This window comes from Aythya fuligula, chromosome 6, assembly GCF_009819795.1.
Source record: "Aythya fuligula isolate bAytFul2 chromosome 6, bAytFul2.pri, whole genome shotgun sequence".
NCBI classification, from domain to species: Eukaryota; Metazoa; Chordata; class Aves; order Anseriformes; family Anatidae; genus Aythya; species Aythya fuligula.
In genome coordinates, this window is record NC_045564.1 from 38,932,895 (window position 1) to 38,993,842 (window position 60,948).

The following is a 60,948-nucleotide window of genomic DNA, read 5'->3' on the forward strand; positions in this document are numbered from 1 at the left end:
AAATTACCTATCCCTAGCACAATAGTTTGGGATGCTGGACACGAAGGAGGGAACAGAGTGCAGGCACCAGGCACATGAGTGCGCTCCATCGCTGCCTGGGCTACTGGTTTGGACAGAGCATTGCTCTGACCAGTAAGGCACGTTCTTATTTGTAAGTAACTCACTGAGCTTGTGCATTCCTCTGGGCAAGGATGCATACAGCCAACAAGTCCCAAACTTAAAGGTATTGCCGGCTGCCTCTCCATCAGTAACCGTGTGCTGAAGAGCGCGCGCTCAGCGCTGGCTGGAACAGCAGCAGTCCCAAACCAGCAGGCAGCAGCTGGCTGCTACTACACACTTCTGCAACCCTCTCTGTATCCACCCCCAATGCTGCTTTTTGCACCTTTGAAATCTTGTTAAAAAATAGCCTTTGAATCTATGGAAGAGTTTGTATTAACCCGAGTTGGTGTCTTTTTGATGAGGAGGATGAGGGAGCCTTGTGGGACGTTTTAGCACCATTTAGACATGGAAAGCAGCTGCTTCATCACTGACTTCACATCATAAACCCTCATGTAAAACCCTCATATTGCCTCGACACACGTGTTGAAACCACACCGCCACACGACCGCCCTCCCTGCAGGAAGGCGAGGGAGAGGCTTCAAGGGAGAGGCTTTCTCCTCCAGTGGCCTCCGCGCTCCCCCTGCCTCCCTGCCCGCCGTGACCCTGCCTTGCCCCAGTGCAGGGAGAAGGCACGAAGGCTGCACAGCGTTGTCTACCAAACCCTGAGCATAAGAAGATGGTAACTATTTAGTCGAGAACAAGCAAAGGTATTTATTAGAGCTGTAGGTATAAATAGTCCCGAGGAGCTGCGCTGCCCCAGGCCGCGTGTTCGCGTACCAGCGCTGCTCTGCAAGGCTCCGCTCCTCGGCTTGGACAAACGCCACCACGCGCGGAGCAGCGCACGCAGCAGTGACTGCGGTGAGAAGGCATACAAACGTGGTTATTTAGACAAGTCTCTCAAGTCAGATAGCTGGCAGGCACTTTGGTGTATCGCGGTAGACACCATCCCCAAGCGGATCGCGTTCCTGGACCACTAAGGCGTCTGACTTGTACAAAACTGGTCTGACCCAGCAAACAGATGTCCCAAGCCTCTTGGAAGATCCCTTTTGCAGTCTCCTTCTGTGAAGGACGTTTCACATGGCTTCACTTTCCACCACACAGGCTCTGGAGGTAGTGACACAAGTCCATAACCAGCGAGGAACTGCACGCTGCAGATGAGGTCCCAGCTCCGGCGCTAGCAGTGCCTCTGCAGCCTTCTCTTCCACCACAATGGGCCCAGATGGATGTGAACTGTGCACGGCTGCACTTAGCTTTCCCTGGCATTCTTTGGCATGTGTCTTGGCATGGTTTCTTGATTCAGACACTAAAAATGTGTTGTTTTTTTTTTTTCTTCTAACTGGGAATAAAGTGAATGCGTTATTCCCAGGTGAGAGCATCTGTCAGGTACATAATTAACTCCACATTTGATAAAATGCTTACTTTTTCCACACAAGTCTTGGCTTTAAAATATGGAAGTATTCTGTATTTGAGAAAGATTTAAATTTTCTCTATACAAATAAACAGCACCTGTAACATCTTTGTTTCCCTTCTCCAATGCCAACAACTGTGCCAAGGCTGATCTTTTTACTCAGCAAACATTTCCCCCCACAGGGAAGAGAATTTTTCCTTTTCTCTCTCTATCAGATCAGTTTAATCCAGGTAAATAAGAAGTCTAGAAGGCTTGATAGGGATTTTCATGGAAGCTTTCAGCACAGAAGACCCATAAGAAAAGTTACAAACAATTGAGAGGAAGACTTCAGCCACATATTCCCAGCACACTAAAACAAGCCTCTGACCACAGGCTTCTTTAGGCAGCTGTTCCGATATGTATTTGTCAAAGTGCAACATAATCCTAACTAGTAATAAACAAACCTACTGCATATGAAAAAGGGAAACTAGCTTTTGGGGGGTTGCTTTTTTCTTAGAGTACCTCTTTTCTTGCCTATCCTCTCCCATGTAACCATCAGTGCTACCCACGTGCTGATGCCTCGATGCTTCTTTTATTTTTCCATCCATTTACTTCTCTTTCTGGAGCTCTGACACACAGCCTGGCCCTGTTTGAATGACAACACCCCAGGTCCATGCTGGCAGTATTCAGCGCAGGTTTGCCAGCCACATGAATAATTCAACATCAACTACGGAACGGCTTGTGCCATCTCCATAGCAATAAATACTGCGACGCCCTGAGAGCAGCAGATTATATATAAGCATTCCAAATCTCTTTAGAAGATTAGATTTTATGGGAGGACTAGAGGAACATCCATTAATAAACATACAGGAAAAATACCACGGGGGGTGGAGGGCGGCTGTCTTCCTCTACCTCACCTGGAAACTCTGAAGTGGCTTCCCCTCGCCCAAGCCGTGACACCTTCAGGGAAAGGCAGCAACAAGTTTTCTCCTGTCACTATTCAAACAGACCCTTGAAAGTGAGACCGAAGATAATCCCTCGCTATCACCAAGTTTCTCCTTCTCTGATCCCAGGCACACCACCCTCCAGCTCCCAAGATGAATATTCAGAGCACTTCGCTATTTCTGCTGTTTTGGAAGCACAGACTGTGGTACAGCCAGCAGCTGAACTGAATGACTTGTTGCTAACGCTCACAAATTAATCCCTATGATATTTTTTCCCTACTCAGAGGTGTTTTTGTTGCTGTAAATTTGAATGCTCACCTAATTAAAAAAATAGTTCATATTTCCAATTGTTCAGTCAAAGCCTAGACCAAAAGTAGTTCATTTTCAGGGCACAAACATGGATTTTGTTTAAAAGAACCCCTGGACATCCTGATCTGCTATGGGAAGCCACCAGCAGCACCACCACTTAAAGCATCCTGCTCTAGGACACTGAATGTCCAGCACCGAACTGCTGAGGTTCTGCCAAGGTTTGTGTTCTTCCTTTAGCTGCTTGTCTCTGCTTTATGGGCAGGGAAAGATGAGATTGGAGTTCTAGCTTACACTAAGGTTCCTCAACCAAGCCTGTATCCCAGCTCAGCATAAGGCAGTGATTTCCAGAGCCCTGTCCTGGAAGAGCCCCCTGGAAAGCTGTGCGCTTCCCTCCAGCAGCCTGGCGCCCCGCAGGATCCAGCTGGGTCCGACACAGGTGACAGGACTGGCACCCGGTGCTGCAGCCCAAACAGCCACACCGCCAGGAACGGCACACTGAGATGCTGCAGAGAGCACGGAGCCGTGTCCAGGCTGAACTCGTGTCACCCTTCTACATACACGGTACTGTTCAGAAAATGCTGCAGCACAAAGAGGCCAAGGATTTGATGTAACCATCTTTCCTAATATCTGCAAGATGCTGTGATTTGATATTTTACTGTTTGAGAAAGGCACGACCAATTCAGCCAACACCGTCAGTGCTGTTAATCATCCATGTGACAGATTGTCTCTCTGCTCCAATACTTCCAGTAATAAATGCTGAGAGAGGTGAGAACTCCAAGCAAAAAGCCTGGCAAACCCATGCTGAACTCCCATTGTGCACTGAGCTTTGCCTCAGGCTTTGTCCCTGCCTGCCCACCCAGCTACCTCCCTCTCACCTCCACTTCCAGAGGTCCCTGGCTGTGCTCACCTGCGCACTGCGGCAGTCGGGGCCCTCAGGCTGCCTCGCATCCCGTTTGGTGTAAGCACCAGCCTGTTCTGTCACACAAGTGTACAGGGAAGAAACACACACGTGTGCACCAGGCAGCTAGAACCAAGGAACCTCAGGCAATAATCTATATTAGAAGATTATCGCTAACTTCACTACTGATTTTGTAGTTGCAACATTCACGATTACTTCTACTCACATAACACCTTCAACCCAAGAGATTGATTCATTCGACTCGTTTCTGAAACACCCTCCTTCCCAGGCTGCAGCTGTTTAACAGTCAGCCCAGCGTGCATATCCAAAGCAAACCAGAATGCACTCAGGCATATATTGTTAAAAACCAATATATAATACATATATTCGGCAGCACTAGATCTTGTCAGATTCTCATGAAGTATAATTAAGAGACCTGGCAACTGCTAGCAATTCTGTTTTGCAGGGCTATACTATGCAGTCTCTTAAATCCATGAAGTGCCTATCTGCAAACTAGGCTGCTATTTCTACACGAGTAGAAACGTAGAGAAAGGCAGGCCACTCAGTCATAGGAGGACAAGGAAGACTGGGACTGAGAAGGAGAAATTAGAGGGAAGAGGAGAGCAGAATCTGGCAGCCATAAAGCCAAGAAGGGAACCTTAAAGAAAATTTTGAATGCAGAGATGAAACATGGCTTAATGGCTTATTACTTTTTTAGGTTCTTAGATTACCTGGAGGATTTCAAGCCAACAAGGAGGTTTTTTTTTTCAAAAAAAGATAAAAGAACACTGTCACTCCATAGTTACTCTTCCATTTGGAGAAACACACGATATGAAAATATCAAGAGGTACAGGTAGAGAACACAGTTTTCCAGGTACAAAGCTGAATTCTTCCCCATAAGATTAAGGGACAACACATCCCCTTCTGCAAGGCATGCTTTAGGAGGTTTGCATGGACACAGTTGATGTCATATCCAAAAAGTACACCATTTCCGTGCTGTACTATTTTGGGATCCAGCCCAGCACAGGAAAAAACACACCCAGACAAACAACAGTCAATAAGCCTCAGTACCTTGGTTTTAAATCTGGTGTTAACCTGAACCAACATTATTTACCTGGGAGCATGTGACTGGAAATACCCATTGCTGCTTAGTATACATTTGTTACCAATAGACAGTAACAGAACTAAAAACACTCTTTTGTTTGACTTGAAAACATTCTATTTAATTTATACAAATAACTACTAAATAGAAAAAGTAGATTAAAACAAAATAGTTATTTTTTTCTGGCAGAGTTTAAATGCATATTATATAGCTTAGAAGAAATAAAATGCATTCTCCCCACAGCATTCATGACCTAAAATTCTAGTTAATTCCTCCACTGCTTTCCTCTTCTAGATCAGTAAGATACTAGACACATTGTCATGTGGGTAACAGCTATATATATGTTCCATATTTGAACTGAAAATTGTTACAGACCACACACCTACAAATGTGAAGCACTTAAAATGTGACTATTGAGTTGTAATATGATAATACAGAAAACAATTATGTTTCAGGTTATAGTGTTACAAAAACATTTGTGTAAGAAATCATGAAAGAGGCCACATAAAAATAAGCTTTAACTTTATGCACTTATTTTACAGTTTAAAAAACTGGCAAGTGCACTAGTAATAAATAATTTGCAAGTTTTGTATAAACGAGAAATTCCTAATGTTCAGCATTATTGTAAACATCAGTACACATGTAAAATGCAGCTAAAATCTGACAGTTACATTTTCAGTTTACCAAATTCATTTCCTATTATTCAGGCATAGATCAATGTAGTATACAGCCAATCATATTTTTGGCAAGTCATGTCATTAAAATTAACAGTGACAGTGCAAGTAAGGAATGCAAAGAATTCCTAGTGCAATAAAGAAGAGAAGCACAGGCAATATTGCTGATTAAAATTTACCACTTCCATGTGTTCACCCTGGGAGTGATTAGGAGGATTAAAAAAAAACAGGGGGGGAATAGGGGGGAAGTAGCTGTTCAAAGCCATTATTTAATGCCCTGATCTTGTCTTAGGATTTCTCTGTCTTCCTTCAGGCCACTACCTTTGCAACAGTACATCCAGCATGAGTCTTTATAGCTTGACCATTTGTGAAATGCCCACTGTAGTCACTGAGCAAAGTCCATATGGTTCTGATGTCTCCCAAACAGATGGCTTGGTAGAAACTTCTGCCTCTATAAGAAGCCACATGGGGACCAATTATATAAACCGTCTAGCCAGACTACTTCTGAACCAGACAAGTGCCTTCCTGTCAGGAGAGCACCATGAGAAGGTCAACAGTCAGCTTTCAGTTTATCTAAGGAATTATCAATTTTGGTCAAAGTCTTTTTGATTCGCAGGGCTGTTAGTCTTGCTGATGGATTTTGATACCAGCATTCTTTCATCAACTTGGCAAGAGATGTTAATGTCTGGGAAAAGAATAAGAAACACAAGACACTTGTAAGTATATAAATCACAAGTCAGAAAAGCAATAGATTGGGTTGTTAAGCACTAACACGACATGGTTTTATTGCCTCATTATTAGTCAATTTTCAGAGTCTAGAGATAACTTAACACTATTCTGGTATTTGAAATACACAAGTTTCAAGTGTTGAAAAGTAGTTCAACAACAAAAGAAAAAGTAACTAGACAATGGGTTGATTGCAGTGTCAAACTAGCATCATCTTTAAAAAGTCCAAAAAAATGTTTGAAAAAACACTACCAAATCTTTTCAATGAAACTGTTTCCTACAAGGTTAATGACGAAAAGCCAGAGAAAATACACATTTTTGTCTGATTTCATCACATCCAGAGCAGCTTCAAATGGCTGGGATTCAGAGCTGGCTGGTGTGGCAGCACAGGTCATGGCTCTACAACCAAAACCTAACATGAGACTTAGCAGCAGTGCAGGCCCCAGCCAGATTCAAACCAAGCTCCACAGCTTCAGAAATAAAGAACACAACAACTGGTCAACCTGAGGAGTCCAGACTAATTCTGTTGAATAAAAACATGTTTCAGCAGCAGCCTTTCAAGAAGAACAGTCCCTTAGCCTGTAGGCAGGAGAGGGATCAAAATTCTGTTGTAAATCTGCATGCTTACAAGTCACAGGAAGGCTCCCTTTCAATTTCAAGTGATAACTGAAAATAGCTTGCATGACTACAGTTCAGAAGAAGAAAGATCAGCTCATATCTTCTGCAAACCATACACAGGCACTTACAGGGTCTGAGAACCACCTGTTGGGAATGTTCGGCCTTTGCTGATCTACACAGACCACTTTTCTCATGTCTTCAAAACTGGGATCATTTGGGACCAGGTCATAAAATGGAGGTTTATAGTCTTCTACAATACCTAGTGAGATACAAACAAGAGAGGCATTATTTACTAACTGTCAATGAAACAGCATCTCTGCAAAGAGAACACCCATGACCTAACCACCCAAGAAGCACAATAATATTTTTAAAATAAATCAACACCACCATGTCAAATTGTCACAAAAAAAAAAAAACAGAATAGCACTACTATAGAAGAGTTTTTCCTACCCAAAATGTTAATTGGCACATACTATAATACTGAAGATTAGAAACCATATCCATTTTGCAGATGCTTGAGCTGTAGTGATGAGAATTAAATTCACTTGCCAGAAGGCCACTTTCTATAATGCACAGAAGTTTAGCGACTACTAGAAAACAGGGATTTCTACTAGCAAAGTATAAAAGTTTCCAGGTCTGCATTGCTTGTTTGTTTTTAGTAGGCTCATCAGACACTTTGTCTTATTTTTTGATTCATGACAAAGTCCAAAAAGGACACCAGTATCTACAGTCACTAAACGCTGGAAATTCACATACAATTTCTTGTTATATACATGTAGTAAAATGCCTAGGGTACAACACTAGTACAGCATACCATCACAAAACCAAACACCTGGAAGTCTGTGGCAACCAGTATCTGAATGGACTTTCACAGATTCTACTTTGAAAAGAGAGGAAACAAAAAGCTGATGTGTGTGCTCCCAGTTTATCACCCAGGTTACACAAAACTGGCAGGCTAGAAAGCCTTTTGCCTACTCAGTGAGGCATGTGTGCAGCACTGCTGTTTCATCGGTGGATTAAGCTCACAAATGATCCAGGGAATTCAACTTTCTTAGGAAGCCAATTTAAAAACTAGTGTTCAAAGACAGACATTTGAGCCAGCAGCTCGGAGAAATACCGAGTGAACGAGGCTGGCTGCGTACAGCAGGAACATGGGCAGAACAATGCCAGAACTGCTTTTTAGCAGATGGCAGCTGTCCTATCATCAGATGCACAAGACATTCAGGACATTTTCTGAGAACCTTTTTTCTACTTCAGAATATCCAAAGAAATAGAAACTTTGCTACAGTGGTTGGGATTTAGTTTTCTTGTTCTGTTGAAGATAAAGATCAAAATCCCATAGGTTCTCTGTGAAAATCAGTAAATCCCTACCTGAGAAAACTAGTCAAAAGAGAACCGGTCTGCAGCAAATGCAGCTCACGTAAGGAATTGGAGGTCAGTTCAAAGATCTGGCTACCCAAGCAAGCTACCAGAACGAACGCCTCCTAGACTGCAGGGATTGCCCTGTGGTGTTCTGACAGGGACACATGACAGACTGCCTGTGCTACACGCTGCATGAAGCTGCATCACCTACACTTTCAAGCAATTCTTAGTTGCATATACTGAACATCATCTAGAAGGCTGAAATCTTAGTTTTAAACTCCTCCTGCTTCTTCCCAGAACACAAAATAAAACTTACTGCAAGAACTTGAAACTACAAAAATCTCTTGTGTATCTGTATCCTCTGAAATGGTAGAAAAAGTAGTAGTGGTTTTTTTCTAAACATAATTCAAATGCAAAGCCTCAGAGCTACATCATACAACTCTGAAAGTGATGCCAGGGTCATTAAGACATTAATGGATTATCTTTATCACTAGGAGAGAGTCCAGCTCTATTTTAATTCACTACATTCATGTGGTCTTTCCAACAGAGTATATCGATGGCTATTTCAGATAAGATATATCACATACGAACTGAATTTGGTCTAGCCTTTACTCTAATAGAGTAGTTCTGAAGTACTCTGCTCTACCACAGCCAAACGTCACAGACCCTGTGGGATCACCGCTGGCTCTGCAACAGCTTGTCTGCTATGCCAGCAAGCCACTGTAACCTCTAGCCCACACCACTACTCCTAACAGAATTGTCATTCTGAACTGTGACACACTTCCCTTGCCCACTTCCAGAGGAAAGAAAACAAGCTTCTTACTACAAGAGAGACCCTTAAAGTTGTTCAGCATGACCTATAGCTTGCTATTTTCTGGACAGTTTCAAGATGACTTTTGTCATCGACAATAGGGTGTTGTTGTTTTTTCCCTGGGGCAGCTGTCTTCTTGCTATTCAAATCAATTGGACCTCAGAGCAGCATTTTTTCCACCTTTATTCTTTACATCTTTAATGAAAGCTTATCCTATGCACTTTTGAATACACTGCTGGAGCAATGTAAGACCTACCCAAATACCTCAGTAACAGATACAGCCTTGCAGACATAATGCTGATAACGTACCAGGCGCGGCTTTGAGCAGCAACCACCTTTCAGTCTGTGGTATTAACATCAAGGTCACAGTACTGGAAATGACACTGAAGGTCCACAAGGAACTGAAGAGTGTGTGTGTCAGAGGCCAGGTAAATAAAGATGCCCCAGCACTGTACACTAGGAAAGGCACATATCCAGCAGCAGTGGACAACTGCTCTGCAGAGAACAAGCACTGCTCAGAGTGAGATGCGTGGGGCTTCAATCCCACTTCTGAGTACAGGGAGAAATGTGGAGGGGCCCCTACCCAAGCACAAAGACAACACACACACAAGTACTCCTGGCTGTGGAGGGGCTTAGTAACACATTAAGCTCCACAACAGAAAAGTATTAAGAATCACCGTCACCTTGCAGACCATTAGAGAAAAAGCAAGCCAGATTCACTGGGCAGATTACAGCAACTTAAGAATCTCCAAGAATGGATATGCAAAACCAGGGTGACTCACGGCAACAGACTTTGTCTTTCCACTCAGAACATGATAGACAGCAAGCATCCAGCAGCATAGGATAAGCAGCAAAACGTATAGCGTCTCTTGCCCATCTAACACATGCTATCACCTGGTTCACACGAGCACGCTACCTTGACCTCAGCATGCTCACTCCAAGTGCCAAAGTCTTATTACAGATCAAACAGGGTTATCTGAATGACCACCTGATGAAGTAACGATTTCCACACAGCCAGCCATTTGGATTTTTGAGAGAAAAATGTTTACTTCACCTCAAACCAGTGCAAGGAAATGAAATTACTTCTGGCAACAGCTAGAAATACAAAACAACTGCAAACAAGTACGGTTAAATTAGTATCACATTCGCCTTAAACTTAAGGCTTTATTGGCATGACTAATGTCATGAAGTATCCATATTACTGTTAAAAGCGCTTCCATGGTAGCACCAAGCTCAGTCTGAATTAAATTACTGAAGCCTTTATTTATCCTCTTCGGTAGGTCTGCAGTCCATGCCGAGTTTCATACTATCTTTGTTAAGCTGTAAACACAATCTAAACCTCACTAAGTAGCACTATATATACATATATATATATATCAATAAATATATTGGGAATATTTAAACATGTGCCCTTTCGTGAAATTTTCATTTTGAGAGGTAACTAGGTAAGCCTGTGTGTTATCTACCATACACACACACTATACAAAAAAAATTAATAGATAAAGAGTAAGACATCTAATATTCCAAAAAGGTTCATCAGCCTCCAAAACAGCACTGTAGCTAAGCAGATTTCAGATGAGCTCCTCAAAATTTAAGGCTAGCAATAAAAACATATCAAAATCTTACATATGAAGTTTGGTCATGATGTAGACTGCTAGGTTCAAGCAGAAGATACGCTACACAGTGCCCACCCAGGAGCACGTACCCCTTCAGGTAGTGCTGGTCCCACCACTCTCACTTAGGAACACCATCCCCCAGGTGACAGCAGAGGAGCACAGTGCACACGCTCATCTCATGTGCTGGCTCCCACCCTTGTAGCAGGGAGCGCTGCCTATTCCAGTGAATTCATCAGCCCCTGTCCTACCACGGCAGCTGGCAGACCACAGGCTGCTGAAACAGGCAAAGCACAGAACGCAAAGCTGCGCTGAGAACAATAAAGTTATGGCTCAAATCCTCAAGGCGCTCCAACTGACATGAACTGCAACCCAGAGGTTTCCAGATATTGGGAAATGCAATCAGCAACGCTTTGTAACTGCCTACAACACACATTTGCCAATGAACAGAGTACAGAAAAATGAACACCATGAATTCACAGGACTTTCCTCCTTTCTCCAATTAACCACATACACCTTAACGTGAGTGGGGTCATCATCCCTCCCTGTGATTCAGCTGACATGTTCTTGCACATCCTCTTGCTGCATCCCTCTTCAAGGAGCTCCTCTGATGGGGCAGTAAGAAAGGTGGCAGGATCACAAGCTATGCTCTGGCCAGAGACACAAAGCCTGTGGATGTCCCCTTCTGCTCCTAGTGTCACTCCTAAGGTTTCACCCAGGAGCTGCACACTATGGACCCTGCAAGTTAAACCCCAAACAGCTGTCTAGCCACACAGATTAACCTGGTCTTTTGATTTCAGAGGAGAATCTATTTTAAATCACTTTAGAATTATTGACGGCTTATAAGGATGCTTCAATTAGCCTGCTGAGCCTACCTGCTGCATTTTACAACCTCTAAGTCAGCTTTGTTTAAGCACCTTTTAAATATCCTAGAGAAGACAGGTGCTCGGGACAGAGCTTGAGTTCCCAGGGAGCTTCCTGGCAAACTTGGAAGGTCCACAGATCTTCTCAGAAGTGCCTCCTTCCAAGGGCCTGATTTCTCAGAAAAAGTCTCTCTGCAGCGATGGAGACAACTAGCTGCTTGGTGGCTGCTGTACTGAAAACTACCTTTGGCAAAGGAATAATACTTTATTTATTTTTTTTTAAACTCATGGGTAAATTATTTTAGCCACCAACAAATAACATGAAATGAAAGGCTTGAATTTAAAAGTCCTGTATTATAACAGAGCAACAGTATGTGCTTGCTACTAGAGAACCTACATGCTCCCTGGAGTCCCACGAGACAGCAGCTGGACAGGATTTCCACTGGCTTCAGCAAGCAGAGGAGAGATGGTGCCCAAGAAACAAGATGGAGCAAATAACTTCCTCTGGCATTGGAGCCAGGCTTTGTTACTCTGCATTAGCTACCACGAGTCTTCACTGCCATGGCTTAGGGCAGCCTACCCCATCCACTCAGTGCTCACTCGCACCCATCTCTCTGCAGCAAAAATGCTTCCTCTGTCCCCTCTGGCTCTTGGCAGGTGCCTTCTGAGAACATCTGCAAGGAAACCTTAATCCTCTCCTCTACAGTCTTCCCTCAAATTCCCACTTGCAATAGTTTCCTCAAAAAGACACCACAAACCACTGCCTGCCATTCTGACCATGCTTCCTTCGTTGGGGCTCGTGCTTGGCCCAGCTGGCACAGGACATCTGCGCTGCGGGGTTCCAGCCACGCCACAGGAACACAACCAAACAGACATCTTTCCTGAAGCAGATTTTTTTTTTGTCTGATGTCAGTTATGGAATCCCAGTTTTGGCTTACATGGGAGTAATAGAAGTAATGAACAAATACGAAGATTCAGAATTTCGTCAGATTTAAACATGTTACAATTAACAACTTGTCGCTGCTGACATCTGCACATGTGCCTGAGGGGCATCTTCTGAGTCCCCAGAGAACAAAACCCAAGGAACAAAACTCAGATAGGACTGCTATGCTAACAAGGACAATAAAAACCACACCAGCAGATACCCAGCTTCAAGGTTCTTAAATTCAGATTCCTTGGCAATGAAATAATGCAACACCGTGCATTACAAAACAGAAATTTCAAGACCATTTTTTCAATCAGAATTGTGCTTCAACCAAATCCTGCTTTGTGAGGCTGTTTAACTTGGTAAATCAAGAGCATCCCTGAGTGCTGATCACTTCACTACTTAACTTTCTACGTCTTCTTTCTCTGTTCCATAGGTATTATCATAGGAAATAAACACCTAGAAGCATTCACTATGGTTTAATGGCACACAAAAGTTCAGAGATGGGTCTAAAATTTTAGCTCAACTATTTGACATAAATTGTTTCTCGTCATTAGTTCAGCTTTAGCAAGGGACTCTCCTTCTCTTCCTTAAAAGACGTGAGGCAACAATACTTCATCGTGGTACCCAACTTAAATTCTGAAGAGGCAGCAAAACGTCAGGAATATAAGTATCTTGGAGGTCCAGTATGTTGCTGTACATTCTATGTATTTCAGTGGCAGATGTTTTGCAGTGAATGATTTGCTTCCTACACTTTAAAAACAAAGACAGGAGTCCTAGATACTCACCATTGCTAACCATGCGCCTAGCTACTTCCCAGAGGACCAGCCCAAAAGCCCAGATGTCGACCCTTTTGTAAGAGTCGAAGCAGTCAGCCTGGATGGTTTCGTCCAAGACTTCTGGAGCCATATAGCGTTTGGTGCCCACACGGGGATTGTTCCCCACATCCAACTGATTCGTGCTTTGGGAGTGCATAACCGCAAGGCCTGAGCAACAGAAAGACACACACAGTTAAATCCCCTTCAAAGCTGCACATTTCAAATTGACTGCGAGCACTGACACTCATCAGACAGTTTCTTAAAAGGAAGGAACTGAGAGTCCAACCGTCCAAAGATCAACTGGGTCAGCTCCAAACCTGCTGTCAAAAACAGCCAGTGTGTCCACAGACTTAGCCCAATTATCTCCTAAGGGATTACCATTAAGCATGTTATTGCACTGTTGTAAAGTGTTATTATAGGAACTGAGTGTTTTGCAGCCACTGGATGTCACCGGCGCTCTAGGCACATACATGCAGAAGGCCAGGCATCTGTTACTTAGAAGAAAACAATTTCACCCAGCATTCAAATTTATTTATAGAACTTTTGGGTAGGCGGTTATAACCAAGCTGTGGGGAAAAGAAGAAAAACACTGCATGATGGATATACGCAAGTTAAAAAAATAAAGCTGAAAAATAAAACCCACCATATTTGTAGTAGCTTGAAAAATAAACATCCTCAAAGTGATCTAAAATGAGTCAGTCAAAACCACTCTACCTGGTTTCTACTAATTACCAAACATTTAAGCAAAGAACATTATGTGAGGGACTAAATTACTGTAAATTTGGAAACACACAAAGTACTCATCTTGCCGTGGTAAACAGAGAGCACTACAAATTGAACAGCAACAGGTGCATGACATAACTAAGCAATGGGAAAGAAACAGACTCCGTGATTTCCTCAACAACTCTTGTAAGAGGGACATATACTATTTACATTTAACATGACTTTATTTTAGATGAAACTTAAGCTTTTACTTCAGTCCCACAAAGCACTAACCTATCTGCAATACAGATTGTATTTCACAGTAACACAGTCTGGAAAACTCTCTCCTGCAATTTAAATGCCCTTCAGATAATTTCAGGTTGCTAAGAAAATGCTCATAGCACTTCTAGAAAGATACCGTGTGGTTTTTTTTTCAATCCTGAATATTTACTTATTATTATACATACATATGTATATTTAATCTTCCACACTGGAAACAGAGGTTAGAAAAAGAGTTCCCAGCAAACTCTGAACATGTCAAGACTCTGGAGAACTTTTGTTAAAAATCGTAATGCTCCATCCAAATTGGGCAAAACAGATCCAATAAACTGACAGGTCAAAGGTTTAGGGCTGAGGGATGCAAGTCAGCATCCTGTACGCTACAAACCAAGAGTGTTGCAACAAGGTCAGGGGACAACCATGTTGTAATCAGGTTCTCATCATGGTGGCATCCATGCTGCTGACAAGTTAGGAAGCAGATATTGCACTGCTTCGTTTTCCTTTCACCTCAGGAGATGTCACTGCACATTTAAAACAATGGAGCTCTTGTTGTACCATAATACATCTCTGGGGGAAAAATTGTCAGGGATGCGTATTAAAACACATTGTTTTCAGGATGGTGAACGAATCACCTTTAGCATACTGGAATATCTTCCAGAAACAGAAATCGAGCAAATGCATTTTGTTAGCATTCTTTGCATTTTCCTTACAAATACTATACAAATACCAGCTCTTGCTTCAGCCTGATGTTCATGTCTCTAGGGGGGAAAGTGACGGTGGAATGGAAGGAGGGAGTAAAAAGAGGGTTGAGCTTATTTTTCTTTGTATACAAGCTTTATTCTGCCATTTCTCAGTAAGACCTGTTACCATACACATGAATTGCTTTACAAGCAGAACTGACTAACTACAGGGCAGAACTTCTCCAGGTCTGTCAGTGGTCACAGACTGAAGTGAGGCTGACATCTATCCTTGGACTTTATCACAGGTTCTGTTTAGCTAGGACATACCTGAAACAGACAGTTTTGTAACTGCAGCTCTGGATACTTGGGGTGCTGTTGGAGATACTAGCATCCAGCTCGGTGCTGAAGGACAAGCAGAGCAGCCAATTCACAAAGCTCTTGCATTTACTGCCAGCCACAAGGACTAGGACTGAATGGCAGCAAACACCAAGCGCCAGAAGTGGAGCATCTGAACTGCAGACAAACTCATACTCCAAACAGCAGACGTGTCAAAGCAGTTTTATTCCTCAGTTTTCCAAACCAACACATTCTTAGTGGGTACATCGCAAATCCAGAACCTGGGGTGACTGACAGAACCAAGTCCAGCTCAGCTCTGGGCAGCTGTAGTGAGTCTTTATCTGCTCTAATCAGTCTGTAAGCACGATTTTTCTTTAATAGCCCATTTGTTGAAACAGAAGAGAAGGCCACCAGAGAAGGAGAAAAAAGACAAAGCTATAGAGGAAAAAAGGGCATGAATATATCCCAGAAGTAAGAAAAACCTTTGTTAAATCTTCTCCTTACACATAAATAACAAGTAAAGACTGCATCACAGGAGCATACATGAAGTTTTCAAGTTTAAAAACTATATATTTTATCACAAAAACTAAACCAGGAAACATTTATGGCTGTACTATCTCAGAAAATCTCTCGTATTTCTGATAAATGTAGTAGGAGGGCTACAAAGATGCTCAGAGGGCTGGAGCACCTCTCCTATGAAAAAAGGCTGAGAGAGCTGGGGCTGTTCAGCCTGGAGAGAAGGCTCTGGGGAGACCTCATTGCAAACTTTCAGTACTTAAAGGAGTCTTATAAAAAAGATGGAGAAGGACTCTTTACTTGGGTAGGTAATGGTAGGACAAGGGGGAATGGTCTTAAACTAAAGAGACAGATTTAGACTAGACATGTAGAGGAAATCCTTCGCTGTACTGGTAGCAAGACACTGGAGCAGGTTGCCCAGAGAGGCTGTGGGTGCCCCATCCCTGGGGGTGTTCAAGGCCAGTGCAGATGGGGCCTTGGCCAAGCTGACCTAACGGGAGGTGTCCCTGCCTATGGCAGGGTGCTGGAGGTAGATGATCATTAAGGTCCCTTCAAACCCAAGCTATTCTATGGTTTCACGTGATTAGCGTGGTGATTGATAATCAAGGCCAGTTATGCTCTAGCCTCTTCTCAGGGTGAATTATGAATTAGAAGCCAGTCTGTGAAGTTTTGCATTTTTCAACGTACACCTCCATTATTATTATTATTTTTAATTTACTATTCCCCCTGCAAATTTAGATAGGCCAGCCCTCTGTGGCTCAGGTGTGTGGCATTTATGTATTTCCTGGGTGTTCATCATGTCCCACAGGAATTGTGCACTGGAACTATCAAAAATCCCACTTACTAATATGCTTCTAATCTAGCCAGTGACTTCCCTGTACTATAATTCTACCACTATCTTCTCCCTTGCATTTACAAAATAAGTTTTGGCAGGCAATCCCATCCCTTGGAATGAACATTCTTGCAACTCTCTCAGCATCCTACCCGCTTAAAAGCCTAAAACCAGCTGGTCAAAGGGACTTTAGTTCTGGACTCACTGAATTACCTGGGGTAAGGCTCTAGCTAGACGGATGCCATTAAGACCTACAGAGCTTGGCACGGTGAGCGCATGATGCTTAGACATCAAACAGGAGGACATTTACTTCAGAAGCAAAGCGAACCCTAACAACTGCTACGTGCAGAAATCTATGAATGGCATTCAGCAACTAAAACCCTAAGAACAAGTCAAAAACAATGCATTTATTTCTGAACTCAGACACTGTACTGAGCCTCTTCAGTAGCGGTGGCAGCAGAGCAGCATCTCTAAGTTGTAAGTGCCATCTAGCGGCTGTTATAATCCTGCAGGGTAACACCAAAAAAGGTTATTTTAAGGTTACTTCAAAGCTTTTCAGGTTGGAGTTATCTAATATATTTATAATTACGTTACTGCAGGAACGCAGAGTATATTAGCACTGAAATGAACTCACCTAAATCTGCTATGCAGCACTGTCCATTTTTCTTGACGAGGATATTTTTGCTCTTCAAGTCCCGATGAGAAATGGCAGGCTTCCCCTGGGTTCCAAATATCTCAATGTGCAAATGTGCAAGACCACTAGCTATGGACAGGACTATTCGCAGGCAGCTGACAGTGTCCAGGGTAGTGAGCTGCAGATAGTCATACAGAGACCCCATTTCGTGGTAGTGGGTAATTAACCACAGCTGGGTACTAGAGTTTCTGGAAGTCATATCAGATGCAATAAAACCTTAAAAAAAAAAAAAAAAAGAAAAAAAGATGACAGTTCCTTCAAGACTCTCCTAAGAAAAGAATCAATACTACTAGGCCTCTCCTGTAATTTAAAACGTAATTTAATTAAAACTTGTCCTCCATCATACTGCACTGAAAACAGACTGCAGGTTATTACCATGATGGAAAAAAGATGTTTTGTTCTGGAACTCTAACTCAACCCTACACACAAGAATAACCATATCCTATTTTTTCAGTCACACCAAACAATTACTTGCCAGGACCACATACTTGAAAAAAGTTTTTAAAACACATTTGTTTTTTGTTTGTTTGTTTCCACTCTCCCCCCTTCTCTTCCCTTCCAAAAGACTTGGCAGGTTTAGCTTCCAGTTAAACAACGAAACCACCAGGTAGTAGCAGCACATCTGCTGTTGTCCACTCAACAGGATTACACTGCAAAGCAGCAATAAAATTTAATTTCTTATTCATGGACAAGAAGTAGCCAGCTTAAGCTTCTGAGAAAAGGTTTAGAAGTGTTTCGTGTAAGCTTCAAATCTCAAGCAGGCAATGTATGTTGTACCAGCTTCACATTTACATTCAAGGTGAGTCTCTGAAGCACTTCACCCATCAGCCTTCACGTGTCAGAAGCTTACTGTCCCTACAGGAAATGTCACACCCTTCAAATCAAACAGATTGAAAAAAAGCACATCTCACCACAGCAACAACTTCCACCCCAATGATCTGATTGTTTAAAAGACCACACAGGGATGGCTACGGCCTGACCTCTGAGACTGCTCCAGCCTCCAAATGCCCGATCTCCTTAACTGCACACTGGCACACAATGGAGCTGCAGAACACGGAGCGGCAGATGGCTAAGGAGAGCTTGGCAGCACCAGGAGATTAGCACAGCAGAAATAGCAGTAGGAGCAGCTCTACTGCAAAGCGGGGCGTGCATCACTTCCACGGGGAAGTAAGGCAGAGCACCTTTACCCGGCACAGCTGTATCTCAGTGATTTTCTAGAAAGGAAGAAAGGAATTTCTTTTCTAAGCCCATGAACTGTCTTAAAACTGAACGTAATGTTCAGGCGTAGCTCCCTTCCTGGTTCCTCTGGATTTGTGGAGGCACACTGTTGGTCTCAACAGCTTTAGCTGGGAAGCAGCCGAAGTTTTACTCTCAAGACAGAGAAACAAATCATGTTTATTAAAAGCCCACATATGACATTTGTCAGAAAGAACACCCACCACTTTCTCTCCTTGAAGTCAGATTTCTCCACAATGTGACACTTCTGTAATCCGTGATATTGTTTAATATTGCATCTAAAAAACTTCTATAAAATAGCCAACAAATTTGACAGTTATCAAGAAAGACTGAACACAAACAGAGGAACATGGGAAGTGTGTAACGCAATTTCAGCCAAGTTAGTTGCTCTCTGGGGAAGGAAAGTTCAATAACTCACATTTCAGGAGGCCACTAAGTTATTTTTGTAGTAACAAAGGAATTGCTTCAGGAAACAAACAAACATCTAGCAGGGTAAGCTATAGAGCCAAGGAATATTCTCAGTCAGGAAACAAGAAGAAGGAGCCCAAGTAAAACTGACTGAAGTAAGACAAATTGTGAGCGAGGTAAAGCCAGTAAACAGAAGACAGGGTGTTACTGTTATTTGTAAGGCTGGCACACCAAAGACGGTTGTCTCTACCAGGAATCAAAACGGCTACTTAAGCTTCAGCCAGGGTTAACACGACAAAAGCAGCCCTTTTCTAAGCTCCTGGAACTGAGCACACGAGGTACGAAGGATGCAGATTAAAAATCATCGCACGTTATCTTGTTTCCTTGCAAATACATATTGAAGTTTAAACTTCAATTATAGTTTAAATTAAACACCACAGACGACTTACCAGTTTGACCCAATCTCTGTGCAGAACAGTTGCATTAAGCAGAGAATAATGAATTCATACCACAGTTTATTCGGGCACAAGGAAAAAGATTCAAATATTTAAGTCCCCTTGTAAACTCCTGCCCACACTTTCTCCCAGTTAAACTAAAGTTACAACAAAAACAGATCCACTAGAAGTTTTCTGCCTACATACTGCACAACACCCTACTTTGCCATTTTGCTACCCCACAACAAGAGCTGCAAGGCTGAATTCTTAGCATGAGGGTCTGTGGCACCTCCCTTCATCTCTGCATCCTATGCTGCCAACAATGAATTGATCTCGTTGATCACCTCCTGCAAGACTGTTTCTGCAGAAGGACAATGAATCATGGCTGCTGAGACACTTCGTTATGGGACTCAGATTTTAGCACCTTCCTGCAAGTCTCCCCCCTTAAAAATTTTCCTTCAACCATTTAATGCAAGTACAGGAGGCAACTCCTTAAGACTGCAAGATATGTGACAAATTTGCAGTACTTTACGAGTTAACTGTTAAATTACCTTTATGAGCAACATAAATATGGTTGTTCTACTCACCTAAAATGTTCTCATGCCGCAGCAATACAGTGTTGTACAATTCAGTTTCCCTGAACCAGGATTTTTCATCCCTAGAAGAGAAGATCTTCACAGCAACATTTTCTCCTTGCCACTGACCCCTCCAGACTTCTCCATAACGTCCCTTTCCTGGTCAGCAAAAAAACACAGTAATTAACAGTTGTGAACTATAAATCTTCACAGGACTGACTGGGTGAATTTAGTCTAAGTGACAGCACCACAAACCTTAGTATTCGTTGCCATCCTTTGCCTTCTATAATATTAACAGGACAATATGTAAAGACACTATGCCATTAAACCCAAACAAGTTTCTAACAAGCATGAGCTTGCTGGCAGCATGCATAAATACTTAGGCACACGTACACACATGTGAAATACCATGTGCGCTATTTGTAGCACAGCTGAACAAGGCTACAGGACACATAGCTAAAATTTTATTTTCTCTACAACCCAACATAATTGCCTATTTGCCTCTAAAATTTTCCACAATGCATTGTGTGCAATAATTCCTTTCCCACTTTGTCTAGAAAGAAAATAGCACTTCACATACAATTCCCTGAAGCAAGGTTACCTCAGCCTCATGATGCTGAGAACAGCCAATAAATTCATACAAATATACCAATGATTTCTGAAGTTAGGAGGACAGAAGAAACGCATACACACACCCCACAGACCATAACCAAAACATCAGTCAGGTGGGGATCAGTACACACTGTCTGCACGCCGAGCAAATAGTGTAAAATAATATATGAAAGTATCAAATGCCCGTCAGCAAAGCAACATCCCGGAGCAGGCACAATGGAAAAGTTTCTGCTCATCATCATCTTCATGGCAGCTGGAATACAATAGCCTGAGGGTTGACATGCAATGCATTCTGTGTGATTTGACCACTATAAACATCCAAATTCTGCCCATCATCGCCGAGCCATTCAGTGTTCCTAAAGGCACATATCAGTAAGCAGCAGATAAAACCAAGTGAACAGAGATACCCATCGCTTGATGGCTCAGTGCTGTCAACCCAGAAGAGAATTCCTGCACAGGCACTTTTATCTCCTCCTTCTATATAAGCTAAAGCACACGGTCTCTGGAAATACCGCCAGCCTGAGTTACCTCAGGAGCAGGCATAATTCCAAGGGAAGACAGACACACACACACACACCTCCATACTGCAGGCTAGATAGCTCTTCAGATAATCGTGTATATCATAGTCCACAGTTTCTGATGAGAAGTTTCACAACAACGCAGGATGTACACTAGGATTTAATGCAAGTGTGAACACGTGTGCCTACTCACTATACACCAGGAGCCAGAAGCCAAGAGACACTGGCAAAATGTAGACCAAGTCTCTACAGACTCATCACAATTCAGTCACTGTAGTCTCAGGCTTAATTTAAGACCCTGACAAGTTCGAACTTTTAGTGACTTACAAGAGTGTCTTAAATGCTTCCAAATTCAAGTCACTGAAGCAGCAGCATAAAACATTTGAAATGTGGTGGTTTTTTCCCCCTAATAGAATCAACCATTATCACACCTCCTCCATCTCTCTTGCACCAGCACAGCATCAAGGCTCGATGTCGCTGCCTTGGGACATCTTGACCCAAGTGCTTCCTAAAAATACTAAGTTCGATTTTAACACTATTCAATTAATACACACATGCTGAAGAAAAATGTAGTAGACCCTTAAAGTTAACAGTAAAATTCTGCAAAAAAAAAAAAAAAAAAAAAAAAGACACAAAAGATTTTTAGGGAAGGATTACTAGGAATTATTTATTCTTAATTAAAAAAAAAAAAAAAAAAAAAAGATCTGCTCTCTTTTGGGAGGGATAGACCAGCAACAATACATCATTGCACACTCCCAAAGCAACACTGCAGGGCAAGTAAGCTACAGAATATATCAGAAAGACAGATATTTTGGAACTAATATTTAATAGTCTCAAAGTCCTTTTGAAACCACTGTTAAGAGTGGAAGGCTGCAGCAAGGATCATCAGAGACACAAGCCAACTCTGTAAACTCTGTAGCCTACGTAAAATGAGGGCTTGGTCTCATGGCTCGAGGATCCTCGCAGGAACTGAAAGTCAGGGCCCCCGGTGAAGTCAGGATGGTGAAAACTGCCTTTTCCTTGACTCCCAGTTGTCAGAACATTCACAAGGAGTACAAGTGTCACCCCACTTACCAAAAAGAAATATATCCTGTAAGCTGAAGCACGAAAAGTTTCACGTTATACACAACTGAGAAAACAGCAATTAGGATACAAGATGGAGTTTTCTACCTGCATTTGTTACCAAGACTCAGCACTAGACACGAACAAGACTTGTACTAACCTACACACTCCACAAGCGTGATCTGGCGAGCCACCGTCCTTTGCACCAAGAAAGGAAGTCCAGAACCACTTCCAGATGTGCAGGAATGGTCCAATAAATCCTGTTCAAAAGAAAGAATCAGAAGATGAAAAATGGGGTAATTCATGTTGTAATTTAAATATACAAAGGTAAACCTCTTCACAGGACAGCTTAAGTTAAAGCTTATTGGTATCTCCATGTCTCTGGTGATACTACTTGGCCACTCGGGACCAAGATATACTGCTGCCACTGTACAGATGGGCAGACAACACTCTTCACAAGGTTTTACCATCAGAGAGACCACACCGTGCACAAAGAAGAAGAGAAGGGGACCTACAACTCATGTATAACCAGTTTCTCTTGGAAATCTTATGGACAACACAACAGGGAACAGCAAACAAATTACGCCTTGTCTCATTCTCAGATTTCTATCTTATTTTGCATTACAGCACAATTTCTTTCCAAACAAGCTTTGTTTGTTTTAAGAAAAATTAACATTTACTGCCTGTGAACCTGAAAGCTCACTTGCAGCATACAAACTATCCTCTATTAGGAGATTCTGCTCACACTTTTTTCAACACTTTGTCCTTTTACTGAGCTTATGACGATCTCTTGACTCTGTATGTCACTGATCTGTCAAAGAAAAGCACCACTTGCTTGTGAACATGCACGCAGACTTCTCCCATTCTTCCAGTGCCCCCTGATTTCTCCCTGTTAAAGAGGACTAGCAGGGCACAGCACCACAAATGTGCTTTTACTAAATCAGAGCTCAAGCCATGTCCCAGCCCTACTGATCCGGGGTATTGGGGATTCTCAGTCTGCTTTATGCATCCTTGTGAATAGACATGCATTGGAAAGACACTGAGAACTTTTTGCTTAACCGTTTTGCTCACCCCTAACCAGAGAGCAGCAAAAGGCTTCCACGCAGAAGCTGCTCCACCAGGTGGTGGCCCCCAGCACCCAAAACTGAACCCCTCCTGGAGGGGAGATGGCCAAGAGACCTGAGGGGCAGGTGAGCATGCACAGCAGCCCCGGCCTGGTTGCGCACACGTAATCCTCCCCATTTCTGGGGAGGCGATTTACAAGAAATATGGTGCACACTGGTGCAAAGCTGAGTTTCAGCCAGACCAGAGCAGAAGGAAGCTCCAACAGCAGAAGGCCAGGGCAGCAACCACAATTTCCTCACTCCTGAATGCCCCACTCGGCCTCTGGGGCAGCAGGAACGGCTGGCTAGCTGCTGGTCAGCACTCTGCAGCCTGTCTGCTCCTCCTCATTCACTCCTCATTCTGCCCCCTGCCCGGTACCATTACGCTTTCCTAACGGCCTCCTCAGCTCAGCTGCCAGGCACACAGCCCTCCCTCCTCACGCATGAGCAAGCTTTTTAAATCTGAATTTTCTGAAGTGGCTCAAAAGAGAGAACTCCAAGCATGCCTGTGGCACTACAGCAGTCCCTCTGATGAATTTCAAGTCCCCTGCAAACTAGAACTTTAAAAAAAAACAAAAAAACAAACAACACAATTCAACTAGTTTATTGTAATTCTCCTTCATTAAAACAGCTGAACCACAGCAGATGAACACACCCTCAGAAAAACTCATCCTGTAGTAGATAAATCATGGAAGATTTATCATTAATTTGTCAATTATCATTTATCATTAAATCATTAGGAAGAAATTCTTCACTCAGAGGCCAGTGAGGCCCTGGAGCAGGCTGCCCAGAGAAGCTGTGGGTGCCCCATCCCTGGAGGGTTCAAGGCCAGGCTGGATGGGGCCCTGGCAAACCTAATCTAGGGGGTGGCATCCCTGCCTACTGCAGGGGGTTTGGAACTGGGTGATCTGTGAGGTCCCTTCCCTTCCAACCCGAGCCATTCTGTGATTCTGTGGAATGTTCTGGCCCACACTATTCAAATCTGACATAGTTATGAACAACTGAGAAGGGTTTTGAAATCAACAAGGTGATGGGACTATTACCCTATTACCTGTATCACACACATGAGACGTGCAATTGATACTCCACAAAATCTTTCATGACTTCTTATGAGTTTTATCACTTTCTGGTATTTTTAGTGCATGGAAACCAGACTTTAAGGTGTATGCTCAAAGAACATGAATAAGATTCTGATTGAATGTTAAAATCTTATTAACCTTTAAAAGTAGCTGGGTATTAGCACTTAAGAGCTGTACTAGTTCAAAGCATTAATAACTGGGTGCCCTGTATTACTGGGCTTTTTCTTTAAAAACAAAAATAGGATAGAAAAGCATAAGCATGATCAACCGTAACATTCCCAGCAAACTGCACTACCAGGCCTCAGCTAGATCCCATGAAATCCCATTCCTCCTAACAATTTTTTAATGACTGCTCAAGAACAAGATCATTTAAGAGTGACTGGAGACTGCTATTTTGTTTTCTAATGTGAACTGAGAGCTCGTTTTCCTTCCTGCTTGTATCAGAGAGAGGCAAAAACTTATCTACAACAATGACTGTAAAAACAAGATTTCAGGAGGCCCCCGCTCTTCACGTTCTGCATTAGGAAGCTTAGGGCTGTATTCATTGGGCTACGGAGACTAATCCTACGTGTAAACGAACCTGATGTGTAACAAAACTAGAGATTTAAAGCACACAATGGAGAAGAAAAATCTTGACCAAAGGCTTAGATGATGTTTAGATGAACGTTTACAGACAAGAAACTATAAATTTTTTATTTTTTTAAACACATCAACACCCAAGAGGCACAGCAGTGACACTACAATCATAAAGCTACAAGGGTTTGATAGCTGTGAACAGAACTGCTCCATTAAACAGAAAAAGTTGCTAACTGTAAGTTGTTCTGTTTCTTTTGAAAGGAATTTGATTTATTCTTCCCAGGCTTTAATCACTGTTTTCAAGGAACATTAAATGACAAAGTGTGAAAGGTCTGCAAATGGATGGAAATGGGCTAGCACTGATAAGAGAGCCACTAAAAGCTGGAAGTCAGTGCTCAAAGACAGAACCAGTTGTACACATGCCTGGTTTGTGGTGAACACATCAAAACTGACTGTTTTAAAACAGAGAATCAAGCCTTTGGGGCTAAATAAAGAGAGCCAAAGACATTTAAAAAATTGCCAAGTATGGCTGATATATGGCCAACCTGAAGCAGAACAGCAGGGCCGCAGCATGAAGCTGCTGCAGTTTACAGCACACTGGATCCTGCAGTTATCAGGGTGGCCACTGTGAGGTCCCTACAGACCAGTATCTTATCTCTGATCATACCCCAAAGCAACATCCTTTATTACAGTACTAGTCACGGAGTGAATTGGGTTAGATACATCATAAAATCACAGATTGGTTTGGGCTGGAAGGGACTTCAAAGCCCGCTCAGTGCCACCCCCTGCCATGGGCACAGACCTCCCAGCAGCCCAGGCTGCCCAAGTCCCATCCAGCCTGGCCTCGGGCACCACCAGGGCTGGGACAGCCTCAGCTCCTCTGGGCAGCCTGTGCCAGTGCATAATCACCCTGAGTAAAGAACTGCTTCCTAAGATCTCATCTAAACCTACCCTCTTGTAGTTTAAAGCCGTTACCCCTTGTCCCATCAGCACACTCCCTGATGGAGTCCCTCTCCATATGGAGGCGTATACGGGGACTTTGGGGTACTGGAGCGTTAGGCTACTGTAAGCAGAGTGAATTAGAAGCAAGCGTGGGAGCACTATAACATACGTGAGACACTTTCCTCTAATGCCCTTCCAGCCTCCAAGCACATTAGTATCAGAGACGGGACCTCCCTACTGGATTTTTGGGGGCTTCTTTTGGTGGTTAGTTTTCTGTTTTATGGGATCAGCAATATACAGTCTCCTCATCCTATTTCTTTTAATGTATACAGACCTGCAGCATTCCAGAAAAGTTTTTGTTCCCATGGAACTCCTTGCCAATTACCACTTTGTCACACCACCTTCTACATATGTATCCTTGCTAATTTTGATGTCTCCCCCCACCATTATACTGCAGAAAGCGGAAAACCAATTCCTACCCATCTTCTGCAATGCTTCTCTCCACACTACCCCCTTTCAGGAGAACCAGGTCCATCCTTGATGAAACGCTGGTTTACTTCCTCCCTACACAGACTATTTCCAAAATGCACACTGGGGTCACCCAGATGACTGGGAGTCTGACTACTATCCGTTTTAACTTACTCTTCCTCAAAAAAGGAGGAAATTTTACCTGCTCCAGTGGTATCCCTTACTGACCCTCTCAGATGTATTTGTCAGGATGTACTGTCCTGCGACAAAAGCAGTTCTTCTAGCTCTTATTCACAGCAGTATTTTCTAGAAACATCTCTGCCCCAAAAACAGAAATACCAGAAAGTTTCCAGCTCCCCAGAACAGATTTTTTTAGTGGTCCCATAGATCTATCTCCCTTTTTAGAAATGCCCACAGTTGGGTCTGCAAAGCAGTTGTCAACTTCAGTGTGAGTAGGTGCAGCAGTTTTCTGCAGTAGGTTTCTGAGCACAGCCAAAACTGCTCCCCTACCTGGTGGTAACCAACACTTTCTAGCAAAGACACAGACATTGAACATGGACTTTATTAAGTAAGGAATAACCTTCTTTCTCCCACTAAGAGAATTACAGTCCAAAACACAAAGAAAATAGCCATCCAATGTATATAGCAGCATACTGTTAAAAGCATTTGTTTTGGACTTTTTTTTCCCTCCTTTAGCCACTTTTCAACTCTTCAGTGAAGGTATGTTATGGAGTAGAAGCACCATCATGGGAAATACTTCCAAAACTCTTAACACTTGAAGAGGGTCTAAAGATTTTCTCTGAGAAAAATGAAGAGGAGAGAATTTCTCATCTACCCATGAGGGGATAGACGAGGGGGTTTGGAAGCGAGTAAAGCAAAGAGAGGTCATATTTTTACCATGCATAAAGATTACTTACTGCCAATGTACTGTCCCCAACGTTTGATGCAATGAGTCCCTCAATTGTGCCATACTCTGCATCTCTAGAATTTAGCCTCTCCATATGGCTTTTCTGTATTCTCCGGATGATCAGCACAGCTACCGCAGAAAAAAATATCAGCACTATCACAGGAGCCAGTATAACAATAATTAGTGTTTCCATGCTGTAACCTGCAGCTTCTCCTTGAAGTGTTTGCCCTTGGAAAGGAAAGAACAAACAAAAAAAAAGTTTGAGAATTCCCAGAGAATGTCTTTTTACAACCAGGAGTACTGAAAACATTTAACTTGGTAACTGCCCAGACTGGAAGAGAGGTTGGTCCTAACACAGCCAAAGTTCTGTTCTGTAGTTCTACTGCAGTGACTCCTCACACAACTGCCAGAAATACCCCGGCCCCTTCAGACCAAATCCCACACATGAAAGGGAATTGGCGACCACAGCCCGCTCACAGGCTGCAGCTCAGCCCCGCACTCCAACCCACCATTCACTCAGCACTCAACCTACGGACATCAGATGTCTGCCAGCAGGCTCCAAGATGGAGAACAAAAGTAGGAAGAGACTCACTGTGCAGTTTAAAGCCTGATTTTCACTAGCACAGAAGCCATCTCACTCCCATTACATCAGATCAAAGTTGAACCACTTTTCTTTCTCAAAATTCATTACATAAATCAACCTCTCACCTTTAGAAGAAGGCAACTGTGCAGTGATATTCATATTGCACAGGTATCCTTGGCAGCACTCAACAGCTTGGTCGGGAGATGGTGGTGTTTTGCACGTCATTTTCCCTTGTTCGTAGACTTGGAAGCAGCCTTTCTGGTAAACCTTAGCACCGTCATTAATGCTTAGAGAAGCAAAACATTGCTGGCCTTGGCAACGATCTCCGTTCCCACAGGACATGCCCTCACACACGCACTCGTAGTGGACCATATTCAGCTTCAGCTCATCGTCTGTAAAAAGGGAGAGTTGAGAAAGAAACACCATCACACTCTTTTAGTTTCACATATTTAGCGATAGCAGTCATCTGACAATAAAATCTTCTGTTTAAGGGAAGAAATATCACTTCCAATTAGTGCTGAAGAACCGCCAAGTAGGAGCTAACGATACTGATTTATCGGTTTCAGCAGGACAAAAGTATGAGCTTGCACCATCAAAGAAATACCAGTCTTATCTGTCCCACTCCAAGCATTCACATTTCCAGAGTTCAGTGACATTTAACGTTGCCTCACACATGTGGGCATGACTTGGGGTAGCCAGTACAGGAGGGTCATCCACAGGGAGAAAAACTAACAGCGCAAATTTAAAGCAGATTTGCCAAACCACATTGTATTTCGATATGAAAATGTTTTTTCTCAAGTGTTCTGGAAATGAGTAACTAAACCAAATTAAGGCCATTTAAATTCCCAGTAGACACGGCGACACAGGGCTTGGTGGGCTTAATTAGCTCGCCTGAACGGTAAATTTGGAACAACTTCCCCAAGAAGACAAGCCTTTGAGAAGCAGCTTGCAAACCTGAGTAACCATGGCCATAAAAAGCAAACAAAAGCAGTACAAACTATCAGCAAGCACAATGCAACCCTTCCAACTCTAAATGCTACAAAAGTGGAAGAGCTTTCAAGAAAATAGTAGTATAAAGTTGGAGACTTTTCCTCCATGTATCATCAGCAAAATGTCCAGAGACCCCCAGCTGTAAAAAGAAAAAGCAGTGCCCCTGGGCAGGGCTGCACACACGGCTGCTCTCAGGAACAGCACGTGGCTTTAACACTGCCCAAAACACCCGGTCACCTCGGTGTTTGACTAAAGGAGAGCACAGCACGCCTCTCCGCTAGTGAGCGAAAAGCCCTGACAGCTCTCCAGCACCCCAGAAAATGCTGATGCCCATACAGGCACAGGGCTGCTGCACCACACACCCCCTGTGCACACACAGCAGCCTAACTCACCTTCCTCAGGTCTATCACAGTTTCCAACCACAACCCGGTGGGTGCTCCTGAAATAGCAGCACCGTACCACCACGTGTGTGACTTTTTCAAACCCATCATTAGAGCCTGCCCACCGGGAACGTAACTCCGTTTATTTTCCTGCCCTCCTCCCACAACGCACAAGTACACAGATGCAATTTGCTATTTTGGAGCCACTAACAAAAGCGAAATGGGGGAACGTGTTCTGGAATCAGGCAGCACCTGTCACGTTGATCTCAAGTACTGGTACACAAAACCCCAGACTTAAACGTCCTGACTAATAACTTGCTAATTTTGTGGGACTTTAAAAAAAAAAAAAAAAAAAAAAAAAGGCGTCTGGCAGATTGCCACAATCCATGTCCTGTCCCTTCCCCGCCCCAGCAGCGACACAGCCGGTGGTGCAAAGCCCCAGCCCTTAATCGCAGCTCATCCGGCTGGAATCACCCACGGCGTTCACAGCCAGAGGCCTGAGGGATTTTCTCCAGGGGCACGGCCAGGATCTGCTGATCTGTAAGGATCTCCATCTGGCCCTCTGTAGCGATGGTTTCAGCGCCTCCCAGTGAGCAGGACACCTCCATGTCCCCAGCCCGCAGGCCGAGGCAGCGGCCCCGCAGCGCACCCTCACCCCATGTCCCCCTCTGCTCGCAGCACCCACCTGGTTCACAGCCGGCTCCTGCTGCAAAGATGCCTCAAGACTGAAGGAAACTCATAGAAAGCAGAGGAAGAGCTCTGGCAGAAAGCTGCCTCCCCTCACACGCTGCCCTTTGGAGCCATTCTGGGACCCCAAAATGTGCCAAGCAGCAGCCACACCATCCAGCTCGCCTGCCCACGCAGAGCAGCCCGCCATCCCTCAGACAGGCACTGCCTCCGAGCACGCTTCCCAGCCACACACCCTGCTGCACAGACACCCTCAGTGTGCACAGAGCCAACTCCAGCACATTGCTTGTTCCAGCAGTATTTCCACGCAGTGAACGCAGCCGCGCTTGCGAAGCCCAGCTCTGCTGGCGGACAGTAACCCACAGCACAGGCAGTTGTGCTGGATGCTGCCTCCCCGCAGCTCTCCTAGCCGTGCTGGCAGCTCCGTGGGACAGGTACAACCAGCAAACGCCACGGGCCAGCCGCAAGGCAGGCGATGGCTGAAACCTCCAGCCCCACGGGCACCCGGTGATCGGAGCACTCCTGCTGCACAGCAGCTCCGGCACGGCGGCTGTCAGGGCAGCGAGCAGCAGGCAGCACACACGGGCAGGGAGCCAAGCCCAGACACACCTCCACTACCTGATCGCATGCTGTGTGTCTGTCTGTTTGGGAACGCAGTCGCATTGCTGCGCTGTCGGTCCATGTCTATTGCACACACCTAGAAATCTGACTTGCCACGCAGATTGACATGAGCTGCACGCAGAGCTTCGTATTGGAGTAAGTTTCACACCCAGCTCATCGCTGTGGAAGGGCTGCAGCTGAAGTTCCTCTATTCTGTTTGCTTACTCACTTTGCAAAAGTCAACAGTTAGAGTGCTGACTCTGATCTAGGTATTTAAGCACCACAAGGCACTCCACATTGGCAATTCCAATTCACTGATTACGATGTTTAGCCCTCTTTAAAGGGGTCCTTTCCGTGACTGCACAGAACGTGCCATGCTGCACCGTGCTCATGTGCAGGCACAGCCCAGCCTGTCCAGTCCGAACCCACACAACACCAAATCAGGAGATTTTGAGGACTGGGTTAACCATGGAAATGTACATATGGAAGGAAACAAAGATGAGGGGTGGTTACTTCTAGGTGAGTTTTGTTGCACAAGAACAGTTACTAATCTGGGCAGCTTTATTTCCTATGTTGTATCCAACTCCTGGACTGTAAACATGTCGGTAACTGAACATCAAGTTCTACTCTCTGAAGAGAAACACACTATAAAATGTTTCTAGTAACACAGGCTGATTTTGAGCTGATCTCTTCACATGTAGAAGGATGCTTTGTGTTCTAACCACCCAGGGAGGTCAATAGGCACTAGGCCACCTCTTCTTACTGAAGCAACAGTTCCTTAAAGTTTTTCTGATTTCAGTTAACTGTAATTTGAAATAAACGCTACGTTAGCTCTGTGAGATGGTCAGCAAATAATGAGCTAATAAAAACCATACAAAAAGTCAAAACATGCACACCATAGTTAAGAGTCATTTTTCTTTCTGAAGACAGCCTCAATGTTACATATTGAAGAAGGGCTTTAACTGTACCAAATCATTTCCTTCCAGCAGCACAGCACCATTGCATATCCTTGCAAAATCTCAGCCTGCAGACAGACCTGGTGCAACAGCAGTACGTGCATCAACATTTAGAGAGAGCAGTCAGGCGAGCGTTTGGAGGGATAACCTGCACACACTCCTATATGTGGCTGGAAAATAAAGCCAGGCGGCCAAGAACTGAGGGAGGTATGTGACTGTGAGGCAGCCAGGCCAGCTGAGACCTGACTGAATGGCCATGCACCCTTACGAGAAGGACCCCGGGCATTTGCATCGTGCATCTCAGGCACTGGGGATCGCTCCTTCCAAAGGCGATGGCTTCCAAGCAAAGCACGAAGGTTACAAACCCTACGCCAAGTTGCGGAGCTGCTGACAGCTCTAGGAGGGTGAAAGAGGCTTCATACTCAAAGGTCAAAGTGTCTAAAAGCAGCTGTATTATTTTCCTTTTTAAATGACTAGGATTAGGGGTAGAGGTGGGATCTGCTAGGGCTTCATCCCTTAATGAATTGCAGATGAAGGAAAGCAGACATGGAAAAATCAAAATCACTGGAGTCCATTCAGCTGTACATTAGACAAGTTGTTTTTTGATGGTTAACTTGCCTTTATGCTTCCCTGTGTATGACATTAAGTATAGGCATTACATTATATAGCAAGTACTGTGCTCTAGTAGTGGCTTAGTTTGCTGGGAAATGAAAAAAAGCTTATTTCCCTACTTTACAGGGCTAACCAAGTGACAAAGAAGTTAGAGACACAATAAAATTTTATTTTCAAATTATTGTCTGGACAATCAAGTAGGGAAAAGACATTTCTGCACTTGGAATTCTACCCAGTTTTGCCTTTAAAAAAAAAAAAAAATCATATTTATTTCCACCGTCTGAAGCCTGCTAGCAATGCAGGAATAGTCGAGCATCAGCATCCAACTGCTGCCTGAAGATATGCCCAGACGTTTTTGCTCATGGAAAAAGGGTAAAACAACAGTCAAGCCCAACTCTAGTGAAAAGAACGGAACTGTGAAAGAACAGATTAAGAAAAACAATGAGGAGGCTTTGAAACTTAATTATTTGGAGCATATAATAAAGGGAAGACAAAGGAACTGTTCTGCACCAAAATAGCCATCTCTAACCAATTTCAGGAAAGCACACGGTGCCTGGTGCACCACGCCTGGGAGCGGGCAGCAGAGGATCCACGTCCGTCCATCCCCCTCCCGCTGCAGAACACCACAGCCAGGCTGTGCTCCGGGGCTCAAACACCAAGCGGCACTGAAAGGCCTTTAACAAACAGAGCAGTGTGCTCCTGCACTGCTGTGACGAGCCTTCCTCACCAACCCGGCAAAACCTAGATGAAAAAGCATCAATGAAAGTTTGCCGAGGGGTTCCCTAGGTATTTCTGCCTCCCCAGATGCTGCTGTACAACCAGCCTGGCAGTAGCAGACTGCTTCCGAAGGAAATCAAACGGCATTCCTGCCAGCACACACAAAGAGGGGAGCAGCAACATTAATGAAATGCACCAGGCGAGTAATTGCTCAGAGAAAATTCACCACGGGAAGTATGGGGGGGGGAAAAGGGAAGGAATAAAGCAAGGGAAAGGAAAAGAAGACCGTCACACCACGGAGAAGCACAGGCCCAGGCCCACGGTTCCTGCAGCAGGGCCCCTCAGCACTGCAGCCTCACACCACGGCACGGGCCATGCCCCACAGACATCCATCCAGCTGGCCATGGGATGACAGCACCCGCACACCTCCTCCCTGCACATCTCCTGCCCCCGCCCTACACTTTCCACAGCCCCGTCCAGCAGCACATCTGGCCCAGCTCTGCCTCTGCTCCCAGCGTAGGCACAATCCCACACCTCCGGTTTTAGGATCACAGGCATTGCCAGGAAAGAAGGAACAGCGAAGGAATGTCTCGGCTTGGATTTAGTAACTCTTCTCTTGCTGATCACCTGCTTGCATCTTTTCAACACAACAGGACAGTTTTCAGCTCTAAAACCTACTTCCTTTTGTTTTTTAAAGACAGATGTCAGATCAAACAACAAAGATTTTAACACCTGTAGGGTAGCTTTGGAAGGTGGTTTGCTTTTTTTGTCCTATAGGTTGCACTACACAGGCAGTGCAAGCGTGTGGTTATGCACGCTATACAAGTGAAGTTCACCAGGAATTCCAAAATTAGCAGTTTGATTTGTTTTCCACTAACACCTGTCCAGTGTTCCTCTCTGTTTAAATTGTCTTCATAGGCATAACTGAAACCAAACACCAAACCTCTGCATGCCTATTTTCACCTTTCACCATCCCTTCTAACAATTCCACTTAATATGCTCTGCCTTCTGTTCTTTGCATCAGCATTTGAAAGCAAACATTTCAGCAGAGTATTTCAGAAAGAGGTTTGACAAGGTAAATAAAGAAGAACACCGTTTGCCCCATCCCTGTAAATAAACACTTCCGGGCCAGGCTGGGGCTTTGAGCAACCCAGTGTGGGAAGGTGTCCCTGCCCATGGCAGGGGGTGGGTTCAGATGGACTTTAATGCATTTTCCATCCCAAAGCATTCTGCAATGCTGTGATCAATACACCACAAACACTAGACTCACGTCACAAGCCACTTGAAATGCATTTACAACCGAGAAAGAACCATCTGCAGAAAATGTTTGCTCAATATTGAAAAAAGGCTGTTTGGAAGCAGCCATCTCACACAACTTCCAGAAGACCTTGGGATGAACCACCACCACCTCTCCATGGCAGCAGGAATACCCTTCTCCCGTGTTGCTGAAGGAAATCTCAAACGCACAGCATGTCTTAAAGCCTTCCCAAGCACACAGCTGAATACCAACGCATAACCAGCCCCTCTGCATTTCCAAAGACTTCACAAAAGCTGTCACAGAAAAGTTATCAAATACATTACTAAACGCTCCAAACATGAGAATCTTCCTCGAGCTTTAACAACCCAGCTTTAAGAATGCAAGTGCGCCTGGGCCCGCACGCTGCAAAGGGCTGCTCTGTACACACAGCAAGTTTGCCATTCAAGTTCCCCCTTCCACTCCCCAGGCCCTGCTAAGACCTGTGGCAGCCGTACATACTACAGACTTTATACGTAACCAGGCAACAAATATCCTCTGAAGCAACCCCAAATGCAGAAGCAAACACAGCTCCAGCAGCAGCAGCTGCTGCACCGCCGCCACGGCACTCACCTTGCACGCTGCGGGGGGGAAGCGCCAGCAGCAGCAGCACGGGAAGGATCATAACTCCATCTATCATCGCAGGCCTGGGGAAAGAGAAGAGACTTGAGAGCTGTGCACACTTTCACCGTCGTCTCAGGATGTACCCACCCCAAGGTCAGCGTTTCTCAATGTCTCATCAATTCCTTATACAGCACTCAGAACAACCAAGCTTGCTCCTGTTTCCTAAACGAGTTATTTCCTTCATCTACAAACCTTGTAATTTACTGCAATTTCTTAAATGTGATTGTTTTTTTGTTTTGTTTTTTAAGAGTCAAATATAATTTGCAGCTACGGTGCATATTTAGAGGTATGCTAACAAAGGCGTGAACCCTTAAGAGCCAAGCAGGCACGTACAGTAGAAGACAGGCTCTTCCAACCAGGTTAAATAAGAGTTAAATTACCGTGAACTTAAAAGGAAGTCCTGTAAAACTGTATTGTTTGGGCTTTGAGAGAAAACAGAAAAGATCTGAGCCAGACGGCTCTGAATAACTTTCTTTAACCAGCAGAAACCAGTGCTAGATGGCAAGAAAAAGCAAGCTGTCTGTAAGGGAGAGACCACTCTTGGAAGCGTCCAGTTTTGTGCCTCTTTTCCAAGGGCTCTCCCCTCAATGGCCCAACTTCATTTCTCTGCTATTGAGGATCAGTAACTACCTCCTTTCTGAAAACTCAGAGTGTTTCCAGCATACCAGCAAAGGCACATGCTCCATCTAAAAAAGCAAATAAAGGAGTGGATTCTCTCGCATACTTCAAATCTTTTCCAGGATACTTGGTCTTTACAAGAAAATGAAAGCTCCTCTTTTCACTTTGAAGTACGAATTACTTAACAAGCTACTGAAAGGAAACTCTTCTGTCTCTTAAGTTCTCCACTGAAACGATCCCCACTGCAAAGGCACAGAGATTAGCTACAATCAGCCTTTGTTGGGGCTGAATCCACCAAGCAGAGCCGACAACTCCAGTCCCTCCAGCCCCGCGCTCCGGCGTGCGGCAGGCCTGCCACCGCAGCGGGCAGCACCGCGCTCCCAGCAGTGAGCAAGGCTCCGAGTCACTGCTGCTCCTCTTACAAACACCATTTACGTTCGGTTACTCAGATTAGTTCTAATTAAGCAGATGAAAATTGAAGAAACAAATTGATTTGCCATTTTTCTCTCAGCTATCTTCTGTTGTTGCCTTTTCAAATCATTAGCAGGTTGCCTAAGTGCTTGGTGACTAGAGCCAGGCCATTTACTCCTGTTTTTATTTCCTGACATGGATTTGTTTTGTGGAATAAGGGAAAGATTTCGGTAATTGCTTCATCATCAGTTAAGGCTGTCAAGAATTTATGAACCTGAGTGCACGGAGCTTTAGTCCTTACGGAGGTTCTCTGCACAACAGAAGGATCAAGCAACGCTCACCGCTTCACCTCTGGTGAATTTAAACTCTCACCTGTAGCACCCACTCCCCAGGTAACACCGCCTTCCTCGCTCCTGATGCGTGGCCAGCGCGCTCTGAATACACATCACTGCATGGTACTGGCCTTCAGCAGTCCCGCTGAGTAAAATAAAGTCCTGTGCAGCGTGATCGCTGAGCACAGGAGCGGCAAGGGGTTGGAAGGAAGGGAGCTGCCCCAGCCAGCAGCTAGGTGCTTGGCGCCCTGCATCAGCTCAGCACAGGGCAGCAGCAACGTCAGGCCCCCCGCACACCTCGCATAAGCAGTTTCCTCAGCACTGCACCCAGAGGACTTGCTGCAAGCCCAGGCAGAGGTGGCTGGGGAGACGTGCCCTCTTTCTTTCAACACGCCGATGGCTCAGACAGCAGAGGCAGGACGCTTTGATTCCACCAATGCCGCCCCACAGGGCCCCGCAGGAGGGGGCCTGGCAGCAGGACGTGAGGCAGAGGCAGCACCGGAGACAAAGGAGCTGAGAAAGCAGGGTAAGAGCAGCAGCAGCACGCTGCTCTGCCACCAGCACCGAGCAGCTCCCTGGTGTCCTGCAGGTCTGCAGCTCGTGGCTGCATCCAGCGCCTGGCTCAGGACAAGCAGCACTCTGTTCCCTCACGGCGGGGCACCCTCACACTGCCCCCAGCGCTGTGTCTGCCACGAGACCCATGCTGCAGCTTCGCCCACTGCCCCTCTCCCGCAGCCATCGGCGCCCGCGGGCCCTCCAGCACCCAGCCACGTCAGCCTGGAGCCCGCCAGGAACAGGGCGCAGAGGAGACAGCGAGGGACTCAGCTGAGCTCTGCTGGGAAACGAGATTAAACACAGAAGTGAGCTGGAGGCAGGCTGCAGAGAAGGGACTGAAAGCACAGGAAGCAGCCTGCACCGAGACCAGGAAAAATTCGCAAGTATTTGTTTTCTTTTCAAACAGTTTGTATCAAAAATGATTGACCAAAAAAAAAGACAAAAACATACGCAATCCCTGGCCTTTTATTTCCCAGGGGGAGGAGGAGGAGGGAAACCCATGCTGCACCCCCGCGAGGCAGCCGCCCCCCACCCGCAGTGACTGCTCCGCATCTCAGCAGGTGAGCAGCAGCAGCACCAGCACGGTGCCGCAGCCAGCCCCGCGCCCCCCGGCACCCCCTGCCCGCATCTGTGCACCAGGACAAAGCCAGCGTGGGCCGTAGCAGCCAGCAGCTCAGCAGCAAGCCTGACAACTTTAAAGCAGTCCTTGGCAAATAGCTTAAATATGGCAACAGGCCACAAAGCCACGACGACAGCAGTCGTCCCTGATCCCTTGTCCGAAGCACTGCGAAAGGCTGCCGTGCAGCAGAGCCCGCGGATGACTGCACAGAGGGGCATAGCCAGGAGGACACCAGCGCTCCTGCGCAACAAGTGCACACCGCCAGCACACGCGGCTGTGACTCAGCCGGAGGAGCCTCGGCCCGACCCTGCACCCGCGGAGGCCTGCCGAGCCGCCCGGCACAGCCGAAGGCCTGCAGGCCCCTCACTGCCACGCTGCGCCTGTGCAGCCCTTACAAATAAGCCTGAGGAGCCGTGGGCATGGGGACGGGGACCTGGGGCTGCCGCCCGCTGCTCCCTCGGCAGCCCCACGGGCCGCACGCAGCGCCCGGCGCCGTCAGCTTGTCCCTGCCGCAAGCACAGGGGGAGAGCTGCAGGCTCTGCCTCCACGGCCTGAACAAAAGGCTTGTTTTTGAAGCACTCAACGCACATAAGAACAAAAATCTGTCTCAAGTAACACCAGCAAGCGTGTCTCTTCCACTTACTATTTGTTTAGAGACAGAAAATAAATTTGAACATAAAGAACACCACATTCTTTAATAAATCTCCATAGCAACGCCAGCACTGATTCAAACACCAGGTGGTGACGAGTCCACGAGAACTTCTCAAGGGAGGAGTGGGATTTGATCCAAAGAACGAGGAACTAGGAAGCAACCAGCGAATACTCACAGCATTTATTTTCCTCTCTAGACGTACCAACCTTGCTGTATTTGTCTGCAGCCCTTTGGCATGCCCTACGCCGAGTTCCCACAGCTGCAGGAACCACTAGATGGCATCGAAAACATGAGCACCTGTGATCCCTGCACCCCGGGCCACGCTTCCTACCACCCGATCTCAGAAGCCGTATGGCAGAGCTGGACACTGGAGTCTGGAAATTCCTGTTTATGTACAGTGAAGAAAAAAAAAAACAACATTTTCCCCTAGAAAATCGTGCAATTAGGAAGTCTGCAACTTGCTACAGGTCACAGTAGAGATCCGCTTTTAAGGCAGCAGCTCACAGATCCCCACACACCTGCAGAACTGCACACAGCGCGAGCCGAGCCGCAGAGCAGGCAGGTATGGCTAGAAAGCCAGCCCTGGATTCCTAAGAAAAGATCAAGTGGACTTTTCAGGAGCATAAATAAGCAGGAATACATCAGAGAACATGCCGTTAAGGCTACCCAGTTTAACGTTCAGATGCACAACTAATTCTTGTAGGTTCAAGAGCTGACAGAATTCTTGGTTTCTGTTCATCAAGACCCAAAATTTTAAAGGATCTGTTCTGAAAACCCCACTCCCCGTGCCTTTTCCAGTTCCGCAGCAAATACATACCCCTTCCTCTTTCCTTCTGAAGAGAATCAATTGTCTCCTCCCCAGACACTGCCCCGTGGCCCAGCTCAGGAGCTGGGGCACGAGGCACCACCACGGGCCGCTGGAGACTGTGTTTGGCCGCTGACACCACCGCCCCGATAGAGCGAGGAACGCGCCAGACGAGAGAGCAAGTCCAATTAGAGAAGAAATTTCAGATTGCATTTCATCTTCATATGACACAGACATGGGAACACAAACGATTAGAGCAGTTCAGACTCCTCTGATGAGATCAGAAGCACCCACACTATCACTGACAGTCCTGGTGGCAGCCGGCCAAGAGCCCAAGGGCTGTACATATTTTGCATGTACCTCGCCAGATTTCTATCAAAAGAAAACATCCACAGCGCTGGGTTGTAATTCTACCATCCACAGTAGCCACACACAAGCTAAGTTCATCAACAGCCGTGCCTTCAGAAGGAAAGATGTGCGCTGAAAAGCAATAATTCACGTCTGGTTGTTGGAGTTGAAGCCCACAGAACGAGCAAGCTGCCTCAGAGCAGCACATAAAGGCGCTCCTAGTGTCAGGGACTGGCAGGCTTGGGTGCTCTTGCTTTGCCAAAATCCAGCAAGATGAAAATCCAGCCCCAAACTGCAGCTGGCACCCACCTGCAAGTGGGCACACATCGGTACGCTTCAGCTCAAGGGACTTCACAAAGGACTGCCCTGCCACCTCCGAGGCCAGGTGCTTCAAACGGGCTCAGGCTGCAGGCCGTGAGGCACACACGGTGCTGGCTCCCCTGTCCCGACCTATGCAAAGCCGAGCCCTGACACTGCTGAATGCAAATAAAATCCCCAGGAGGCAAACAGCCCGTACAGTGTGAAACATCAGTGAAAAGCACAAGTTCCTTCTTAGCAAGGTATAGCTCTGGATATCCCCATGCGCAGCCACTCCCTTCCTTTAAAAAGAAAGATGCAACCACAGATGAGAGTAACTTACAGAAATAAAATCCTGCCCAGTCTCCCTGCTGGCATAAGCACTAAGAACGCATTTGTTGCCTGTGCTGTCACCCACTGCCTTCAGCTGACATTCCCATTACAGAAACTGTTGCTAACTTCTTGTCCCGTGCTGGGACAACACATGTCACAGCGTCTGGGGGAAAAAAAAAAAATTATCTCAGAGGAAAAAACATCTTACCTAGGCAAAAGAGGGCTAAAAGCACGGAAGCTTTCACTGCCACTTGGAAAGAGGATGGGAAGAGCACAAAGCAGGAGCAGCACCAGCAGCACGGTGAGCGGCTGATGGAGGTGGGTCACGCCAACACCCACTGCTCCAGCGGCAGGGGAAGGCACAGCCAGCCTGTGCCCAGGAACGAGCAGGGCAGCCCTAGGGGCACAGAGAGCCCAAGCCCCAGGCCAGGTCCCCACACGGGTCTGCTGGGGAGCAGCTGGGATCACAGCCCTGCGTGGGGGCCGTGGGAGGCACCGGGGAGCAGAGGCCTGCTGTTCAGGCAGGAGCCCTGCTGTGGGCACCGGGGGCAGCCCGGCAGGGAAGGCTTACTCAGGCCATCACAGCCACAGGTACTGCACCGCTCTGAGGGTCCCGGCGTGTATCGCTGCTGCCTCTGAAGTCAGACGCGTGTCCTACCCATCGCCCGCTGCCCCGCCGGGCAGTAAGCTCTCGGGATGAACGCTGCCCCACAGCCAAGCCTCCATGTCTGAGGCATGGGGCAGGTACTGACCACGCACGTCAGATACACCTGGTATTGTTGCTTCTCACGTATTTCAAAAGCCCCCTAAGCACCCTGAGCATTAGACAAAGATGTTTGATTGTACTACAGGCGTTTTATTGCTGCACAGGCATGATGTGGAACACGGCTGCTGCCAGAGGGGAGCACTGCCCTCTGCAAGCGCCACGACAAAGGCTACTCTGTAGTGTGTGGTGCAAATTTTCACAGACGTTTTCACTGTTAAACAATTGAGAAGTACAGACAACCTTGGGCACCGCTCACTGTGGTGAGGCCATTCCAAATGCCCACACAACTTGAACCATTTCCATTAACATCTGGCAGCTTAATTGGCATTGGGCACAAGAGGCAAGAAAGACACCCCCCTTCAGATCTTGCTACCACACAGCGCTTCTCCCACCAGCACCGTTCTTTCTCAGCCAGTATCTGCTGTCAGACCTCAGCACACAACTTTGAGGGACGTTATAAACTCTCTCCACCCCGAACACAAACCCTGGATTTATCCACAACAGCTGTGCACAAGATCCAAACAAATATTTTCAGCTGAGGAGTGATCAGAAGCTGTATGTACAAACTGCTTCCATATCCTTGAAAAAATGCACACTGACAGCTACTTGCTTTAAGCTTATTCGAAGTCAACCTCTTGGAGTCTTGGGCTGCTTGCACCCAGCAGGCAATGCTTTGTAATGGAGATTTTATCCGTGCAGCATGTGACAAAGGAGTTCGGGAGAAATGCACTTTCGCAGCTCACGGGCATTTCAGACGCACTCCCAAACACTGCTTGCAGCCCGTTCCAGGTGTGTTTGCCTTGACGGGCGGCAGAAACGAGAGGTATGGGCAGAAACACCAAGCTTAACTCATACCTGCATGGAAGGGGCAGGCACTTCAACACCAGATCAAGGTCAGGTTGGAGCCGGGCACGGTTTCACAGCCGGCTGGGACCAGCGTAAGGCAGGGGAGCCAAGGCCAGCCCTGCAGCCCTGTCCTCAGCTCGCCGCCGCCACCGACCGCACTCCTGCCCTGCCCTCCGGACTGCAAGGCCGCGGGGCCAGCTGCCCACGAGCCCTGCTCACTGCAGTGCTCCCCCAGCACAGCTCGTGGCCAGGGACCTGCCCCCTACCCCAGCACAAGGTGGGAGCAGACAGCTCCATCGCAGAGCCACGGGCTGGTTTGGAGTCACTGTGATAAACGCTTCTCGGGTCCCCACGAGAGACGGAGACCGAAGGGAGCTCTCGGTGATGGCTCCCCAGCTCTCCAAGACAGACAGACTTTGCCCAAAGATAACGATCTGCCAAATAAAGGGACTCTCACAACATCACTCCAAGGCTGTTTGTTTTGTGCTGCTCTTAGGCTGAACCCAAGCTCCGTGCCTGTTCACTTTCACTTTCCCTTCACCCCCCAGCTGCCTCCTGACCAAAGCCCTGCCGCCAGGCCCCAGCCCGGGAAGGTGCAAACACCTGAGGAGGGACAAACAGCCGCCCAGGGGGGCCACGACAGGCTGGAGAAGGGGCCCACATGAACCTGATGAGGTTCAGGTCCAACTTCAGGGTGCTGCACATGGGCCAGGGCAATCCCAGCCCTGAGCACAGCCCAGAACTCCGAGAGCAGCCCCGCAGGGAAGGCGCTGGGGGACAAGAAGCTCGACAGGAGCCAGCAGCGTGTGCTCACAGCCCAGGCACCAACCGAGTCCTCAGCTGCATCTCCAGAGGGGTGGGCAGCAGGGGAGGGAGGAAGGGAGGGGATCGTGCCGGGGACACAGCACCAGAAGGGGCTGTGAGAGCGGGGCCAGAGGCCACAGAGATGCTGAGAGGGCTGGAGCTCCTCTCCTACAAATACAGGCTGAGAGAGCTGGGGCTGTTCAGCATACAGGTGAGAAGGCTCTGGGGTGACTTCACTGCAAAAGGGGACTTACAACAAAGATGGAGAGCAGCTTTCTGCTCAGTCAGATAACGACACAAGGGGGAATGGTTTTAAACTAAAAGGTGAGACTTAGATTAAAGGTTAGGAGGAAATTCTCCACTGTATGGGTGGTGAGGCACTGGCACAGGCTGCCCAGAGAGGCTGTGCATGCCCCATCCCCGGAGGTGTTCATGGCCAGGTTGGATGAGGCCCTGAGCAACCTGATCAGTGCAACTCCGTCATCTTTGAGGTCCCTTCCAACCCGAGCCATTCTATGGTTCTGTGCTAAATGGGCTCCCTTTAAATGACATTTTGCTCTCAAAAACCTGAAGAACCCTGATCAACTTTGGGAGTTTCAGAACATCAGCATGATAGGGTATAGCAAAAGTATCTCTGCACTGCAGCTTTACCATACGGTCAAATGCTTCATCACCACGCTGGACTGAAACCAGGCATTAAAACACTGCACTTGTGTCAAGTCCCTGGCCCTAGAGAAGTCCAAGGCTGTGGCATGGTCTGTGTACACTGCTGTGACACCAAATATTCCCACACAGCCCTCATCTGCACTTTGTTTTTAACTTTTCCAGAGAATGACGTTATAATTTCAACATTCTCGTTTCTTGGTGAAGTTGCAGCACAGATAAAAACCAACAACTGTTAAAGTAAGAGCAGGACTTTTAAAGTCTTTTTAGTAACTTCTAACATTAGCAGATTGCCTATCAAAAGTTTCTTTCTGAGCACCTCAGCCAACATAAAACATTTCTGAAAACAAGTCTTCAGCTCTGGACTCAGCAAGGAAAGTCCTTTCCCCCCCAAAGTCACAGCAGTCTGATCTGTTTGTTCTCCTCCCTCCCACCCCCAAGTTTTAAATACACATCCTCGTCTTGGGCTGTTACCATGTTTTGGTTTATTTTAGCGTAGTAGCCAGGGCCTGATTCTGTAACGTGAGTGGCATTTAATGATCACCTCTCATGCTGGCAAGCCCCGCCAGAAGAAAATGCAGCCTGAATCCTCCAGATGTATTAAGCGGTGTCTCACTGCGGGCCAGTTCTGCTTTCACACATGCAGGGACTTTAAAAGGTGCAAATGCCTTTTATTTTCAGCCTCTGATGTTATCAGGCTGGATCATTTAAGAGCCAAACACCAAGTATGGGAATTCAAGGAATGCACTGGAGCCCTCGCGCGCTGTGGTCACTCGGTGACCCCTTATCTATTTCGGTGTTTCACCCCCAGTAAGGAACCTCCTCCGACACCAACAGCCCCAGCCGGCCTGCCTGAAAATCTGAACCTCCACCACTGCTTTCACATCGTCTGCAATGTCAGCACAGCACTCGCCTTACGAGCCTTCGCCCAAGCACCCTAACCAGAATGAAACTCAGGGTATTTTGGCACAATTCAGCTGAAAAATATATGGGTTTTTAATCCATGTAATTGCTCTGGCAGAATAACTGAAGCAAGACCCAGCAAACTGAGCCGTTCACTCGCACGAAGCCACCAATCTCACAAAACCCAGCAGGACAGCAGGGCACCCACAGCCGGGCCAAGCGGGACGGCCCCGCTCGGAGCAGGGCAGGGCTGCGGGCAGCGAGCCCCGATGCACTGCGTGGCAGCTCCACAGGAGCGATGGGCTGCTGCTGGCAGGGCAGGCTAAGGGACGTGGAGGAGTCAGGTGGCTGCTCTGCACACACTTTAAAGCTTAACTACGCCAAGATATCAGCGAGCCAAAGGAAGCCAAATACAAATTAAGGAAATATTTTTAGAGCAATCAGCCCGGGAACAGAAGTTCCTACCGCTCCGCTGGCACGTGTCGCTGAGCAGCCCTTTGTCTCGTCAGCTTCTTTCATTAACTGTTACTTCTGGAGTCCAAAAAGCTGAATGTAATTAGCAGGCCAGAACGGAGGAAACACCCTGCTACATGAGAAAGCAGAATTCTTCAGAGATTATATTACACCAGCGCGGCGTTTTAGCAATATTGTTCCACAATTTGGCCTTGCCTGTTTGGACAGGCCAGAGCCATTTTCTCCTGCTCTTCAGCACAAAGTACAGAGATCAGATTACACCGCGGGCACGGTGGGCCATCCTCCTGCTGCACAGCACAGCCGTACCAGGGACGTGCAGCAGCACAAAGACCGCCTCAGCTGCTGCCCCAGCCCCTCTTCTGCTTCCAGGGACATCGTACGAGCAGGACAACACCTCACGGAGGCACACAGAGCATCGGTACATCTAGGAACGTGACACCGGGGGCCAACCACCGCTTCACGAGGAACCCACTCAAAGATGAGCTGAAGGAACTCGTAGCGAACAGCTTTCTTCTTCTCCCCATCTTAGAACTCTCTGATTAGACCCCTGTCCCCCCCCGAGGGGTGACACTCACCTGGCTACGGATGATCTTTCTGCTGACCTTCACACCAGCTTCCCCCTTTGCTCAGCACGACTCCACCTTGCTCCTTTCCCCTTGCTCCGCTCTCCTGCTGCCTCAGTGCACCCTGGAAGCCGTCCTCCTTTCTCACCCACGGTTTCTCAAGGCTCTGCAACCTCCACCATGTCTCCATCTGTTCCTCTCCAGTCTCACCTGTGCCAGCCTTGCCTCCAAACACGAACCCAGCCACCATCCAGAGCTGTATGTGAAGAGAGCTTGAGTTGTTCCCTCCACCAGGCCTCTCCTTCTTTCCAAACTACTATCCCCTGACATTCCCTAATCACCATTTTAGCCACACTCTTCTTGATCTTCCAGGCAAACATCTCTGTCCGTCCTGGTAAAAGGAGTTATCTTTTCACAGTCCCAACAGACATCCATCATTGCCGCAGTGCCCAACCCTCAGTCTACTAATCGGGCATCTTGTCACAGCTCCCTACCACTAATTTATTCTAAATATCTGCAGTTATGACTCCTCTTACCAGAGCTTTGTGCGATGTCTTCCCTTTTCAGCTATTTAGCTGTAAGCTTTCAAATTCATGCATCCCACACGGCCCTGCCGAACCTGACTGTACTTGTGTATTTTCAGAGAACTGCTCCATACATTTACTCCGACTTTCATTTTAATTGCTGTTAAGAGATGCCAGAAGTAATCAATCAAATTACTATTCACCAGCTAAATTACTGTGACTGACCTTGCACATACTTCTAGCTGCAAGCCTGGAGTAAAGTGGGAGCTGAGTTTCTCTTCAGAGGCAAGCGCAGCGTTGGATTTCTGAATGAAAGGCCGCCAAGGAGTCACTCATCTGTGATCACACAAACCGAGCCGCACTCTCTCGATCAAAGCGAGCTTGTAACATACAGCCACTGGCAATTCCCAGGGCTCAAAATCTCAACACAGAGGGTCCATCCGTGATCGCTGTAATGGACTGAATACAGGTCAGGGTGAACCCTCACCCTCTGTGTCAGAGAGGCAGCTCCCAGGTCTGCTCGGAGTCGAGAGCTCACCTCACTAAATGGACGCGATGGGTTAGGAGACCATTCTGAATCCAGTACGAGAGAACCATCTTTCATACAGAGGGTGGCCACAGAACTTTTTTCCCCCCAGTGTCAAGAAGAATTCAGCATAAATCCATTGTTCTCAGAGATGAGTACATGAGTTACAGGAGTGAATACAGAAAAACTTCCAAGCAAACTGCTCCCAGAAGAAGAGCATTTCCGAAGCTACAATGAACTAGATTTTGGATGCCTGGATAGTTACTCTGTCAGCCCCCCAGCGCAGCTGGTAATATCAATGAAGAGGTCCAACAATCAGTGCCAGAAGGTCTCCATCTCCTTAGGTCTGTGGAAATGCAGAGGATGGGTCAAGCCAGTCATCAGCAAGGCCAGACCTACCTCCACGGGAACCCACCCACTTTGCACCCATCTCCCGGCCATAAAACAGGCAGTTCCACACTGCAAGGCCTCCCACTCAAAGCAAAAGCAGAGAGGTCTCGGGTTCCCAGCAGCATGGAGCTCTGCGGGCTGCAGAACAGGGCTGCGAGGTGAGGCGCCACTGCCGTGCCTGCCTGCGAGCGTGCGCTTATGCCAGGAACCGTCCCAGCTTAGCTGGACTAGACGCTACGGAAACCACAACAAAATGGACTGAGGGATCTGAAGCTATTCTCAGAAAATAGGCCAGACCGGGCACGAAAACATCTGGGCTTGGCTTGAATCACGAACCACATGAGCGAGACACCCCACCGCTGCCTCCGGGCAGCCGAGCGCAGGAATGCGGAGCCGCACAGAGGTAGACGGCAGAGCCTCCCAGACCAGGCAGTCTTTCCGCATCTTCCACATCTCCTGCAAACGTTTGCAACAGCCTGCCTATTCTGAAGCACCTCCTGCACCCCGCTCCTGTGGGGTTTCCAAGGACAGAGCTCCTGCGGCACCAGGCAGCGCTTGCACAGTCACAGCCACCCCGCTAACTGGCTCCAGGCACTGACCCCTACTGCTGGGGCAAAACCAAGGCAAAATGGGTTAAATCGTCACAATCTGAGCCTGTTAACGCACGCTCCCAGCTGGCTAGGACCGCACGCACACCAGCCGTCTGTGCGGCTTACCCGACACACAGCAGGTCCTCCACACCCAGCAGCGCACAAAAACAAGCCCTTGTCTCAGCAAAGTACGCGAGCTGTGACGTGGACGAGTCATCCCGATCCCGAGCGGCAAACACAGACATGACTTCAGACACCTCCGTAACTCCGGTGAGTCAGCGAACGCACCAGCAGCTCCAGCTTTATGGGACTGAGCAGCTGCAGTCACCTCGGCACCCTTAGGGTGGCTGCTCACCGAGGTGAGAAAGGCTGGCGGACATCCGAACCACACTCGAAGGGGCGGACGACAGGGGAAGCTGCCCACTGGCCAGAAACTTCTATTCTCTAGTCTCAGCAATGGATTTTTTTTTTATTATTATTTTCCTAAGGAAGAAATTAGCAGAACTGGAGCAGCCATTTAAGAAGCGCACTGCTCGTACATTTTCAAAATAAGCGTGATGGGAGCAGCGAGCCAGGAAGGCGGGGGACACACGTTTATGTACTCACCCCCAGGGCACGGAGAGCCAGCAGAGCACCGCGCGCCAGCTGTAGCCAGCACAGGAGGCTGCATTCCCGGCTGCTGCCTGTGCCCAGCCAACGTCCCAGCAGCTCTGCTCAGCACAGCTCGAGGCTGGTGCCACTGCTGGGAGCTGCACGGCCAGCACCCGGCACCTTCGTGCCCCCGGAGGAGCCCAGCACACGCGGGCCCAAACCACCCCACACCTCACAGAGCACTTCCAAATCCACACGGGTGCCCCAAAACAGGGCGGATGCCACAGGGGCCATGAGCCCAGCCGCCCCCAAAAACGTATGCAAAGTCCAGATTTACTGCGGTCGCCTCCCCCCAGCCTCCCGCACTCCCTGCGCCTCACCCTGCGGGAGCTGAGCGGGCAGGACCGAGGCGTGTTGGCAGGGGAGAAGGAAGGGGACCGAGAATTAACTTTTAACTGGGGAAAAACAAGAGCCGCACACCCTAACGAACCCCACTGCCACCAAGCAAGTTAATGTTTAGTGTCCCTTTAATAGTCCAGTCTCCGCAGCTGTCTCCTCTCCCAGTTGGCACCGAGCACTGCCAATCTGGGACTTATTTCCAGTGAGGACAGCATTGTTTTATTGGCTACTTAGGCAGCGCATGCCCCATTAATGGCGTTTTTATCTCTCCATTTTCCTGTCAGTGCAGAACCAGCCAGTCTGACTCTGTTAACATTAAGAATGTTTTTTTTTTTTCCCCTCCATTGACTATCTCCAAGCCAAAACAACATCTGGAACTTCAGCTTGCCGCACAAAGAAGGGAGACAGATTAAAACTGGAAAAAGCTACACATCAGTTTCCAGAGCATTACATGGTTCTGCTTTTATCCAAGTTTCCCATATGTACCTCCCAGAACAGCCCTGCTGGGAGGAAAGAAAAAGTCCCTCACGCAGACAGCACAGCGTAAAACCTTTTCCACTTCAAAATAACCTCAAGCAGGATTATCAGAAAAATAACAGGAACAAAACCGATACGAAAGTTTAGAGTAAGAATTTACCATAGCTCTTTAAACAAAAGGAAGGTGACATGCCGGTGACCTAGAGAAGGAAATTAAACAAAGAAATACTGCTGCTGTGTGTTACTTGATAAAGTAATGGAAAAAGGACTGGCGCCACGGCAGCATACATGCGTGTCCCACTCAGGCGACACTGGAGACAGCTGCCTGGTGGTGTGCTTCTGCTGAGCGCACCGTCAGCGGGGCATGGAAATCAATACAGGGACAGCACGGCAAGCCGGGCTGCAGACACACTCAGGAGCCAAGCGTGTACCAACTAGCACCAGCCTTCTCTGGGGGAAGACGTGCCAAACACACACAGACGAGTTTTTCCAACATGTATTTAACTCTCGGTGGGTAATTAGCAGCAGCCACGGCTGCTGGTTGCTCTCTAACCAGGCGGCGCGCCGAGGACCAGGGACTCGCAGCGTGGGCCGGGCTCCCCGCAGCAGCAGCAGGCTGGGGGGGCTCGCGGGGCAGTGCTCGCCCCAAGCCAGAGGGGCTGTGGCGGCTGCCTCCAGTGGCACCGTCCTGATGCAGGACCCCAAAACCCGGCCCCACCGATGGGTGCACCGGGCCGTGCTTCCTCCTCTCCCCTTCCTGCTCAGCAGTGGGCGCGATGGGGGCAGGCCCGCTGAGCGCAGGGCAGCAGGGCTCCGCGAGGAACGGGCTGCAGGAAGCTGCTGTGCTGCTGAAGCACCGCCAAAGCCCGTGTTTTTTTCAGCTGACAATCACATCAAGTGAATGCGAACGACCAAAGCAGGCCAGAGTATGCAGTTTCAGGAACAAACAAAATATATGCTGGAAATTTCTACATCCAGCGGAGTTCTAACGTAATGCTGAGTGGAAACCAACTAACACAGCTCCTCGCAGTGACGGGATGGGTCCCGTTCGGCCAGGGGCAGGACGGAGTGCCGACCGCTGCTCCGCGCTGCCATTTTAGCAGGAGCCCACAGCAACCAGATCAGCTTCCAACAGCCACCTCCTGCCAACTGCAGCCCACTTGGGGAAGCAGCGACAGCACGCGCTCAGTGCCGGTCTGCCACCCAACGCCACAAAAACAGCCCCTACCCAACGCTTCAGAAGGCAGCGCGGGTTTAACAGCCCTGTGCTCCACAGCAGCTGCCGGCTGTTCCCGGGGCACCCCCGACTCCACAGCCATTTTCAGCTTCCAAGGGGGGACGGGGTAACACGGGTAACTCAGGTAACTCAGGAGCCCCAGCGCCACCCACGCGCTGCCAAGCACTACGGGCCAGCCAGAGCCAAGGGTGCACATTTGCCATTGCTGCCTTAAACGCATCAGCCATCTGTATCCATCGTATGAAGAAACACAAAAATTACTAAAACATCTCTGTAACTCCCAGAATTTCCTGAACAACGTGCAGTTACTTGACAATTTGTGCTCATGAGAGCAGCCATCCCTGCCCATCAGTGGGACAGGCATTTACCTGTGTTTGTGTGGTATTTGCCACGGACGTGGATAAGACTGCACTCATTTGGTCAAAGCTCTAGCACCTCTTACTGTTCTCTGATGGAGGGGACTTCTTTTTTGTCCTGCCAGCATTTTTCAGAAAAAATCAAGTAATATTTCTCGGAATCCCAGAAGAAAAATAATCAAGGCCACGGCTAGCTGAGTTTGAAACTCACAAACCACTACAGCATCAAGTTCTTTGCCGGTCAGATTTGTTTTCCATGAATAACCATTTACACGATCAAATAAAACCTCTCTGCATAGAATTTTCCTGAATAAAAAGAACACTGCAGCATTTTCTTAACACCTAACTTACAACAGGACACTAAACCAAAATTCAGATGGCTACAAAAACGACATGGCATGAACCATCTAACCAAGAAAAAGCACTTTGACTTCTCTCTTTCCATGCTTTGTCACAGTGATCATTTTCACTCACTTCAAGACTTTCAAAGGGATCATTTTCACCCCATTTTCTGGAAACTCTCCTATCCTGACCTTTTCATTTGCCTTCCAATGCACAGACACCCCTTTCGGTCACCTCCTTCAGCTACCTTCCACACCACTCCAACTCACATATACGACATCGCAGATGATTTTCAGCTTGCTTACAAAAGGTTTAGCCTGAACCTGTGTTACCGTCCAAGGAAGAAGCTCAGGGTGCCTGAAGCGTGTCCTCCTCCAGCTGTGTGACAGACAGCAGCTTGGGGCCTGGGGCGGGATCTCATTCAGGGCACTTCAGCAGAAGACTAAGGAGAGAGAACTGAGTTCCTCCTCCACCCTCACACTTTTTTAGGGGGGTTAGAATAGCTTTTATAACCGCATGCAATGCACAATCTAACAGCTTTCCGTAGCCGAGTTCAACACCCTTTGTTCTTTCTCCTTATCACCGTCTGAAGAGTGCAGCCCCGGTGCCAGTCAGTTGGGATCTCTAGCTACGACCCCAAGTGTTAACGATGCAGCATCTGGGTTCTGATGAAGGCAAATGTTGCTGGACACAGGTTAACGCTGGTTTGGAGACTTAAAAAACACTGCTGCAAGAAACGTAATTCTTAATAACAGATCTTTAAATAACAGCCCTTTACAAGGGGTGACTTCTTACCTGCAGCTGTTCAGAGGGACCTGAAGCTGTGCATTACCTTCCCGCTGTCCTCTTCAAGCAGTGATTAAGCCATACATCTCATTTCTGCACTTCATCTTCTCTCATTAAAGTCCAGCAACTGCCGTATCCCTGCATGACTGGGGGCAGACAGCCTCGCATCAGGCCCACACGCAAGCCACAGAGCAGAAGGCAGTTCTGACCTGCAAACCCCAGAGAGCACGAGCTCTGAGCAAAGGCTCTGCTCCACAGTCACATCAGCACAGCCTTGGTTCCCCTGGCACCAGCTGCACAGAAAAGGGCAAAAGCTGCCCAAAAGATCCAGCTGCCACCGCAGTGCTACGGGGCAGCAGCAGCAACGCCAGCTCTGAGCCCCGGCACCAAACCCAGCACCGCTGAGGCTCCCACCAGCAGGGCTGCAAAGAAACCCAACAGCTTCAAAGCACTTTTGTGGTGAGCTTCCTGCGGCAGAGTTGCCAAACGAGCAGCGCTGGGGAGGGGCGATTTGTACAAGCCAGGGATCTTTGCAGGTCTGTACTGCTCCACAGGTAAAAACAATCCCTGGCCACCTGAAAATCCAGCCAGTCTACACGAGCTGCCTCCGGCAAGCAGCGCTGCCCAGAATTATTTTAGCACCATACGGAGCATTTCCATCCTTTCCAGGCTGCTCCAGCTCTCCGCAGCACGACGCCGGGGCGGTGCTATGCCACGCTGGCTTTACAGAAGCTCCTCCTAGGCTGGTAAAGCTCCCCGTGGTACTGCCACACTCCTCCAGGACTTCATCCCATCGCTTCCCTGTCTCCTCCCTCAAACTCAATCTTGTTCTGAGAAATGCATAAATATCAGTAAGTTGTTACATCAAAGCACTGCGTGACCCCAGCCCCCTCCTCAGCTGGCACCCTGCATAAACCCGCACCCATCCAGCACCCGGTAAGCCACACTCCCCGTTCTGCAGCAGCCACTTCGCTTGAACACAGCATTCTGCACCCAGGACAGATGCACAGGACGGAGGTTTCCTTGGGCCACCACTGGGAAAAAGGTAGCTACAGAAAGCCAAAATGTACCATCCTGAGTAACTGTGCTAGCATAACTATTTGAAGAAAAGCTACGCAAAATTCAAGGTCAAAAAACACTATTTGGAATTGTACTTGGTTTTCTCGAGTTTCCCAAGTAGCATGCTATGCCTGCTGAGACGGGCTGTGCATTTCAGGCTTGGTACGTGTCTGATCACTGTTCAGCCTGGAGGTGCTTACACTGATTTAAGTTACTGAGTTAAGTCACAACTTCAGTAATTGATTTTACATCTGGCTTTCCACTTATATTTTGTTCTTCTCTGACACAAAGTTCATTACTGTTCAACATAAGTGAACATATTGATAACACTAACTACGGGCATTAAAGGCCACTTCCCGTGCAAAAGACAACCTTGTCACAGCTGAGGGGACAGAAGGTAAGAGCACGGCTCTCTACTGTCACTGGCAGCACGCTGTGCTGGCGGGCAGCAATGGGCAGGGGCAGGCCCCGAAGGTGCTTCCCCAACCAACAGTTCGAGCAAAAGGGACTTGAAAAGTGCACGGGGCAAGAAGCAGCAGAAAAGCACGAGCACATTGCAGAGGAGGTACACAGCACGGGAGGGAGCAGGACCCACAGAGCAGCCCAAGTCACAGCTGCTCAGGGCAGCCTGCTTTGCACTGCCCCGTGCACACCTCACACACCGCCCAGCACAGCCCCACACCTCCGCCTGAACGCCCAGACCTCTGGTTTCTAGGACTTACAGCTTACATTTTACTGTAAGAGGAGGCGATGCAGGAGAATAAGTTACCGAAATTGCAATGAGAACACTTCAGAAATCTGATCTGTGCTGGAAAAGGAGGAGTTGTGCACGCCGAAGATGAGCGAGGCTGCTGCGGGTGCACGGGATGCAGGGCAGCACGCCTGCAGCCAGCGGGAACAGAGCCCACCCTGCTGCTGGCACTGCCAGCACTCTGCATGGCCTGTCTTTGTGCCACAACGGCCTTTCGGGATCAGAACATCAGCAGTCTCCCTTACACATTTAGATACTTAAATATTTCTTTGGCCTCTCAGGAAATTGACAGAACACTATGTAAGAAAACCCATTTTACCTTCATTACGAAGGAAAAGGCACAAACCCCGGTTAGCTGTACAATCCTCCACTCTCCCCTTGCCTTGCTTATTGACACAGCAGCTGCCGTAGCCCTCTTGAACAATAATCATTAACCAAGGGAGGACTCACTTTTTTCTTCAGTTCTTTGAACAAAAGATAATTGCATAATCTGCTGTAACCCCAGGAACAATTTGGGTAAGAACTAGGAGCTGCAGCAACTTGTCAATTAATACATTTAACAGACACCTTGTTTACCCAGTTGTGATCGGTAAATTGAGAGCATTAAATCAGACATTTCTGGCTTTCTTGACATCCATTTCTGGATTAACATGCCATTGTGAACTGCATTCGGTACATCCTCCCCTGGAAGTTTCAGCAGCGCCAGAAGAGCGCACACAAACCACTCGCAGGTGCCAGTATCTTCCTGCACAGCCTGCAGCACAATACAAAGAAGAAAACTCCTGGTGCAAAACTAAGCCCAAGCACAAAACTAAAGAATGACCCGAGTCTGGGCTCTTGCTGTAAGAAGGCACCACCTTCAGAAGGGGGCTTTTAGGGAAACTGCTCTCAGAGCACCTTCAAGAGCTAAGGCTAGGAGGTACATTTGCAGTAGGCAACGTGTTTACACACCAGCTCTTACAAACACAACCCGCTAATTTTCAGGAGAATCCTTCCCTTCACACACAGCCAGACACCTGTGAAACCAGCGCAGGATCCAGCGTTGCAGAAGGCCTAGCATCTTTCTTTTTGCAAAGAGCATTTCAGAACTTTTGGGAGAAAAATAAAAGTGTCATGCCCTTTTCCACTCTTGGCACACCAAAACCTCAAAGGTTTCCCTTTGCAGCTAAGTGTTGATGCCTCTCTGGTGTTGGTTTTATTTTCTCCATGCTCACACCGGTGAGTGTTTCAGAAGGGACCCTTCCCTGCGCAGCCTCCAGGCCATGACGGGCCCCCCACCGATGCCGAGCCCCAGGGAGGGGCCTCACTTTGTTTGGCTCTCAGCTGTCTTCAGGCCTGAAGGGCACTTGCTTCTCCTTCCAGTTTGTCCCATCACAGCCGAGGAAGACCGTAAATCTGCTTCCTGCCCCCACTCTGGCCTACGAGGGAAGCAGCCATCAGGTGCCAGGAGCCTCGGCAGAGGAACACGCGCTGGGAACGCTGCAGCCCTGCCGAAGGTGCCCGATAAAGGCTCACCTACCAAGGGAGGAGCGGGGATGGTTCTCTAGCTGGCATTTCGTGGCCTTCGATGCTCGCGGTTACATGCAAGAGGGTCTTTTGAGAATACAGAGCACCTGCATGGGGAGCTGAACCAATGTAATTATAACAGGTCTACACAGCAAGGTTTCACACATCCCCAGAGCAGAGACAAAGCGAGCTTTACCCCTGGCGGAGCCTTTGTTAAAGGAGGCAGAAAACTGCACTGCAGGCTCAAGTGCCAATTGCTCCCCACAGACTGTGTAAGAAAGCTGACTGCCTCTAAAAGTGGGCTTGTGCTCACGGCTCACAGAGGCACATTGCTTCGCCCATCCCAATTGGGAAGCAAAACTCCCTCAGTCACGGACATTACTCACATCAGAGTCCAACAAATACTGCAGTGTCTGAACAACATCCAGGGCCAGAACCTTAACTAAGGTGAAAACTTTGCCCACTCATAAAAAAGCCAATTTTTGCCCACTGCATGGGAATACCATATTTCTTTCAAACAAACATACTTTAATGGAGCTTAAGTTTATTTCCATAATCTAAAGCTAGTCATATCGATGCACTCATTCTTCGAAATACTGTGTGTGAGAGAGAGATGAGGGACACGGACAGGGGAAAGGTCTCAGCAGCTTCAGATCTGAGAACAGGTTTCACAGAACAATTACTGCAAGGTCTGCTCCAGAGGTAAGGACACGAGTCTTACCTGTGTGCGAGGTGCCTACTCAAGGCTGAAAAACACCTTATTGTGTAGGCAAGCCGGAACAAGTTATTCATTTAGGTTATTCTCTGCTAAGGGCTGATGCAAACACGCGGGTCCACAAACACACGCAAAAGTGTCTACGTGGCACTTCTGGCACATTTGCAAAGGCTTAATTGACAATCAACTAATTTGAGGTTAAAAGAGATAGCAAAGCAAAGCCAAGGAGGTGTGGAAGAAACATTAAGGAGCGCACGGTCCTGACAACAGGAGCCATGAGCACAGACACGGAGGAGAGACCAGCCAGGGGAAGCTGCCGGCCACACCGCGAGCCGTGCTTCGCCAGCACCGTGCGTGCATGGTGCAGGGACGGGCTGCGTAACCCCGGCTCCTTGGCAGGCCTGTGCCGGGAGCTGCTGCTCCCCTGGGGACACGAAGCACCGTGCGTGTCCCTTCCCGGGCTCGAGCTCCACCAAGCACCTCTCTGTGATGCGCACAGGTTCTGCCATTCAGTCCAACAACACCGGTCAGGCAGAATAAAAGTTACTTAGATCAGTGTCCAATAATTAAGAAGGAACATCTGGAACAAAATGTGCCTGTTTTCCAACCATTTACTGTATTCTTCTACTGTAACCGCATCTGTGAAAAGCACGTCCCTCCCTTCTTTCCTCTTTACAACAAGAGACCAAGCGTCGGCACTGTTTTCATGAGCTACCAGTACATCTACATTCTTTTCATCATTTCAGCATTAAAAAACTCAGCTTAAGATAGCTTTTTTTAAATGTAATCTCAGTTCCTCTTAAGTGGATATGATTTAGCTGATTTAATACAAATTGCAGTGCACTAGTCTGGGCAAATCTTTTCGCTCTGACAGCAGAGGACAGGGAGCCACGCGTTACAACGCCCCGGGACGGACAGCCAGGTACAACTCCCCGCCAGGTCACCCCACGGCCCAGGGTTTGTCCAGTCCTCGCCATCAGAGCCCGGCGTCTCAGCAGGCTGCTGCACTGAGCTCCAGCTTCACCCCAGCATCAGAAAGGAGCCGCTTGCTAACAGGTAAGCAGCAAGGAGCACATCACACCTAGTGTAGGCGAGAGGCTCAACAGGCAACTCGGACACGACTCTTACCGATAAGCAACAGCCTGCACACACCAACTATCTTCCTTCAACCTAACACGATGCAATTAATTCACTCTCTCTTAAACCAAACCCTTATCTTTTCATTTTATTTCTCTTTTAAGATTCCGCCTTAAAATGACTTAATTGTTCCAGCCCACCCACACAAACACAAGAGGCAGCTTCATTGCAGCGGGCAGCCCTAAATAGCACGGCCTGTTTTAGGCTGATACAAACACGCATTTTGTTTAACTCTGCATTTGCTCCTCGGGAGGCTGCCAGCTCCCCCCTGCTCCCTCCGACTGCCAGCGCAGGTCTCTGAGCTCGGCAGAGGGACCCGTGGCAGTGAGCAGAGCCCAGCCGAAGGCAGCCCCACAGCTCTGGTGACGACCAGCAAGGCTGCACACAGAGGTGGCAGACGGTACCCCCCGTCGCCCCGACCGCTCACACCACCAGCAACCCCTCCTCAGCACCAGCACGAACCACGAACTGACCCCAGCTGGAAGTACTCCGGCAGAGAGATGGAGTTTCACCAAAATTGACGCCCTCATGCAGCTCACCACGTGGCGCAGCAGTGCCGGGAGAGCAGCAGGCACAGCAGGCGTGGAGGCAGCCTGCTCGCCCAGCACAAGGGCTGGTGCAACCACAGCGCCGGCTGCGCGGCCAGGAACCCCGGGCCATTCGCAGCGAGGCTGGAGGGGCCTGCTGAGGCACACACACGCACGAAAGCAGCCATCAGCAGCTTGCAGGACTTCAAAAGGAAGCCACCTCGAGCCTCCCAGCTATCCGCCCAGCCAAAGGCTGCTGTCGAAAGGCTGCCAACCTGCTCCTACTGTTACAGGATACGCGCCAGACACACAGCAGACCTGCAATTAGAAGAGGTGTTTGTTGGACTCTCTGCCGCAGCTTATTAGCAGAGAGGCGAGGTTTGGAGCTGCTTTCCTCAGAACTGCCCGACCCCACTGAGCACAGCTACCTACAGCCGTGCTGCACCAGCCCTCCTGCCCGCTGCCGTCCCGCTGAGGAGCCCTGGCCTCAGCACACCGACAAGGAGCACCCCCGGTACGCAGGGCGTGAGGTCCAGAGCTGCAGCACCAGCTCTGCTTCCGCAGAGGAGCCTGGGGAACAGCGTTGGCATCCTCCCCTCTCCCTACATCCAGCTCTGCTCAGGCAGCCCTCAGATCCTCCACTTGCCCCGTGCCCCAGGGAGCTGCCACCAGCCAAGGTGTTTGTGCTCACTGACCTCCCCGGCTGCTGCCTGCTTTCTCCAGGACAGATGGGAGCCGAGTTACAAGAACAGCACATGGCCACGCACATCTTCTCAGCAGCACCACAGGTAACAGCGCAGAACCATGGCCTGCCACTCAGAGGAAGGGGCAGTGCTCACCCGCAGCAGTCACTTCTAGCAGTGCAGCCGTTCAGCCCCCTTTCAGGTCAGCAACAAACCGTGTGCCCGGCCCAGCCACCTGCCGGCTGCAGAGGCTGGTGGCTGATGCCTTGGGAGCAGCATGGGGACACACACACACAGGTCACCTGTCCTCCCCTCTGCCCCCGCGCCTCAGAGATGCACTCCCCAGCCTGACACTGCACCCAGACCCCTGCACCACCACCTAATTCCTTTCTCAAAATAAGAAAGCCCTCCAGTGCCCCACAGGCACCACACAAACGCTGCCTTTTAGAGCCGCTGCCCCTTGCCTACACACGATATTCCCCAGCTCCTGCATCACGAGGGATAATGTACAATCACCCCTCCGTTTGCTCACATTTCAGTCACGACAGACCTCTGCAGTGTTTCCTTCCCGACACTTCCCTCCTCAGCAGGAGTCGGTTCCCTGGACACGCCGCAGCCGCACGGAGCAGCCCCGCGCAGAGCTCACTGTTACCCCAAGAGCTTAGGGAGCTGTGCCGCCTTTGCACTTGAAAAGAAAGGAGCACAATCGCTCCATCAGGGACTTGCTCCTGGGGCTTTAGGGGCGTTACACTAATGTGCAGGCCCGAGGAATGCAGGAGGTGTTCCCATCACAAGCGGGCAGCTCTCAGCCCCACAGGCCCTTAGCCCACTGCCCGGCTGCCAGCACAGCCAGCAGCCCGCGGAGCAGCCCTCACGGCCAGCAGCGGCTCGGCAGGCGAGGTGGAGCTCGGAGGAGCAGGAGGAATTCAGCACGAAATGAGAAGAGCAGATCAAAGGAGCCCTGCTTAGAGGAGGGATCGCATAATAACCGGCTGAGGCGGTGATGCAGCACCTGATGTTGACTATTCACCAGCAGATGAATCATCAGGTCAGTTCTGGCCTTCCAGGGGAAAGCCGGCCTCTGAGCTGCTAATGAGAACACCACCGGGCTCCTGCAGCGCGCTGCTCCTTCTCCCACGTTACTGGGAACGTCGCCGCACCGCCAGCGCTCCTGCCAGAGAACAGGAGCATCCCACGAACCAGCATGAAAGCAGCACTGAGGAGCCTGGCCTCTGTAATCACGGCTCGCCGTGGATCTCGTTATTCAAGAACAGCTTTGGGAGCACCTACAGAACGCCAGCAGGACATACAAATGCAACCCACTGCGAGACAGAGACCTGCGGACACCAACTGCATGTCCCCAGGTGACGGGTCCACATCCTCAGGGGACCGCCCAGCAGCCCCAACTGGGACACACCGCACTTGTACCCCAGCCAGGCAGAGAAAACTTGCACTGTAGCTGCTCTGCCACTCACCCACAGTCCTTACCTGCTTCTGAAAGCACTACTCAAACTGTGCTTTGGCTGCAAACAGCTAAAGAAGAGAAGAAAAAAGTTGTTTCTCAAAAGCATCTCTATTAAATTCCACGTGTTTTGTAGTCAGTGGCACTTTCTAAATTGATGAGCTCAAAAAAAACAAAACGCACCTGAACTTTTGTGAATTCAGGTTTCCAGCACCGCCAGGAAATACTGGTGTTCCTCACCTTACAGATGCATACAGTTACGTAAAAAAACTAAACGACTTTTCGGTTCAGACACATTAAGGACCTGTTCAGAGCAGGATTTAAAAGGTGTGTGTTTAGACAGTGTCAGCTGCTGTCACTAACATGCTCTTACACTGTCTCAGTCTCACCTACCCCCAGGTCTCAAGGCAAGTTAGCCATCCCTGAATGCGCTCGCACACCCTCATCACGCCAAGCTACAATGGATCCCAGTGGATCTCTGAATTCTCTCACACAGGGGCTGGACAAGAGCAATTATCACTCCGAGACACCACACTCAACACCACCGCTGGCTCCTTCCGTAGCTGTGTACACACACAGAGCAGTGGGCTAAGTTTTTAACCCATTTACGCACAGAAGAGATAAAAGATACAAGAGCAGATGCTGGGATCCCCTTTTGAGAGCTCAAACACCCAGGAACAGGAGCAAATCAAAAACCTTTTTCCCCCTGTTGGCAGGGGTGAGGCGGTTAAAAGGGGGCCCAGCTATTTTAGGCCGGCTGTCCCTAGATCCTATTTTAGCATCAGACTTTCGCTATATATTTAAGCATTGCTTCAGAGCACCAGCTGGCAAACAGAAAATACACACGGCCGTGCTGGCACCGTGCCCCTGCCTCTGTTCTCCTCCTGCCCCAGGAGCTGCCCCGCTGCTCTGAGGAGCTGGAGCTGCCCTCTCCCCCCCAGAAGCTCCCGGCACGTGGCAGAACGAGGCGAGGGCAGAGCAGGGGCTGAGCGGGGCGGTTCAGCCGTTTTTATCCCTCTCCCAGACTCATTTGCATCCCTCCCAAGCGAGCTGTTTGATGTGTCTGCTGATGCTGCGTCTGGCAGCCCTGGCGGGGTGACGCAAGGCTCCGTGCTCCCCGTGCCGGACACGGACACTGCGGGCAGCCAGCCCTGTGCCAGCCTGCCCCTCGCCAGCCCCGGGCTCCCTTCGGGTTCCCTCCCACCCGCGATCCCCAGCACAGCCGGAGTGCCACGGGGAGAGAGCCGGCCGTGCGCTGGGAGCACGCAGCTGGATGGGAGGGCTGGCCCTGCGAACAGACGGGTTTTGGAGGAAGGGGTTGCGTGCAGCCCTTCCCTCTCACCTCGGCTCCCCACACACTCGTGCTCTCCTGATCCTTCTGCACGGGGCTGGGGGCAGCTCCAACAGATCGCCCAGCAGGAAAAACGCAGCCACCGCCACACGGTAACGGGGCGCAAACAGGCGCTGGGTACCGGGCAGCGGGCACCGAGGCGCTGAGGGAAGCCTGGTGCCTCGCAGCGCGTCAGGCGGCCGGCTCAAGGCCCAGGTAACGCCGCCAGAACCGCCCCGTGCTCGGTGCGTGCAGGGCGCGGCCCGGTTCCCGCAGGCCCCGGTGAGGCCGCACCGCAGAGCTCCGGGTACCGCGGGCTGGGAGCAGCGGGCGGCGCCCCCCGGGCTGCCCCGGCACCGGGCGGGCAGGGACCGGGCAGGGCCGGGCTCCTGCGGGGCGGCCGCTCCCTGCTGACAGCGCCAGGCCCGGCCCCGCCACCCCCCCCCCTCCCGGTGCCCGCCGGGGCCGTGCCGGGAGCCTCCCCCCCCCCCCCTCAGCGGCGCTCCCGCCCCGGCCCCCCCGTCCGCTCCCCGCTCCCCCCGCGCTCACCTCCCCATGGCGGCGTTATGGCGGCGGCGGGCTGGCCATGGGCGGCGGGCGGCCCCGCGCGGCCCCGTCCCGGCCCCGTCCCGGCCCTGCCCCTCCCGGCCCGGCCCCGCGTGCCCCGCGGCGCGGCGCTGACAATGGCGCGGGGCGGGGCGGCGGCGGGCGGCACGGCCCCGCCCCCCCGGGGCACGACGGGCGGCCTCGCGTCACTTCCGCCCGGCCGCCGCGCCGCGACCCCGCCCCCTGCCGGCAGCGCGAGGGTCGGGGGCGGGGACTGGGGCGGGGCGTCGGGTGGGCGGGGCCTGCGGTGGGCGGGGCGCCGCGGAGCTCCCTCCCCTCCCTCCCCTCCCGGCCCCGCCGTGCAGTTTCCCGCAGCGCGGTGTTGGTGCCAGGCCCTCCCGGCGCTATTCACACCAGTCCGTGAAGGCTTTGAAGCTTTGCCCAGTGTCGCGGGGAGCTGCGGCACAGGAACAA

At 48.6% G+C, this 60,948-nt stretch overlaps 1 protein-coding gene across 2 annotated transcripts; it reads right to left on the reverse strand.

The window, feature by feature from the left end:
* Positions 1–1,395: 1,395 nt before the first annotated feature.
* Positions 1,396–60,517, reverse strand: ACVR1 (activin A receptor type 1). Of its 2 annotated transcripts, none has more exons than XM_032189908.1 (10): positions 60,478–60,517; positions 34,501–34,574; positions 27,817–28,083; positions 27,119–27,336; positions 22,194–22,293; positions 19,854–20,000; positions 17,129–17,404; positions 13,120–13,317; positions 6,886–7,016; positions 1,396–6,098 (listed from the first exon to the last, which is right to left on the reverse strand). In XM_032189908.1, exons 1-10 carry the CDS (start codon positions 60,483–60,485, stop codon positions 5,964–5,966), a joined length of 1,554 nt encoding a protein of 517 aa, XP_032045799.1. In that variant the 5' UTR covers positions 60,486–60,517; the 3' UTR covers positions 1,396–5,963. The 2 variants fall into 2 exon arrangements, with proteins under 2 accessions (XP_032045799.1, XP_032045800.1); XM_032189909.1 differs by lacking the exon at positions 60,478–60,517 and adding an exon at positions 50,768–50,811.
* Positions 60,518–60,948: the final 431 nt, after the last annotated feature.

What these genes read in the sequence shown, in the direction of transcription:
- ACVR1 (XM_032189908.1), bottom strand. An exon ending in TAGGCGCATGGTTAGCAATG is followed by an intron (nt 7,017 to 13,119) that starts GTGAGTATCTAG and finishes GTATCTCACTAG; the next exon opens with GTATTGTAGAAGACTATAAA. An exon ending in ACAGGTGGTTCTCAGACCCT is followed by an intron (nt 6,099 to 6,885) that starts GTAAGTGCCTGT and finishes TTCTTTTCCCAG; the next exon opens with ACATTAACATCTCTTGCCAA.